The 57,367-nt window shown below is 35.9% G+C and overlaps 2 protein-coding genes across 3 annotated transcripts; both read left to right on the top strand.

Annotated features, from left to right (window-relative positions):
- The first annotated feature begins 998 nt into the window (after positions 1-998).
- On the top strand, positions 999-26,418 carry LOC137400404 (zinc finger protein 699-like). The gene is made up of 18 exons (XM_068086736.1): positions 999-1,099; positions 8,480-8,754; positions 10,184-10,325; positions 11,007-11,364; positions 11,582-11,712; positions 13,323-13,445; positions 13,944-14,041; positions 14,592-14,671; positions 14,996-15,176; positions 15,271-15,364; positions 16,552-16,694; positions 17,815-17,959; positions 18,586-18,685; positions 20,524-20,689; positions 21,283-21,370; positions 21,459-21,604; positions 22,546-22,690; positions 25,751-26,418. The coding sequence occupies exons 1-18, from the start codon at positions 1,070-1,072 to the stop codon at positions 26,159-26,161; spliced, it is 2,856 nt and encodes a 951-aa protein (XP_067942837.1). The 5' UTR covers positions 999-1,069; the 3' UTR covers positions 26,162-26,418.
- Positions 26,419-26,754: 336 nt separating this feature from the next.
- Positions 26,755-56,969, top strand: LOC137407316 (zinc finger protein 484-like). Of its 2 annotated transcripts, XM_068093938.1 has the most exons (14): positions 26,755-26,928; positions 35,877-35,961; positions 38,137-38,381; positions 38,492-38,621; positions 43,240-43,537; positions 44,781-44,911; positions 45,467-45,598; positions 46,630-46,730; positions 47,018-47,121; positions 49,254-49,416; positions 50,554-50,641; positions 51,678-51,820; positions 55,602-55,746; positions 56,305-56,969. In XM_068093938.1, the coding sequence occupies exons 2-14, from the start codon at positions 35,932-35,934 to the stop codon at positions 56,680-56,682; spliced, it is 2,088 nt and encodes a 695-aa protein (XP_067950039.1). In that variant the 5' UTR covers positions 26,755-26,928; positions 35,877-35,931; the 3' UTR covers positions 56,683-56,969. The 2 variants fall into 2 exon arrangements, with proteins under 2 accessions (XP_067950039.1, XP_067950046.1); XM_068093945.1 differs by lacking the exon at positions 35,877-35,961.
- The last annotated feature ends 398 nt before the right edge of the window (positions 56,970-57,367 follow it).

Below are 57,367 nucleotides of genomic sequence, written 5' to 3' on the forward strand. Positions count from 1 at the left end.
GTTGAAGCCTTGTCAGTGCAGCCTAGAGCAAGCAAGGGAGACAAATCCTATCACCAATGAGAGTTGACTTCTTGCCATGAAGCAACTAAGTTGCCTCACAGACGTTGAGAAAGTCAAGATGCTGACACCAGAGTGCTCAAATCACAAAAGTGATGAGCTGTGCACGAAGGCTAATAGTGCCGCAGCTTTCACAGAGAGCTCAACCAAACTGAAGTTGGCAGCATATACTCCTGCTACAGACAGTACTGTTTGAAGCAGTACAAAGTTAGAGTTATTTTGTAATATTACCTTCATGGTGTAGTGGCATGTAAGCTTTGCTAGATCTTACACAGTGACACCTGTAACTACTTACATGTATACTGAGTGAGAACCATTTCATGAGTATTATATATGGCCATATATATACTTTTTTGTTATATACCAACTAGCACAGCGCTATATAGTAAAAATTGTATTATTTTCACAGTCGATCTGATTTTTAGTCCTTTATGCAAACCCACTTGCAAATTCGCTCGAATAAAAACTCAATGAACAATTTTACATAATGAAAAAGTACTAACTAGTTTGGATAAAATCGTTTACTTCAAAAGCAATTAGCGCAATGCACTCCAAATGCTTCTGATGCTCATAGTGTACTGTGACAATGGTAGAGCGGCATTCGCGTTAATGCGGTTTTTTAATGGCCAATGTTCTCTCTCCTAGCCACTAGTTTATGACGACCTCAGAGCGCTTTTTGGCCATTACAGCCCTACGCGAGTCTTTTGAAAAGTTAGCGCCACGCGCTATCTTACCCTGAAACAACCGGCGACATGTCATTTCGATATGTTGACTGAGCTCGTAATCATATATCGTAAAATATTTTTGCAACATACTTAGTCCGAGAAAATTTAGCAGGTGAATTTTTCAATGTTATATTCTTTAGAATTTTATTTAAACGTTGATATGCGCTTAGTCGTGTTTTTTGATCCTGCGTTTTTCATATTTGGCAACCAGTAGTAGTTACAGAGGGCGCCTCTGAGATCAGCGCGAGAAATTGTTTGGCCGTTTTTCAGCTCATTCGAGCCTAGAAATGTTGTACAACCGAGTAGTATACGACTTGGTGAGTTGTAAAGTCGCCAAATTATGCTGTATTGTTAATGCATTCACAGATGTGCGCCTTATTGTAAATAAACCTTCCTAGATTACTTTATTGAAATACACCTGTGTTAACGATTGGGTATATGGGTAGACAAAAGGTTATGCTGTCTTTAAGTTTCAAAAATTATAAAAGGTGAGCTAGGTGCTCATAAGCTATGATGCTATGACTAGCGCATGTTGAGATGATTTTATTGGGTGCAAATCTGTTGCACAATTGACGTCATTTTTTATTTATCGGCATTTAGCAAAAACTTCGGTTGAAGCACTAGCTCCTATTGAGTAAGAGATGATTCTGGTTATAGAATAATTTATAGGGGTATCATTTAACTCTTGGAACCCTCGTGATTTCACCGATTTGATAGAATGACCAACTAGACAATTATTATCCTTGTTTAATTAACTGAGTGCTGCTTCCTGTAGGTTATTTTCGTGTTACATTCAACTGTCAGGTTGGGTATGTTTTTGCAAACACAACTGTCAAATAAGTAGGTATCAAATGAATTGAATTCTGACACTCGTATGCTATCCCAAGTGAATGAACTCACTGAGCAGGGTAAATTTACAACTTGTCTGCAAATCAGTTCCAATATATTTAATGTAATTGGTAGTATTACTACCAATATATACTTAATGTACTTATTGTTGCTTGTATACTTAAGCATGTAAGCAATACTACCATGCAGGTAGTATTGTTGTTATTTTATTATAGTAAAACCAATCTACTGAACGCTATGCCAATGTTCAAGAACACCTACTTAGTAATGCTAATAGTGGTATACAATTATTGCAATATTCAGAGCTGTTTCCAAATCACATTTTGCTATAAAATCAAATCAGTTATAAACTGATTTGATTAAATTTGAATCTCTCGCACATGTCAACTGACATCTAGCGATGTGAATTTGTCGCATAGTTTACACAATTCAAATCCTAAATCATTCAGTAGTTATTTAGAAATATTTGGCAAGTTAATAGGTACAGAAACATTTAAGATGCAACACTGATGTTCAACAAAATAAGATTGGTTATTGCAGTTTTCCTCTTTTTTCATCAGCTGATTTAACATTACCGCAATATAATGTGCTGGATGATGTAATAGTAAGAATAGTGGAAAATAGATAACTAATTAAGTCGTTCTTTTATTGCATTATATCTATGATTGTGTTAGGTATGTTTCATAAAGTAAAAATGTCGTTTGGCCCTAAAACAAGCGGAACTTAAAATAGTAAAAACAGATAGAATTATTGGCATCAAAAAATATCACTTTTATTTTTTTGCCTGTTGCCATTACATGGCAGAAACAGGTTTTGAAACATTAGATGCTGATAGGGAATTTTGAATTGGACGCATTATGAATCCGCTTCTAATAAAAAAAATTTTGAGCAGGTGTTGAGGAAAAAGACAATACTGTGAGTGCAAGCATACATGGCATTTGTTATATTTTATTTTGCCAGTGTGAGAAATCATATATATAGTATGGTTCTACCGTTCAAGATATAGTAATGCTAATAATCATTGTAATAATAATATACAGGGCAATTTTATATGAAAACTACATGTAGCTGTACTCTCTGGCATTGCCCGGGTAATAAAAAAGCCTTTGGACAGAAAATTTATTTTTATTTAACATATAGAGCGTTTACCATTCTAACTTTTAAACTTGATATCTCAAGAAGAGAATTTTTGTGCAGTTCAAATGAATTAAGAGAAAAATAGAACAATTTTAAAGGTTTTCAAACAATCGTAAGTTTTAAATTTCATAACTTAAAAGTGTTTCGTTGAAATAAATTAGGAGGAAAAATAAAAATGTAAAGGTGTTTAAATGTAAAAGTGAAATCATTAGCAAGTAATGGCTAAATATAGTCTGTTTTGCTGCGAATACAATGAAAAGTTATTTGGTATATAATCATATGATTTTTGTTAGTTCCAGTGTTGGCATGCAAAAATATCGTAAGCTATAGACCTACATGGAGTGGTATAAAAACCCATAGTAATTAACTAATGTGATCACCTCCTAGTAAAAATCATAAGCAGTAAAAAACTTTCATAATCATTAACAAAATAATATATTATCCTTAGTAACTATAGGTACCTACAATGACTTTAGTGTATTTTGTGGTTATGATCTGCAAGATAATGTGGCATTACAATGTACTACGTGGAGAGTTCCTACCTTCAAGACCGACGTGTAACATAAACGCTGAATCTAAATTAAATGAATTTAGTTTACTAAAGCCATACTTGAAGGAAGTTTTAGTATGTATTTTAGTAAACTTCAAGCTTTTCACTAAAATGTATATCATTTATCCGTTTTCAAATCCCTCTTTACCATAACGGATACCCCTGAACTCGCCGTGGCAAGCAACGTATATCTCTTAATAACGTATATAACCAGTACATAAATCGTCAAATTTTAATTTTGAGAGAAATTATTGTTGATACCATGTGACTGAAAAAATTCGCCCCAACAAAAAAATGGCGAAAAAAGCATTGTGTTTCCTAGAGCTAGACGAAAAATATTTTATAACAGGGGCATCGTAACACGTGGCGCATTGCTCAAATAATACGTCATTTAGCACAGAAACACAGCTCTTCATGGAGATTTAGGATATCTTAAGAATCGGTTATCAGTAAATTTACTAGCAATGTAATGTTAAATTATCTACCTTTCTTCAGTAATCAAACAATTGTCTTTGACAAATTTAATTTTCCACTGAGTTTCTATGATATGGTCAACATTGTATCAAAGAGGAGTACAAAGATCTGCTGAAATAACAGAAGATATAACACTGGATATTTTAATTCCAAGATTTCATTCATGGAGACCAGCAGCAAACCATGAAATTGTTTTTCAGTACACGGCTCAAAAACACTATCATATACGCTATACGGTATATGATAGTGCCTTTGATCAATACGCCTTGTATAGCTCAGTGGTAGAGCCCGTGAATTGTAAACATGCGGTCGCAATCTCCATGAGCTCAAATCCATCATACTGCGGAATTTTAAATTAAAATATTTTAATAGCTTTAGCTGGACATACACAGACCAATTTTGAGAAATAGATATAGATTACATATATTTTTAGATTACATCAACCATTACATGTATTGTGATTGTTGAATCGTGTAACTGCAAAGTTAATCAAAAATAATAAAAACCGTACAAGTTTAAATTAGCAAGTAGTAAGTACGGTACATAAGACAGGTTAATTCAGAGACGTCACTTTCCTACTATTACTGTCCGTCATTTTGCTATTGGCCTTTCTCTATGTCATCTAACAATATCTTTGACAGAGCGCGGTGTAAAGGATTCGCCGCGACCTTTACTGCTCCGCAAATAATCAAACCACTTGTAGTATATAAATCTTTATATATTTTCCTCAAATATATAAATTATTACAATGAATGCACGCTCAACAAACACTGCATGAAATTATGCTCTCGCATGCTCTGCCGCTCTCTGGTCATCATGCTCCTTTTATATCCTTACCGCTGTAATTACCTGGTCTCCTTTGGCTTTGGTTGGATCGGTCCAATTCTCTCTCGGCTCGGTGGGGATGAGTCCTCCTGACTTCGACACGGCTGGCTGGCCCTAACAGCTTTCTCCGGCCCTGGCCCCGACTATCCTCTTCCCTCACAACAGTATTTAACATGATGGGCGATTCAAAACCAGCCTGATATTACCCCAACTGTTTTTTATGGTAATTTCACAAGGGCTAGGCTCCAAAAGATTGCTTGGCAAATATTGCTTAATAATGGGATTTTTTATCAAATCCAAATCTCAAAGTGTAATATTTTTTTCTTTATCAAATCTTAAATCATTTACATTTATGTAAATTAAATCCTATGAAAACAAACTCGAATCATTGCAAAAGAAATTTCATTTAAATATTCAAATCATCATCGATTTGGATGCAGCTCAGGTAATATCAGTTTATCTAGATAAAACATTCGGCCTGCCAGAAAAATGATCAACGCATTACATAGCATTTGCGTATCATAATAATTGAGATATTTTGTAAAATGAAATGTATTTTATTGTTTGGTTGTAGAAGTAATTGGGCTCTATAGTAAAGCTAAGGGAAATTGGGCTCTATAGTAAAGCTAAGGGAATACAATAATTTTTTTTACCAGAATTTTTTTCAATATTGAAACTAAGATAGCATCTGCATGATTACACAGTAGAATAGCTATTTTTTTTAAAGATTTACAGACTTCATCTTTGCCAATCCCATTTTGTAGTTTTGTTTTCTTTAGTTTTCGGTAAGTGACATTCTGAAATATTAATGGTAGTTTACGCAGTAAACTTTTGGGACACTGTGGAGAAGATTTTTTCCGACTGCTATGGCTAGAAGAACGCTTCGGTGCTATTAACATGTGATAACCCTAAAAACGGCAGAGAGAAAGGGGCCAGGCCACATCCTAAAGAGCTACATAAATTAACAAGTTGAGCAGCCTCATGAAATCTTTGTCCCCTAAGGTCTTCTAGAAGTGGTGCTTTTGTATTAGTCACTACGGATTCAGAAGAAACAATGGCAAGCTGTAGGTGCTTACGGCTTTTTCAGCTGCCACCTTAGTCATTTTTTTATATCAACATTCATAACATGGAAAGCATCAACAATCATAACATACTTGAGATTCAAAGTTATGCATGGCAAGATAAAAATGATTGATTTTTATCTCAACTAAAAATTTTTGTAATTTTGAGATGCTCAATTAAAAATTTTTACTGGTACGATCATAGTCTTCTCTAGCCTGTCTTGACAAACTGTTGTTTTTGCGGAGTTGTCTCCCGTCGAGCAGGCGAGCAACACAACAGCTTGTCACAAGACGTACTGCACCTGATGCGTTAGCTGCACTGAAAGGGAGTTGTTCTCTTCCGTCTATGCGGCTTGGTTGCGATGTTGTCGGTCGCTCCATTGGTAATCATAACGAATTTCGCGCAAAAATTTAAGTAGAAAAAATTAAGAACACAACGTTTAACCAGTGACCAGTCTCTGCGGTAAACTTTAGTAGAACTTGAGAACTTAGGGAACAACAACGACTAATCATGTCGTTATTTGTGCGCTCAGTCAGTTTTATTTCTATTTTTGTATCAGTTTAATTTGTTCTTATGGATTTTATTTTTAATTTATTTTATTCTTGAGTTCTACTAAAGTTTACAACAGAGACTGGTCTTTGGTTAAATGTTATAATCATATTTTTTTCTACATAAATTTTTGCGCGAAATCCGTCATGATTACCAATAGAGCGACCGCCATAACATCGCAGCCAAGCCGCATAGACGAAAGAGAACAACTCCCTTTTAGTGCAGCTGATGCATCAGGTGCAGTACGTCTTGTGACAAGCTGTTGTGTTGCTCGCCCGCTCGACGGGGAGACAACTTCGCAAAAACAACAGTTTGTCAAGACAGGCTAAAGGCGTGGTCACACGAGCGCCAAACCGACGTAGGATCGGTTCGGTTCGGAGGCTGGTTCGGTTCGTGGCACATGTCACACGGCCACCGAAGTAACTTCGCTTCCTAGATACCATACGTATAGAGACAGGACACGGTTTCATTAATAGTTGTTATGTATTTGAGTTAAATATTTTTATTGTAAACAAAAAAACTTTGAGGAACAATTATAAATTATAATTACACAGCAGATTTATCAGAAGATCGTTCGGCTGCTCAAAATAAATCACTCGATACAAATATTTTGCTAACCCTTCCCATCAACATAATTATATTTTTTTTATTAACATATGAATGTTTTTCTATGCTGAGTACATAACAAACAAAAACAGTCTTTATCATAGTACTGTGGTTTTACATAAATAAATCAGTCAACGATAGTTCATCAGGATGAATATGACACATTACTTATATTCTACACGAAAGAAAATCACAACCATTCCCCTACATTTATGCAAAACTTAAGTGCAACATCTTACATTTATGCAACCCAATCACAAGTCCGGGTGAACCTTGTCGTAAATTGCTTCATGTTGTTTATTTAACGAAATAAAAGTATCGTCCCATTTCTTTTTTAACTTTACTCACACGCACGTAAGAAGAAATGTGACGCGTGCTCGCTAGAATTCTAGAATTTTAACCAGCCAATAAGAGCAAAGGTTCGGCACGAAATTTCGAGCAGTACCGAAATAGTTCGCTTCGGCCAGAAATGTCCTCAGCCGAACTTTTTAGAGCTGAAAACGACGTCGTTTTGCGTCATTTAGTTCGGTTCGGTGCCCGTGTGACCACGGCTTTAGTCTTCTCTCATCTGTAGTCTATTAAATCTATTGTCAGCCCTCAAATAGGTTGCACTGCCATATCCTTTATCTATCGACTGGGGTCGTGAATTTTACTTTCGTTGGCTTCTGCACAGGTTATTGATGCGAATTCAGACAAATCCTTCTGAGTGTTTACGTTTATATATATAAGGGTATATGGTGTGTAAACTGCTCATTTCCAAAATTAATCAGTGATTAATTAACCATGATGATAATTGCCTATTGATAAAGCAAAAGATGTTACCCAAAAATGGTGAGAATAACAGGTCGAAAAGAAGCACTTATTGATAGGTAAATGATTTTTTTCATAAAAATGTATATGATCTCATGATCTAATGTCTAGTTTTCAATTCAAGAGTAAGACCATTTTAAACATGCGAGGCTTGCTTTGTTTGATCTGTTTAACAGCAGATTTGTTTAGGCTTTTGTAAAGTAAAATAACATGTTTGGATGTCATTATTATTCGCTAGTAATATTGCTCTCTTGGCTTATCACAAACTGATTTCTAAACTAATATTCATTGTTTAATAGTTTTAACCTTTTGCTGATTTCTAGCATTAGTAATTAAATATCTGCTTAGTTTCTAAGCTAGTTTAAACTAGTTCGAAAAGTTTATACATGTAAATCCTTATCCCAGAAATAACCTTACAAATTATATTTTGTTCAAATACAAAACCCCAAGCTGAAAAACTCCAAAGCATTTTTATTTGTTCCCAATTTTAATTATATAATATGATTTGTTAGAATTTAGTGTGATTGGCTATAGCATTACCTTGTGACACAGATTTCTCATTACATAATAAAAATTAAAAACGTAGTAACTTTATTAGGAAGCTGTGTGCACTCTTTAACTTTCTTAGACTGCCATCACTAATACAACACTCGTTTCACCTTTGTGACTGCCTGTCCAGTCTCCCCCCCCCCCCCCGCATTAAATTGTGCATGCTCAAATTAAAGCAATATTCTCAATGTCGAATTGCAAATAATTCAATGCTGATTTTTGCACGTCATGAGAAAGCTAATTGTACTGACGATGTGAAGTAACCAAACACATTCAATATTTTTAGGCGAGTATCGTGAAGCTAGTCGTAGACAAAGTCAGCCCGCCTGACAGATATCAGGCTCTTGCCTTACTGAAGAATATAAAAGAATACCTTCATAATTGTGATGTTCCGAGCACGGCTGTGTTCGATGAACCACTTATCACGATCAACAAACTAATTCATACTATTGATGATCTGAATATCATCAAGTTGTCAAGTAGTCAAGGAGTTCCAAAAAGTTCAAAAGGCATTACAAGTAAATCTCTAGAGACGTCTGCTAATGCTATTTCTACTCCCAGGTAATTCACATTGTTTTAGCGCTAAGCAATTATATTTCTGGTAATTGATAATTTGTGGACTGTTATATAAATATGTCTATTTTGTTACATTTTTTATCTCTTAGCAATTGTCATTATTTGAGAGTAGATTTAATATTAATCTCGAAAAGTCACATGAAGGCCCTAGCCGCTGTAGATGATACCCTCTATAGAATTCTTTATGCTTAAAAACAATATTCTCATAATAAGCACGCAAATTGTGCTAGAAATTTAATGCCCATCTTTTAGAAATTCTTATACAGTAAGCAGTCCTACAGTGTAATTAATCTGTTCCAGGAATGTTTATCCTTTATAGGGATTATATGTTATAAGTACATGTACATTGAAATACGTGTAAATTGCCTAATCAGTTTCAAGATCTTTTTAAACTCACCCATTTGGTCATGCAGAAAGGAAAACCCTGACTTAACTGTTTTAATGTGTAAGATGTAACGTAACTGCAGAATTATTGGCTTGCATCAACAACTTTTTTTCTTTTCCTGATCGATCTCACTGGATATTTATTGACCATGATTGCGGTAATTTTACAATGATTTGATGTGGCGGGAACATCTTCAACATTCATTTACAACGATTTGCTTATTTTTCTAAACAGCAAAGTTTATTCTGCAAAGTAAATCTAATAACAAATATTTTGTGCGTCTACAATAAAGCAAAACAACAAAGAATTTTTACTATAAAAAAACGATACTACTAGTTCGCCGTCTATCTGTATTTAGGAAGTCAAGGTTAGAATAACAGATAAATTTCAACAATACTGCAACTCATGACATTCAGATTGCTAGATCGACGCTGTAACACCTGCACCAATCGATTGCCTTAAAGTGTTTATGAACAATTGCACAGCTACCTATTTTCTGTTTTGTCGACGCCTCTGACGAACTATCATGTCGAACTAGAATGTCTTGGAAGTTGTATAATAGATATAACGCTATAGGCCTACGCACGTCGCTTTTTCTCTCGTGCAAGGGTGACAAAATAGATTACCATTCAAATGGAATTTGAGAACTTGTTTGGCTTTACCTTTTAGGTTATAATTGTGGAATTTTTAATGTAGTACGAAGCACAAACTTCACGTAAGTTTATTTACGTTCTAGGAGGTATACGTTGTAGGAGCGTCTACTGTATAGTGACTATAGTCATTGGCCGTTGTTCTCCATATATTGAGTGATGTCGGAATGAAATACTGGTAACTGTTATGGAGTAGAATCTGGGTTATGTTCTTATGTAGACTTCTGCTAAAATCTATCAAATTTAAAACTTCAAACAGAACAGGTTTCTCATGATATATTTGACTTAACACGACAATATAACTGATGAACTGATAGCACAAAACAACACAATTGATGCGTGCGTTTTTATTCAAACCTTTTATACAATTCCATTTCAGCCGACCCCCAGTTTCAAGGATTGCAGCGGTTAAACGGGCACCTCCTAGTTATGAGTCTGATGACAATGATCAAGTGGCCGAGGAGAATGAATATGCCTCGGAAGGGGAGCAGCAGCTCGTTCAAGAAGAGGTTGTTGGAGAAGTATGATTACATCACTAATATTGCCATTGAACTTTTTCAAATGTTACTTAATCGTATGTATCGTGCGAACTTATGACAAACAGTGGATTCTTGTTTTTATTCTGTTTTATCCTGAGCATGGCAGAATTTAATATAACATAAAAGTGTGTATGGCTCTATAAATTGGTAAATGTGGCTTCAATTGGAGTTTACGGTACTCCAACCACACAAAAATCTTTCTTCATGACTACAGTAGTCTTTCGTTAACACTCGCGTCACTTTTCGTGGCTTCAGTACTTTGCCGGGTACAAAGTATTTATTTAAAATTAACGAAAAATACATAAATATAAAGAAAATAAAAACATAAATCTCTCATACTCTGGCCCAGGGAGATCCCTCAAGCATAATTACGATAGCAGTCGTCATGGTTCGCTGTTTTCCTGCTACGTTTTGTCAAGTGTAAAAATGCAAAGTGCTTGTGACATCCTTCATCATGCCTCTTAATCACCCTGACCGTCAAAATAGTTTAATGAACTTAAGAAAAAGAGGAAAATGTTTACAATTAAAAAGTGACTTTATCAATTACGAGTTTATTAGTTTATTGCACAGATTTTCCAATTAACTGAAAAGTGATGAATTACTGTAAGTACAATAAATTTTTTGACATGTATTTGTTTATTTACATATCTATTGGATTTCAAGGATACAGACTGGCAGCCTATCGATATGCTTGAGCGTGCCCTCACTGTCATAGCAAATGAGCAGAACAAGACTAGCTATGTATTTGAGGGGAATACTGAAGGTAGCTACATGGAAACTCCCAAAAGTGTGCGAAAGAAGATCATAAAGAAAGACAAAGGAGCGAAGATTCTCAAGTCTACGGAACCAAAGTTGTACCTACCCGAGGATGTAGAGTTTTCCAACCCCACACCGCGGACGGTGGCTCGTGAGGGTGACCGTAAATGGCCAGAGAATGCTCAGTGGATCTGTGTCTATTGTCGTCTTATCATTAAAAACCTTCACAACTACAAGGCTCACTTGCGCTTCCAGCATAGAAACGGTATGGCAACACCCAAAAATGCTTTTTTAACAAGCTTTGAAGTTTGGCAGGTGGCAGAAGGTTTCTTAAAAACCTTAACATGTTTCTTGCGAAGTTTCGTGTGCTGTTTATTTGCGCATAAAGAATTTACACTTTTATCAGTGGAACGTGTTTAGAGCAGGTAGGTTTTATTGCAACTCTTTCAGGTTTGAAAAACATGTCAGTTTTATAATTACAGAAGAGCCCTGTTGCTGTCGGTTCTGCAAACGTGAATGCGCAAATGTCGAGCTCTTCAACTTTCATCTTTGCAAAGAGAAGCACCAGTGTCATGTCTGCTTAAGGACTTTCAACAGGCCTCACAAACTAAGGGTAGGTTACAATTGCATCTTCTTCACCACTCATAGCTTACCACCGGCATGGCCTTTCTCCGTACCAAAGTAATTTTTCAGAGTTGGTTTTTGGGCAGCAGGCCTCAGGGTGGTTAATTCATTTTCATCATTGAACTATTTAAAGTAATTTGGGATTCTGTGAATATTGACAAGCGTATTAAACTAATAGTTTTAATGTCTAATTTGTCTCGCGGTCAATTGTTAATATCAATAATTGTAATACTGCAATGTTAGGATCCATAATCATAAGAAAATCTTATTTGGGCCGCCAACACGATCATGGGCATACAAACAGTATACAATCATACCTCTACATACGAGAGCCGCAAAATGCAAGAAACTCGAGATATGAGCTGACTTTCGAGCAAGTTTCTTCCTTAAGATACGAGTAATCTTTGAGATATGATATCTCTTTGAGATATCTTTGAGATGGCTGTCGATGGCCACTATATGGTCAAGTATGCGAGAAGCCACTTTCAAGAACGGCATCACGCAGTCTTTCTCCTCTAATCAGTTTGAAAAAGTTCATGAAAGGTTGGCTAAAAGTTACAGGGAATGCGAGACAAAATACGGCTAACCAGAAGCAGATACTACAAAATAAGACGACAAACTTAAAGTAAGTTTAGTGAAAGATCGAAACTGAGTTTCAAGTGTTTGTTCAGTAAGCTAAATTCATTAAAGTTAAATTCAACGTTTCTATTACGTAAGGTCACAAATGTTTAGTGTACCGAATGCGTTGCTCTCAAGCCTCTCTCAGACGGCCGTTATCCACAACGTCTGTCTCGAAAGTAAAGACTCCATAAAGTAGTGTACGTGTGATGTTACATTTTATTGCAGATTATAACAACCAAATAGTTATTTGTTACTTTTTAGTGCATGTACTGAATTACAATTAAAAACACATTTTCCACTGCAATGTCTTGTTTGGATGTTTTTTTTTATAGTATAGTAGCGGATTAATTCGTACGTACTTGGATATTTAATATTGGAATTAGTGACTTGAGCTCGTAGTCGAGGTATGACTGTACAAGAAAATCGCAATAAGGCAACTTAAATTGCAAATGTGAGTTTATCTGGAGACGTCTTCCCACAGAGCATATACAGTAGAGCGTATATATAGAGCATATACAGTCATATATGTCTCTCAGCTATAATCGGGTGATGCTCAACCACAGTTACTGATTGATCGGCTCTGCATTGGAATAACAAATAAAACAATGTTTTTCACAAAGCCATCATAGTGTGATTTGTTAAGCCGAACAAGTCACCATGTGTGCATGTGTGCTATATACCTTTCTTTATTATTTATGATGTAAATAGATTTAAGAAGCTGGTAAATTAAAACTAAATAATTTCTAAAAAAAATTTGATTTGAGAAATGGGTTTCTTTTCTCATTATGGTGTATTAAAAATCACTTCGCACCAACGGGCGTCTACATCACCGCAGTTGCTTCTACACCTGATTGAGCATTGAGTCTATTATGGAGTAGGTAGTTGCGTGCAGTTTGGGCGTGTATTCTTCGTAAAGATGTTTTTAGCAAATGTCTGAGATAGTAATTAGTTCACCGTATCTTTGTATTTTCATTTTAGAGGCATCTTGGAACTCACTTCAAGTCAGTTATGGTGATGGTCAAGTGTAAGATATGCGACCAGAGGTTTTCTTCAGCCTCTTCATGTGCTGAGCATGTCTACGATGAACATGAGACTGTGATTGTATGTATTCATCTTGTGCTATTCGCAGTGTGCCACAATGAGAGGGTGTACACCCGAATCAATATTGCAGACCATCATAAATTCATTTCAACCATTTTTCTTCAGCAAGTGTTAACATTGAATTTTAGGGTCATTTTTTAGGTTTCTGTTGTATTTGTGCTAGACTTGCCAACACTACGCATCCTTACAGTAGTCATTAAACATCGTACACAACTTAACTTCGGTAGCTTGTCTATTGTATATGATGATATTGTATTGTATATGATGATAAGCCATATTTAAAATAGACACCATGTTACGCTGTTATTTATGCAGGCTTTGTAATAAAATAAGTTCTTTATTTTATTCTTTATAATAAAATAACGATTTATGTATTTTATGATATTGCTATTGTTTTTTGAGGTTCTTTTTACGGATTCTTGTAAGATGTTACCCTCATTCTGTCAATTCACCTTTAATTCTTTCTTAAGATTTTAAGTTATTTTTTCTCTCTCGTAGTATTGTGACTCGTGTGTTTCCGAAATGGACCCTCATGAGGTGACGCCCTCGGATCTTGCAAGAGTCTATTGTCTCAAGTGTCTTCAGGCAGCTAATGGGTAGCTATTTACACACCATCTAATACTCTACAGCCGCTGACTACAGTATTGCTGTCTTCGGTGTTTCACCTTTTATGACACCAACCACCGGTTTCATCTTGTGCAGGAGTTTGGTTTTTCTCTTTTTACCTTTTGGTGAACATAATTATTCCTCTCTGTCTTGTACTTTCACTGAAATGCATGGAATTAGTAAGCCTAGCCAATTACTGGGTCCATGATTCGAATGGATTCAGAGTTTCTTTCACTGTGAATCATAGACACGATCAAATTCGAACAGATTCGACGCCAAATTGATTTCGAATAGATTTTGATTAAAACTACTACTTGACATAACAGAAACGCTCACTGCATATGGGTTTGAACCGATAATACCAGGCTAAGCTCTCCCTAGTGGAGGTAAAAAGCGCAGCACATTTGATTGGTGTTATATGTATATCCTTCAGAGTTGTCTCTTGCTAGAGATGTAAACTCAAGTGCCCATCTCTGTCTCTTACCGCCCTGATTCAAAGCAGGACGGCATCCTCTTTGTGACCTAGAATGTTTGTTACAGGAAAGAACCAGATGCTGTGCCTCTTAACCCCAATGCTGATATGGCTATTACCAACACCAGGATGAATGCCTTTGATAAGGGTTAGTTTTCACAGCAACCATCAATACCTTATTTATTTTTCTCCTTTTATAGCAGCTTATGAGCTGTCCTTCGCTTGTTTGGCAGCTTGTAATCTGTAATTGATATCAACCTGTAACATTCTATAGTTTCAATATGCTTACTGCAATTGGTCGTAGTATTACAATCAGTTGCGGGCTAGGCTCTTGGGTTTCCAATAGCATCCTTATAAACAGGCATCGTATCAAGTGAATATTTCTTGTTTACACACACAAACAAAAGTAGGAATTGTGTATATGAAAACATTTAGTAGAAATATTTGAGAAAGCAATCTTGTGCCATTTTAGGGGACGCACATGTTAACCACTCGAAGAGACACTGTGATATCTGCAATGAGGATGTACTCGGAGGCAAGGCTGCATGGGCGAGACACACTTCTATGGCACGCCATGTCAAGGCTGCCGCCCAGCAATCGGGAGAAGACTGCCCTGGCTTTGCGTGCAGCACGTGTGGTAAAAGCTTTGTCAGGTACAAACAGCTGCTCATGGGCATTATAAGATGTAAAGTTAGCTAATCATTGACACCCAACACATATTTTAGAAATGTGTCTTTTTTCTTACAGCCAAGAAAGGTTAAAAAAGCATTCGCGTGTTCATATGGAGTGGTACGTAGCGAGGAACACATTCACCTGCAAAAGATGCGGTAAAAAGTTGATGGTTAGTAGAATACTTACTCTTACTAGTTTGTTTAGTACAGTAATATCTTGAGATATGAGTCTAATGCATTCCGAGACCAAGCTTATATATGACAATGCACTCTCTCAAATCAATTTTTTCTATATAAATTAACTAAATACAAATTAATCCCTTCCCATCCTCTGAAAAAACACCTAAAACAAGATATTACAATAAAAAAACATGTTTTAATTCACTATCTACGCTCACAATGTAACAAATACCTACCTAGTGGTTATGATCTGCATTAAAATGTGACATTATGTACAGTATTGAATTTAGCTTACCATGCCTACACTTGAAAATAAGTTTAATTCTTACATTAAACTTCATTCTAATTTAGTTTTCGTTTTTTTTCTTATAGTCTTTTGGCTTAGCTCCTTTTGCCTCACTCTTAGACTCGCCTTCACCTTTAGCTGGTCTTTTTAAAACTTTTTCAACTGATTCGACGAGAAAGGCCAAGCGACGCTGTTATCATAAGCGGTCTCTCCCATACTTGGCCACCTAGCAAGCACATAAAGAACTGTCTTGTATGCTCATATCTCAACTATCTCAACTTTCTTGTATTTCGGAACACTCATGTCTGAAGATACCACTGCAATATGAATGACTAGCAGAATGCCCGGCGTGGCGTGGGTATCAAAAATCAGCCTATAAACAGTAAGAAGTAATGTAGTTTTCTGCCATTAGCCTGGCACGTTGCCAATGGCTAATTTGAGTAAGCTTACTAGTAAGAGCCGTGAGAGCAAGCGTAAAATTGCGTTGCGCCGTAACGCAGTGGTAGCATATTTTCACCCGCATAGCAACATATATTACCCAATGATCCAAAGCCCAAGCTAATCGCGCGTAGCTTAATTGGTAAGGTATTTGCCTGGCGAATGGGAGGTTTTGAGATCAAATCTTCTGATATACGGATTCATCATTCCAATATTTTAATAGCTATAGCAAGACAAACTGAAGTACACACAGTTTGAAATTTATATATATAGATGTAGTTGTGAGCTGTCGATTGATTCATATTGTTTGAGCCTTTCATAAAGGTAGCAAGAGGAATTGCTATACACGTATATGTCTCTTCTCTTTTTCGAGAGGCAATCTTGTTCTGTAGAGGAAAATCTTATCAAGTTGAACTGCTAGCACTCTAAAAGTTTGTACTATTCTAATTTCAGACGCGTGGTGGCTATCGAAATCATATTGCTTCTCACCTTGGAGACCGGCAGTTTCGCTGCCATGAGTGCGGAAAAACCTTCTTTAGCTCTTCGACCCTTTGTGATCATGTCAACTCCCTGCATCGTCCGGACCTTACCTACCCGTAAGTCTGCCGAGCTGTTATCAACTTGGGATGTTGCTCACTGAGTGTCCAATGAATTAATCCTAGAGGTTACAGCATGCGGTGTGGACTGGCAATCAGCTGCGCGACAGTGTTCAAGTCTCAGAGCCACGTATGATTGGGATCGGTGACCAAACTGCAAGTTTGGTCTTGCTGACTTGATTGCTGTCAAGTTGTAGGTTAGATGATAAAAACCTTGCTTAGCATTTTCCAACACAGTAATTCCTTCTACTTGGCAGTTTTTATGTTCCAGACTTATCCATGATATGGACATTTCTGAGAAATAAAAAAGATTTTTTGAAGTATCAGCCATAATTTTAATACTTGAACTACTTTTTAAAGTTGTAATTACTATATCTGTAAGTAGATCATATTAGCATGGCACATCGTATATACAATACTGATATCCAAAAGGAGATTAATGAAAGCTGCGGTGAGTATCAAAGGAGTATTAAAGTTCATGATAAATATTCTTATGCCAATCGTCATCTGGATGACCAAAGGATAAAAAGTTCTTATTGGCGATTCTATCTAGATAAAGGAGGGTCAAATCCCATTCAATAATTAAAAAATGGTCTCAAGCTATTCTTCGTAGAGATTCTAATTTTATCTTTTAATGGTAAAAGATTCTCTTTTTATTGTTGACATCAACCAGCTGGTTATTCGGGGACTTGCATGTCAAGAAGACTGTACTCTGCATTAATGCTTCAGCAATGAGACTCACATTAATTGCTATACGTGTCCAATCTAAGGCCACCACCAGTGAAGAGAATGCTCTAAAGTTACGTAGTGACAATAAAATATTCTGTACCAACTCGGGTATTTATTTCTAAACAAGAATGCAACTTTTAAACAATTTACATCACTATTAAATAAAAATGAATAAACAAAAAACTTTTATTCACAGAGCTTGTGCAAACAAGGACTCTATCATGAAAAGTGATCCAAATAAATGCATAGATATTTTTGCTGCAATTCTAAGGGTCGTTGTTCACAGGTGCCATATATGCGGCTTTTCTATACAGAGGTGTACTATACACAAGCGTACTATATACTGGTGTGTGATACACAGGTGTGCTTCATGCAAACATGCTATACACAGGTGTACAGTCTGCGGGGAGGAGTTTCAGGACCGAAAGCGGCGGACTCGCCACATGAATATGGTCCACCACAACTATGTCTATCAGTGCCCAGTATGCGATTTTGTAGTCAGAAATGCTTCTCAACTGAAGACCCATATTCAGTCGGTGAGAACTTACTACTCCCTATTCAGCTCACACTTACATTATGGAGTACTTACTACTCTCTGTTCGGTCCACACTTACATTATGGAGTACTTACTACTCCCTGTTCAGCTCACAAATCTACACATTTGTCTGCACATTACTAAGTATAATTCTTACACATTTTCATGTTATCCAACTGACCCTACCTACATTTTAAAATCTTGAAAGACAGAGAAATATACTGAAACGAGAACCTGCTAACGCCGTAATGTTGAAATCTTTTAAGGCAAAAACTGTTAATTCCTTATGAGCAAACGCCTTGCATAATATAATATTGAACCAGCTTCATCCTTGGAAAAACGTTTTTGTGAGAATTACTGGATTACTGGATTGTCATTTACTGGAATTTTATATTATTATTAGAAACAAAGTTGTGCTGTCAACCGAGGTATGTGTTGTAGTTGCAGCATCAAAGTTGTATAGAATGGGTTTTATTACTCTTCAATGTCTAAAGTTTTAAATTGTAAACCATTTCTCATAACAAAGACTCACCAAGTGTAGAGCCATAAGAAGATAGAGAATAGCTGTATAGTCAGGGGGCCTGAGTGGGCTAATATCGTATATTCTTAATTTTGTCTGTTTTGTAGGCTCACATAGATTTGGTATGGACTCAACCAATAGACTATCGGCAGCGGTCTAATGAGCCTTTACCCAAGAAACAGCGAATGAGCACAACTCCAGACTCAGGTAATCGCTATATTGCTGTCGCACTCGGTGTAACTACTGTTTATTCTCTATATCTATTATCGGCTTTGGGCTAGCAATTACTTCTGATTCGATTGGTTGTTAAGAGCATTAACACTTGAAAGCCTGGGCACGAGATCGTTCTGGGAAATTCTTTCCACCAGGTGCTACGCCCGAATTAACTCAGCTTCGCTTTTCTGTATTTCTGAAATTTCCGCAATTACGAAATTTTTATCGATACTGTTGGGATACATTGTCAATATAATTCCAAAGTTTCTTGCCGATTGGACAATTAGTTCTCAAGATATCGCCAAAATACCGAGCTGATTTCTAGCCGACTGAGAAATAAAAATCAGCTGCTGGTAGAACATTAGTTCCTAATGACACGCTTATTGTAATTCTTAGTAATGAAGGATAAAAATAGACAAAACTAGAAAGCTTCTCCTCAGCAACAAAAGTTTTACATTAAAACTAATTGTTTTTCTATTCATAAAATTATACACATTTTATCAGGCTCGGTGAACATCAACCGTTATGTTTCTTCTGTTACCCCTAAAACCTTCACATCTTTGAAAGAATATGCCAAAAAACTATTTACAATATTTGATGTATGTTTTCTTTATTAAGTTTTACAAGCTGAGAGCTTCAAAATCATGTTTAGTTAAAAATGAATTGTTCTATTCTAAGTACTTTCACAGTCAATTAAAAGTCGTTAATTTCAGAGAACTTGCGTATACAAGATTAGGCTTCAAAGTTTTGAAATTGTCCATGGTATAACGTTAACACATGCCTCTGGTCCACCAATACGTCTGACAAGCAAGGTTGACATTGCTGCTTAATGTGCCTCTAATTAGCGCAAGTGTTCAAACACAGGTTTAGGAATAACTTTTTTGGTTGAATATAGTAGCTTTGGTTTTAATCTTACCTTGGTTTTTTAAAGGATCCTGCGCAACCCTTCACCTCTGCACAGCAGAAGAACCAGCCACTTTGCTTTTGCTATAATTGTATATTTTAACAATCATATATCAACACGTTATAATAAAGAGTATACAATAAAGAGAATACAATTTAGGTGCCTGCATCTTTTACTCTGGCTCTCTCTTCTGTATCTGCATGTTGAGCGAAGGCAGCACAGCCCTTTCTTTAATAGGGAGGCCGGGATGCCGGCTGGCCTTTACCCAACCGGTTGTCCTTCCTCCTGCTCAACTTTCCCTTAAACCGGCTGGCCTGATTTGAGACCAGCAGGCTTCCGTCACATTATTACACGTGTATGGTGGAGTCTACAGTACCGAGGCTACACGTGTACGGTGGAGGCTACACATGTATGGTGGAGTCTACAGTATCAAGGCTACGCGTGTACGGTCAAGTCTGCAGTACCGAGGCTACGCGTGTACGGTCGAGTCTACAGTACCGAGGCCACGCCTGTACGGTCGAGTCTACAGTACCGAGGCTACGCGTGTACGATCGAGTCTACAGTACCGAGGCTACGCGTGTATTGTCGAGTCTACAGTACCGAGGCTACATGTGTACGGTGGAGTCTACAGTACCGAGGCTACACGTGTACGGTGGAGTCTACAGTACCGAGGCTACACGTGTACGGTGGAGTCTGCAGTACCGAGGCTGCTATATTAGACTAAAAAGATTTAATCTTATGACTGTGTTCTTACAGTTGCGCTAATGTTGGGCGGAGTTCCAACCTAAAAAAATTATTGTTCATTGTTTGTCATCCTTCTGTTAGCATATGTGAGAAAAAGACTGTTATCTCATCTTAGTCTTTTTTGTTTGTTAAGTCTGTCCAATATGAGTATTGACAGTCTAGCATAATGTTGAATGTATTGCAGGAGATCCATTCTCATGGACATGCGATGTGTGTCGTGTAGAGATGCGAACTCTGTTAGGAAAGCAGCGTCACCTCACCTCATCCATGCACCTGTTGAAGGTCGCCAAGGCTACAGGCTCAGAAGCTGAAAAGTTTGAGTGTGATGAATGTGGTAAACGCTTTCTAAGGTATATCTTCTCCGTTTCACTACATTTCCTTCCAGTTTGGTTATATCCTCTTTTCCTTGTAGGCTTCCTAGGCAGTTCTTCTAAGGTTGCTTTTCATTGCCATCGGATTTCGTTCGCATCAGATAAATGTATGTTTGCGGTGTTATTACATTAATCTAAGCAGTTGCTAGCAGGTAATTTCTTTTTAATTGTCAGCATTGCATTTAAAAATGCATGTGTTGCTCATATGGCATTAGTTATTCCTCTTATCTTCATTGTTCGTTTCTGGCATTCAGTGTAAATTTAGTCACAAGCTTTCTTCAACTCGTATTGAGCCTTAATCTTTTTAACACACAATACTTCAGAAACATACATGATCTGTGATAGCTTATGCGGGGATCATTACAAGTTAACAATGCGGCACAAGGCTTTCTGGGCTTTGAAACAAACATATTTGCTTGTGACACAATTGTTGGTATTGCCTTTCATCCGCTGAGATTAATAGAATCATTCAATTTATTACGATAGTTAAAGCTAGTGAGAAACTGGTCTAGGTTTGCAACTGATGACTTATGAATGAAAGGCAGTTTTCTAGTGGTTAAGTTTGCTTGCAGTCTGAAGTACTTAGCTCACCACACAGAAAGAATTCACAATGAGAATGGCAAGAGGTATGACTGTGACCTCTGCGACAAGCAGTTCGCGGTAAGTGCAGCACTTGATTTGCATGTTATCTCACCGGCAGCGCATGAAATGGAAAAAAATTCATGTGTTCATGTCTTGACTATTGCAGACCCCTGGTGGGTTGAAGAATCATAAAGTGAAACACACTGGTATTCGGGCCTTTGAGTGCGATTACTGCCATATGTCTTTCTTTGTTCGTTCGGGGCTGAGCGATCACTTGGCTTCTGTGCATGGCAAGAGCGAAAGGGACTATCCGTAAGTGCACTCTTCTATCATCGCTGTCTATTAGCTGCCTCTAATAAGTTGTAAGGTGTTTTTGTCAATAAATCGTTGATGAATTAGAAGCAGTTTGATTCAGTGGTTAGTATGCTGGCTAATGATTGGTGTGTCAATGATTCGAATCACACGCGGTGTTAGGAAGGGCATGCATCATTGCTCCAGTGCTCTAATTATTATGCCAGTGTTAGGTCAATATATGACTGGCAGCAGTGACCCGCAATGGCAGCAGCCAGGTTGACAGCAATTACCCTAAAGTGATGGGGAAGGACTTGGTGAAAGCAGAAAAGATTGTTGATAATCTTCTGCTCGGAATAGTGTCACATACTGCAGCTATGTAACTGTACGTCATAAGACAGGTAGAATTTGTTTTTAAGGCCTACCTTCAAGATGAACTTACCCAACATTTTTGGTATATTTTATCAGAAAGTATCGGTATTTTCCTATCATTTGCGATTGCTTTTGATATTTGAGGGGATCTGACTGCCAGGATGTTTCATGATCAAAGTCAACAAAACCTAATTGCGGTTGGAAGGCTCAGAAGAAAGATATGTGCCGAATGATGTTACTAGTTGCTATCGTTGATATCAGTTATTGCATTCAAGTTGCAGCATTATGTGTCTCTATTCTGTCAGTCTCTTTGCAACTATAGACATCATAATCACACTCAACGTAATCTCGCTTGATCGGAGTATTTTAACCGTGATCAAGTTTTGTTTATTTTAATTTTGAATCATCCTGACAGTCTGATCACCTCAAATATCAAAAACAATTGAAATGAAAAATAGAAAATAGAAGAATACCGATTAATAGAATACTTTTTAATAAAATCAACTAAAACTTTGTTTAAGTTGATCTTTATGAATCGCTAGTTTGTCTACATGTTTGTTTAGTGACATGTATCTCCCATAATGCTCCAGGTGTCGCAAATGCAACAAGGTGTTCAAGGACAGGAAGCAGAGGACAAAGCATGTTGATAGAGACCATCACAACTACATTTTCCAATGCCCGAGCTGTGACTATGAAGACAAGTTGAGTGCCAATCTCAAGAGACACATTCAAACGGTGCGAAATCTTGTTTTGTTATGCCCTCTGTATGGCAGGCTGGTCTTATAGTACATCCTCAGGCAACAGTAACATTAGGTATATTATGGCAGCATAATGATACTGACTCCATCAAATGCACTCATTCTACTACAGGTAGAGCTTAAACATACATATACTTCGCCCGTTTCAGTCTAAAAATGTGACTTCATCGTTTCATGTATGAAAAGTCATATTATTTTACTAAATATCTTATCCCTTGCCTGTTGTTGACTAGAGTACCATGTTTTAAAGGTCGTTTAGTGCGGTTTTAAATTACTAGCAGTGATGCTTTTGAAAAGACCTATGAAAAGGAACTCGTGAAATACATGCGTGGCGCTGAGTGTGAAATTCTGCAGCAGGAAATGAAATAACTCTAATGAAGCATGATACAAAATTAGGTGCATTTTACTTTTAAATGTTTGTGTTTGTGCTGATTCTTATTAAAAGTATAATGCTCATTATAAAGTAATAGTTACGTATTCCTTCAATGAACTCGTTTTGTAAAAAACAGAATAAACCCTGTTTGAAGATGTGCTGAAAGTTTGAGTATTTCTGTTAGGTGGATGTCTTTCTGTCTTGAAAGCATTTTACCTTATATGGTCATTATTCAGTAGCCACAGTGAGCCAGGGTCTAGTCAGCAGGGCTGATTGTAAAGGAGAACGTTTTGGTTAATCACCTGAACTTTCTGTCATACTTATTTTAGTCATGACTGAGTGAAATTCTCCCAAATTGAACACTTGTCATCCTAAAAGTTGTCCTGTTAATTCTGAACTGTTCTGTTATGCCGAGTTTGTTGACAGTTTTTATTTGATTAGAAATGTAACAGCTGACAATTATAATCTACCGTAATAGTTCTTTATTATGTATATTTAGTGTTTTGTGTCTGCATTCTGGACTACCCTACAGGATGAATTTATTGGCGGAGTGAAATTTCGTGGAAATTGCCATTTCATGCATATTCGCGGATTAATTTATTTGCGGCTGAAAACTGTCACTCTCTATGAAGAGTTAACTCTATGCGTCTAGCAATAGAGTTAACCCTACACATGCGCACATTGCGGTTTCAGTTTTTATTTAGCGTACAACTACGGTTCGATCGTGTTAAGCTATAAATTTTTTGCTGCATTCAGAGGTTTTCACGAATATTCATAGATTTGGAGGCCTTTGATGAACCAACAATTTGTGGTAAGTAATGAGTTTTTTTCAAAACCATTTACTAAATTAGTTGAATTTTACTTTAGCTTTTCGGTAAAACGCAATATTTATTTTTCCATCCCTACCGCTTCGTTATTTGTTTTAGTGTGAGAGAGAAATTTTTCATCATACACGGAGGCATAATGACTGCAAGGGTGATAGATGTCATTTTTAGAAGATCACCAATCATTCAGGGAGGTCTTGAAATTGAGGTAAAGGTGACTGCAGCTGCTAACGAGAAGAATATATCTGTTTTAAAAAAGGAACCAAAACGCCTTTACGAGCACAAATTTTTGGCCAAACGGCAGAACTTTGCAATAGTAAGCCACGAGGAGAGTTTTGATGATAACTTCCTTACCGGCCATGTAGTAGCGAGAGAATCGCCTTTAACATCTACACAAGACAGTGACAGCGATATAGAGCTGCTATTACTAAAATAACTAGTCAGAGAGCACCATTACACGCTAGTATTCACTTATCAAGAGTACCAGTTTAATTTTATTGCTAGACAACTGCCATATGGACTAAACTGTTTATATTTATTCCATTCATCGTTTGTAAAATTCTATTTGTATTTGAAATATTTTATTTGTACACTCAAGTTTGTAATAAATTATAATATATCTATACATGAAATGAAATATATAATTTAATCATGTTTGCTGCAGCGATATCGAGGAGTTGTTGTCGATGAAAGGGTCTAGGTTGACTGGTTGCTTCTCTGCCAATACTCCTGCCTTGATGATTATTGCTACTTGTCTCTAGTTTTCGTAATCGGAGTAGGTTGTTTCATTCTCAATCTGCAGTAAACACAAAAGAAAAATATTAACATGTGTAAAGGAAGTACAAAAACAATAGCTGAAGTATTTAATGAAAGCGATCAGTTTTTAAACAAAAGAATTAACTAATGCAGTTAATTATGAAAAAACGTATCTGCACTGCAAATCAAATACATACCATAATGTCCAGATCAGAATCATGATCGTCCTCAACTTCGGTATTAGAGATTGATGGAGTTGATTTCAATGTGAAAAGACTAGGAGAGCTTTTTTGCGATGACGAAGCCATGCCGAATAACTTGTGAAACCCTTGAATAATTTTGTAAAGTTTGATGCAATGGCAGTAAAACTCGAAGCCCGGCGATCATTTTACAGAAGTTTTGGAACTCGGCTACGTTTAGTACTTCTGCCCAGCGGCTATTTTTGCGATGACGCCATTCTGCATTTCTTGTGACAACCTTGAATAATTTTGTAAAGAAATGTGATGCATTGGCAATGGTGTTAGCTCAAAGCCCAGGCAATGATTTTAAAAATGTTTTGGAACTCAACAACATTTAGTATTTGTGTTAAAAACTAGCCTAGCGGCTAGTTTTTAATTTGATGCAGTAGTTATTCTCCCTTGTGATTAAAAATAGAACTAATTATTCACGGAATTTAATAATTCGCAGAGTTGACTGTTCGCGAAATTGCGAATTTTTATAACCAACGAATATTTTCATCCTCTAGGGTATGTATCTTTAGTGCCACGTGTCAGAGGTCTGGACTATGTATCTTTAGTGTCATGTGTCACAGTTCTGGACTATGTATCTTTAGTGCCATGTGTTAGAGGTCTGAACTATGTATCTTTAGTGTCATGTGTCACAGTTCTGGACTATGTATCTTTAGTGCCATGTGTTAGAGGTCTGGACTATGTATCTTTAGTGCCATGTGTCAGAGGTCTGAACTATGTATCTTTAGTGTCATGTGTCACAGTTCTGGACTATGTATATTTAGTGTCATGTGTCACAGTTCTGGACTATGTATCTTTAGTGTCATGTGTCACAGTTCTGGACTATGTATCTTTAGTGCCATGTGTCAGAGGTCTGGACTCGGCCTGCTGACTACCGCTATGATGATGATGAGAAATACGAGATGGCAAACGCGAGTGAAAACAATGACGATGATGACGAGGAGGAGGAAGAAGAAGAGGGTGAAATTAGTGAGAAGTCTGAGGGTTCTAATAAGAGTAGTAAAGAACTGAATGAACTGAAAGACATCCAAGTTCATGAAACTTCTACTGCTCGGCCATATGTCTCACTTTTGAAGATTTCGCCTAAAACACCCCCTTCAACTTCGGATGGCCAGGTTACCACCTCAAAACCAGAGGCAGATGATGCATCAAAAGAAAAAACGAATCTGGATGAGAACTCAGGGGACAACGATAGCATAAGTGCTGTTACTGTATCTCAGATTACTGTAGAAGAAAAAAAAGAGTGACTCAAATAAGCCTCATCATTTTGATGTGGCCACACTCAGAGATGACATTCTGTTAAACTATATCCTGTTAACTAAATTGCTTTATAGTTTACATGTATATATAACCTGATCAATATTGTTGGTGTCGGATTGATATTAAAAGCAAGCAACATCCATCTACTTGGTGATTGGTTCATGTATTTTATATATATCCAGCTGCATTTGCTGTACTTTCAATTTATATATCCATCATTCAATAAATCTGCTAATAGACTATATAGTCACTTGTTTTAATAATTAATCAAACTATGGCTGGTCTGCATCGTTTGTCTAGATGTTTTTTCAGCTAAAAACCTATATACAGAAGGAATGTTCTAGACTTCCTTGTTACCCATCAATAAATACCTAGTTACGATGGATGATCGCAATTGTCTACATGTTTTAATATATAGCGTTGGAGTTGTCTGCTTACAAATAAAATCATCGCCATTTTTGGTTATGACCGTGAAGTTGCCAAGACGTTTCCACTCGAATCACATACGTTCGCAATATTCGACATCAATAAATGGTTTGTGAATTTTTTGTTCAGTCTAATTTTCATGAATGCGCAATAATAAATGGTTCGTTATTGCATGCTTTAGCGCGAAGGAAAAAAGGATTTACTTTAACATGACGCTTAATGTGAATCTAACAATTATCCGTGCTCTGAACGTGGCTGAGGAATAACTTCACAATAAGTATTGCCTTTCGAAGCGTTAGATGAAATGAGGTTTCAGCCTGTTCCCAATGTGAGGATACATGTACCGTATATACTTTTTAAACTACAGTTCGCTTATGTGCATGGAAAGCTGATTTTGTTACTGTTTCTTTTTATATTGCAAGCTCTTTTTGTAATGATCATGTACTGCGTCTTTTTATACTAGTCAGACAAGAGTCACCATCTTTTCTTTTTTCTCTAAATAAACCGTCTCGTATGTTTATGCTTTTGGCGCATGCGATAATTAGCTACGTAAACATTTGGCAGCCTAATGTTTGCACAATTACTCCAACTTTGTCGTTAGCAATGTTTAAGACGGCTGGGGGCTTAATTATCATTCTAGAATATAATCATAAACCAGTTAAACAAAAACTTCATTAGGCCTAATGTAATTGTTGAAATTATGCAATTGAGTTATTAATCCAAACTATGCTATCATGAGAGAGTGTTGCTCAATACACACTCAATTTTTGCATACTCTATTTTACTACGAGTACACTTTCAAGACCATCAGCAATCGACGAAGGTAATGACGCCCATTTCAAACATATGCAAAGTTGAGCTCGTCACACCTCAAAACAAAAATATAAAAGATTCTCAACATGTTTTGCTCACTTTTATTGTAATATTGGAAGTGAATTTTATTGATGAATTAGAATAATGTGCACTATTGCCGACGTGAACTGATAACTTTAGTGAACAAAGTGCAAACGTGCCAGATAAAAAGAGCTCGTTATAACAACAATGAATGCTCAAAAGTGCCTATTGATCTAGAGGGCCACGTAGTAAATCTCTACAAATGTTTTCGTATTTCATCTAGAATTGAAATTGTGTTCCTGTATATACTTTTTGGCCACAGAAACGGAGTTAAAAGAGATTTTGGTTGGCACGCTAAGGTAGGTTGTCCGATCCCAAACCCTCTGTTCGCAGGGATCGCAACTTCAAACTTGCCGCTGCTTTTTAAAGGAAAATTTCCTCTTCTGGGTCCTGACAAGTGGAAATGGCCAAGAGGATACAACTGTCTTGCTGGTGCACTGTGATACTGGTGTAATTTGGAATTTGCAGCCTAGTTGCATATTGAAGATAATGCTTTCTGGTGCACTGTGTTGCTGGTGCAATCTGGAAGATCGCCAACCTAGTAACTTATTGACGATGATGCTCGCTGGTTCAATGTGATGCTGGTGCAATCTGAGTGATTGCCAGCCTAGTTGCTTATTAAAAACGATTTTTCCTGGTACACTGTTTTGCTGGTGCAATTTAGGAGATCTCTAACCTAGTCACTTTTTGATGATGATGATGATGATGATGCTTGCTGGTGCACTTTGAATGCTTGTAAAAAGATCCAGACAAAGTTGTAGTATGTCTTGTATTGTGCACAAGAGTGAATATAACTATACATGCAGAGATGTTTATATCCTAGAGGGCGGGCCTTAGCAAGTTCAAGAGATTACAGGGTATAGCTAGTTATATAATGGTTACAATGATCTGTAGTGAGCAGCAAACAGACCCTACCCTCAACAAATGACTATAATTATAATGGTTACCCTAGGACACTTATATTTCGCTAGTATTTAGTTTCGTGAGTAGCATACAGAGTAAAATTTCGCTGCAACTTAATTTCGTGGATTTGATGAGTGCGAAAAGATAGTGATGTGAAAATAAATGCAGTAGAACAAACATAATTAGATTCCTCAGGTCCAGTTCACTAGTAAAAAAAAATTTCAATTTGGGACTAGTTTGTATTTGTGAACTGCGGGTAGAAATGTGTGGGCGAGATCAACAATGCAACTTAATCGCTTGCTGCTATTTGTTTCTTGGACTATCAATGACGTCTAGATCCTTGCCGCCGTGACTGATGTGGTACCAATATTAGATCTCAAGTATTTATAGCACGTGGTGGCCATGGCTCAAGGTTGTTATTGTTTTTGGTTGGTAATAAAATTCATCACTACAATAATTATTATTCAATTTTATGACTTTCCCTACCAGACTTTCATCCTCATCAGTTACAAATTCAGTGACTAAACTAATATCATCATCTTCCTCATTTGTCTTGGCTTTTCCACAGGCCTGTATTCCCTGGGGCGGCTGGCCAGCTGAGCTGCCCAACTTTTTAGGAATTTTTGGCGGCTAAGTATAGTCAAACTCGGAAAACTCGCCCTCGGATAAAATGTATGGTAAAATTTTATCATGAACACTTGGTTAACTTGAACGGATTTGTTTGGTCCGTTCCCACGCAATGATAAACTGCTTTAGATAACTCGACCTCAACATCATTAACTCGAACAGTTATTTGCCCAACAGCTACGGGAACAGTTTTTATCGCTGTAGAATATCACTTTATTCCAAGCCATAGAGATAAGCGTTCACTTTTAATAGTTCTTGGGCGTCATTATTATCATGATCGGCAAAATATTTTTGTTAACGACTTTTATAAAGGTTTGCAAAAGGTCAAGTTTTACCAAACATCCGTTTGGTAATGGCCCAACGAAAGCGTAAAAACCTTCGGATGAACTTAAAATAAAATCGGCAAAATTGATCTTTGTTGAAACGCTCAAAAAAAGATGTCTTTTTTCTGAGCGTTTCAACTGCGGTCAAGTTTAGCCAATTTTAATCTGAAAACGTTCTGGCAGTCACATCACCTAAAACAAACAAATCTCAAATAATAGAAAAAATGTTTATACTTTCCGATAAAATCTTTTAAAACTTTACGTGAGATGCCCGGTTGAGGCCCTACATGAAAGAAACCTGTTGAGGGGGATGATACCGCCCCTCCAAACCCCCAGATGCTCATAACTAGTCGCCTAACATTAGCCGCCCCAATTTGCAACCAGGGAATACAGGCCTGCTTTTCCAAAAGAACTTGTTATCTCAATTTGCTTTGCCACGCTGCTCAGTCGGCATATTAGCTATAATGAGTTTAGCAGAAATTGCTCAATGAGCTTAACCACACACAGAGGTTACCTGCATTTCTAATATGACGATTTTATTGTGGATATCAATGAACAAAGCTATTTAATTTCGCGTTTTCGCTCGTTCGTTATTATAGTTTAGTTTCGCTCAGGAAATTTTCGCGAGAGGATGACTCCGTGAAAATGTGAAAGTTAGATGACGCGAATACATGAGTGTCCTAGGGTAATCCTATTATACACATACATGTACAGTGCGCCCTCGCCATACGATTTTACTTCGTTCCAGTGTTGGTATCGTATAGCGAAAATGTCGAGAAAATGTATAGAAACCAATAGTACACGTAATTATATAATGCAAACATCCCCTGGTAAAAACTTATTATAATTTAATATAAGTACTGTACATATTAAAAATTAGTAACTAAATAGTATGTTAATTTTAGTAACTATAGTTACCTACAGTAACTTCATTGTATTTAATGTATTTAGTGTTTATGAGCTGCAATAAAATGTAACATTACAATGTGTATGTGCAGAAGCAGCAGTACGTACCATAGGGAGTTAGTGTTTTTTGAGACAAGCGTATAGCATAAACTTTGAATTTAACTGAAATAAATTTAGCTTACTAAACACATACTTGAAGCTAAGTTCTAGTATGTATTTTCAACTATTTTACTGAACTTCAACTTTTTCATCGCTAAAATTTTATCACTTATCGATTTCCGGCTTCGTTTTTACTATAACTTTTAGCTGACCTTATTAAAACCTTTTCAACCTAATTCAACAAGAAAGCTCGAGCAATCAGACCCATATTTCCTGGGGCGGCTGAGCCACCCCAACCTTTTAGTGATTTTCGGCGGCCAAGTACTAAGAATTGCAGTCTAAACTCATTCACTTGGAATTTCTAACAACTAATTTACTTGCAACTAACATTCTTTATGGTGATCATGATCTTTATTTAGCGTTTGTGGTGGTCTTGCCAAATGAGGGATCTTGTGAGACTTTGTCAAGACTTGGAAACTGAACTTTATTGCTTATAGGGGGGTGTGAAGAAGACTCCAAACTTGCATTTTACTTATCATATAAAACTTAATATAGAATCAAAACATCGATGAGGAGCACTATGGGGCAGGCTCGTCTAAATAATCTTCTAATATTACACATACATGTAGGCTGTATAAAGATGTTGAAATAGATACAGAATCTGTTGTGAAAGATTTCTGCCATGAACACATTAGCAGAACAAGAGCTATTGCAGTAAAGAAGTAATAGCTCTTGTTCTGTCAATGTCCCTTACAGAAATCTGTAGTGTCATGAGTTTTATATCGTTCGTTGAATAAAAAAAAAGTTTTGCCTACCATGAATCATAAAAAATATATTTATGTAAATTTTGATGCTTCCAATTGATTGCATTTATGCATACTTTGAGGGTTGTTGATGCTTAAAAGGTCCAGAGCTTCCGGGCGCTGCCCCGAACCCCAAGGTGTTCATAACTAGTTGCTTAACATTTGCCGCCCCAACTTGCAACTAGAGAATACAGGCCTGCGAGCAATGATGTTCTCAAAAGCGGCCTTCCGCATATTTGACTAGTTAATGGCCATCAAAAAGAAAAAGAAACTTTTATTACTGTGCCTTTGGAGTGACGTAACTTGAGCTGGTACATGTATTGGGTAGAGCAGAGAGGAGAAAAAAAAACGTGTCCATGCTAATTACGTTATTGTGCATTTTAAAATAAATTTAATACGTAATGAAGTGGAGTTTTGTTAGCAGGCTAAGAGAAGTTGTTTAATCCCTGACCCTCTATTCGAAGGGATCGCAACTCCAACTTTGCTGCTAGTTTCAAAGGAAAAGTATTACCACTTTTCACACGAAGAATGCTGAACTGAGAGAAATCGATCATCATATCCCTTTCAGGCGTTGTGAAGTTTTCGGCGAACAGCATATCGGCATCTTAGTTATTCCGACGTAATAAGCACAACGGACTGCCAAATTTGCATTTCGAGAATAATTTTTGTTGACTTCCTCTGACAAAATAGGATTTGTATGGCGAGGACGAAAAACCATTGTGTTTGTAAAGCAAAAATCATATAACATGGACATCACAACCCGAGGGTGCACTGTATAATGATTACGCACACAAAAAAAAATAATTAAGAATATTTATAGTTTATTTATACCAGTCCGCATCACAGTATAAAGCAGAATTTAGAATTTTGTTATCTATTCTCTCTAAGATTATTGTAAATTGGCATCAAACTTATTTTGCTAGTTCTTATTCACGATTGTTGTATTTTTTTATTTAAGCATACAGTCTTACCTCGGTATAAGAGCTAATGCGTTCTGGGGACTGAGCTCGTATATGTCAATTTACTCGTGTCTCAATAAAATGTAACATTACTATATACACTAAGTACTGTAAGTTTTTACCTTCGAAACAAACGTAGCGGCTGACTGCGGTCTGAGAGAGACTTGACAGCAAGGGTTTCGGTACACCAAACCTTTTTGACTCTACATGACCGAAACCTTGAATTTAACTTAAATAAATTTAGTTTACACACCTAAAGCTAAGTTGTAATTTGTTTACGAAACTTGCTTTAATTTTGTTATCTTAATTTTTTATTATCTGTTTTTGGTTTGACGCTATTGCCTCGCGTTTGCTATTACTTTTGGCCAACCTTTTAGAAAACCTTTTTCAAACTGAATCAAGGCTAAAGACTGAGCGATGCTGTTGCCGAAAGCGGTCACTCACACACTTGACTATATAGTGGTCATCGAGAACCAGCTCGTATCCCAGATATTACTCGCATCTCAAAGAAGAAACTTGCTCGAAATGCTGCTTGTATTTTGATTTTCTCATGCTGGGGCACTCGTATGTCACGGTATGACTGTATCTATCACGCAGAAGGCTGCATATCACCTTTTGTCAGAGGCATGTCTAGATTTATTCTCACAATTGATCTTTGTGGTCTGACTTTGAGATGCTCACTAAAAGACGCGAATGCTTTCGTAAATAAATTTTCAATTTTCTAATGTGCTCATAAGCAATAGTGATGTTAAATTTAATATCTCTCAGTGCAACTCTGTTACTATTAATTAGCAACTCAGCATGCACATATTCTTGAATAATAATTTTAACTACCCTAGGACACTTATATTTCGCTAGTATTTAGTTTCGTGAGTAGCTCACAGAGTAAAATTTCGAAGCAACTTAATTTCGCAGCTCTGATGAGTGCGAAAATATAGTGATGTGAAAATAAATGCAGTGGAACAAACATAATTAGATTCTTCAGGTTCAGTTCACCGATAAAAAAAAATTTCAATTTGCGACTAGTTTGTAATTGTGAATCGCAGGTAGAATGGTGTGGGCAAGGTCGATAATGCAATTTGATCGCTTGCTGCCATTTGTTTCTTGGACTATCAACAGGCCCATTTTCACTGGGGCAGCTGGCCGGCTGAGCCGCCCCAACTTTTTGGGAATTTTTTACGGTAAGTACAGTCCAACTCGGATAACTCGCCCTCAGATAAAATGTAACATTTCATCTCAAACACAAGGTCAACTCAAACGGATTTGTTTGGTCAGTTCCAACGCAATGATAAATTCCTTCAAATAACTCGACCTCAACATCATTTATTCGAAAAGTTATTTGCCCAACGGCCATGGACGCGGTTTTTATCGCTGTAGAATATCACTTCATTCCAAGCCATAGAGACAAACATCAACTTCTAGTAGTTCTTAGGCATCATTATTATCATTATCAGAGGCAAAATATTTTTGTTAACGACTTTTATAAAGGTTTGCAAAAGATTAAGTTTTATCAAACACCCGCTTGGCCATGTCCCATCGAAAGCGTAAAAGCCTCCGAATGAACTTAAAATAAAATCCGCAAAATTGATCTTTGTTAAAACGCTCAAAAGAAAAAGATGTCTTTTTTTCTGAGCGTTTTAACTGCGGTCATGTTTTTCCTATTTTAATTTAAAAATGTCTCGTCAGTCACATCACATAAAACAAAACAAATCTCAAAAAATTATAAGTTATTGAAGAGGTGTCAGTGGTGAATCCAAACCTTTCCAGAGCCATGCTGCTTGTGTAGTACTGCGAGTGTCAGTGCATGTGTCTTATTTTCTTTCAACACACGGTGTTCACTGCATTGATTGATGTCCCCAGAAAACGATAACGCTACTAATGCGTGTGCATTGACATCAAATTCCTATCATTATAAATCATTCTTAATGGAAAAATAATCATAATTAATTGCAAAATAATAACGTAATAAATTTTGACAGTCAAATTATTTTGTTGGTTTATATTTTAACGATGCTATAGTGGTCGTTAAAAACGTTAAAATAAATGTCGTTATAAAATTCCATAGTATCAGTGAGCAAAGCTATTTAGTTTCGCTTTTTCGCTCGTTTGTTATGATAGTTTAGTTTCGCACATGAAACTTTCGCGAGAGGATGACACCGCGAAAACGCAAAGTTAGATGCCGCGAATACATAAGTGTCTTAGGGTAGAGTATTTCCAACACCAATGACATAATAGACACTAATTAAGAGTTCCTATTCTTTGGTTGATAAAATAAAACTACTGTATGCCTGTTCGAGTTAGTTTTAAATCTTCCATAATTGTCAGAGGTTTGCCACCTCACTAACCATTACTGCCCTGCACTTTACTAATCTACAACTAATTTATTATATGTTACTAATTCTTACTGGTCATTCTACATAGACTAATCTAGTCATACACAATTCTAATTATTAGAGTTCTTCCAATGTGACCTTTATTAGAAGAACAGAGCCAAACCCAAAGAACAGAGCCTTCACCACCAATTCGGAAGCATGCATAAATCAATTACACCAGTCTGTTTCTGGTTTAGGCAGCTTTATCACTATACTGCACCCTGTGTTGATGCTCTGTCACTGTTTTTTCTCCTTTCAGTATCCAGTGATACTTGCTAGTTGGACAATGCTGTAATAACAATGATATAAAAAATAAGAAAGTGCAAGCCATTGTTTTTTTGGATAGCTTGTATTTTAGACTAAGTTTTTATTACTCTTGTATTACCTTTATATTACCTTCATGATATCCTTATATTACCTTCATGATATCCTTATATTACCTTCATGATATCCTTATATTACCTTCATGATATCCTTATATTACCTTCATGATATCCTTATATTACCTTCATGATATCCTTATATTACCCTTATATTGTTTTTATTTTGCCCTCGCAGTACTTTACTATTACCTTTATGTAGTCATACCTTGACATACAAGGTTAATTCAGTCCAACATTTGCTTCCTATGTTGCTTTGTATGTTGAAGTAAATGTTCTTAAAATGATAAACACTTCAGTTAATTATATATAATGTAGCATAAAATTTAATACATATAACTGAATTAAAGTTTAAAAGGAAAAACCTAGAGTACATGTAAAAACTCATTTAACAAAGTTATCATCAATAAAAAAGGTATTTAATGTTATTTTAGAAGCACCTGAGCCAAAGTGCAAGCTAAAAAATGCATAGGTTTAGAGGTAAAGCAATAAAAAATTGGCAATGTAACTCACTATAACTTACACTAAATGAAGTTTAAAATATTTTACTAATGTAAGGATGAAGCTTGTTCAAAATTGCTTAATTTTTATCATTATCACCGCATTTCTTATTTTTAGGGCTCCTCTTTTATTAGTTTTCAACGCTTATTTTCTTCAACTATAAACGTTTACCTGCAGCCCAAAAATAACTTGTGTTAAGTATTACTGTTTCATTTCTATTTTACTGCATGTATAGTAAACTGTTTGGCAAAAAATACTGTCTATTCTATAGATGCTTTTTGCTTGTCACGTGTTATAGTAGCTGTTTGTTGTACTTTCATAGAATCGGTATGTAATAATTGCCATTCTTTGGGTCACAGGGTTAAAGCTGATATAATTCTCAACATTTAATAATTGTTATGAACAGGCTTAGGCTTGTCAGTTTGTAGAGAATGGAAACTTTTAGCAAAAACAATATTTGAGCCAGTAAATAAAACACGGCCATAAACATTGAATTTTAATCTTTTTAGGTCAGTTATAAGATTGGCATCCATATTATTATATGGTTGTCACTGAGCAGACAGAATGTTATACTTCAGAGCAATATATGATATGGTAAGGAAGCTAGCTATGATATAGAGTTTAAATGATGATGGAGTTTAAAACTGCATTCGTTAACAATTTTATTAAACTGAGCTACCTACCATGAACTGCTTACAATGAACAAAATCTGCAGTCTTTAAAATGCTTGTAATCTGTTTCAACTATGGAATGTGCCATAGCTAGGGCAAACCAAATATCTGCCTAAAAACTTGTTGATTTCCACCTAAAACTGACTTTTTGACCTAAAAATAGCTAATTCTGACACAAAACACCACTAACGGGTAGATTTGTATGGGCTATGTGTATCAAAAATCATTGCATAAATGCATTATATTTCACACAAATACAGTGGACCTTCGCCATATGATTTTAATTTGTTTCAGTGTTAGCATCGTAAGGCGAAAATGTCGTATAGATGGGTAATAAAACTCATAGTAATTATCTAATGCAAATATCCCCTGGTAAAAATCTTCAAAATTTTATGTACATGCTATGCTGCACATTCAAATTTAGTGACAAAATTATATATTAATCCTAGTAATTATAGTTGCCTGCTGTAACTTTAATATGTTTAGTGGTTATGATCTGCAATAAAATGTAACGTTACAATGTACGTACATTGTTACGGTACGTATATATCTTGTACATGTATGCACAAGGCAGTACGTACTGTAGGAGGTTCTTACCTTTGAGATAACATAAACGTTGAATTTAGTTTACTAAACACATACTTAAAGCTAAGTTTTAATATGTATATTACTAAACTTCAACTTTGTTATTGGCTAAAATTTTATCACTTATCTGATTCCAGCTTTGTTTTCGCTCCAATGAATAACGCTGAACTGAGAGAGAGCGAGCATCGTATCACTTTCAGGCGTTGTGAGAGGGATTTTGGCCAATAGCATATCGGCATCTTTGTTATTTCAACATATTCTGCACACCGACTGCCAAATTTTAATTTTGAGAGAACTCTTAGTTGATATCGTATGGTGAAAACATTGTCGCATGGCGGGGACAAAAAAACATGGTGTTCCACATTGGAAGACGAAAAATTCGTATAACAGGGACATCGTAACTCAAGAGCGCACTGTATACTTATCAACATTCTAATCACGTTTCTTCTATTTTTAGCGATCAACTAGGTGAATGTCCGACGTTGCACTGGTAATAAAAAAGTTTTTGCATAGACAATTTATTTTTCATCAACAAATACAGCATTTACCATTCTATTTTTTGAATGAAGATATCTGCTTATTTCTGTGTGTGTCCAGCCAATACATAATTCAAATATTCAAAAGCTCGACGCATAGCTAAAACAAATTGTTGAAAAACATCTCTTACTTCTTATGCTACACATTCGCTTGAGATTTAAAATATTTTATAAAAAAAAGCAGGTAATGCAGTTGCCATTGGCTAAGTTTCTTCACCCAATGAATTTGAGTAACTTAAGCTAATATTTACTATAATAAGAGCTGTGTTTGTCTGAAGCCAGCTAAGAGCGTTAGGAAAAAAGATTGCACCTCACAGAAATCAAACCCATAATTCGGGTGCAGAGATGAGAAGGGGCACACTACCACCAAATCATACAGCCACCTTGCCATACTATGAAATAATTGTACATATAATCATTACATATCATGATCTCTCACGGCGCACTGGACTGCAAGCATGCATATTTTAACCAGTCGCTATTAACTGGACACGCGAACGACGACAGACAAACATTTAATTTTATGTATATAGATGTAGAATTACTAGGTAAAAAATGAATGAATAAAAACATTCATAAACACCAAAGCAAAACAAACTACGAACAGTGTAATTGGAAATCACTTTGCAATGAACGAAGAATAAAAAAGTAAAATTATAGATTACCTCAATTTTCCTAATTTGAAAATTAAATGTCAAAAAACAGAATTTGGACTTTTGTCCTTAAAAGCTTAATTTTACCTTGTTTTGCTTGGAAAGCTCATTTTGGGCGTTATTGATTTGAAAAAGTTGTTTCTTACAATAAAACTTTAAAAAGTTGTCCAGTGTATGTTTTAAGCATTGGTACCAGAAAAGTTGTTTGACTTTTTAGCATTTGGTTGCCCTAGTGATATATATTGAATGAAAGGGACGCTGTTCACTTATTGCCACCTGACATGGTTTTTCAGCCAAAATTAATATAGGTATATTATTTTGCAGGCAGCTATAGTAAAAATGGTAGCAGATAAGGTTTCTCCAATGGATCGAATGCAGATATTGACCATGCTGAAGGGCATGTTAGAGTATTTAGAGTCTGTTGACATGCTGCATGCAAGTCGAGTGACTTACGAAGAGCCATTGGTTGTCATCAGAAACTTGGCTGTTTCTATTGAGAAGACTGACTTGAGCCACTTTGACGATAGCATATTGATGAGCAAGAGTTGCAGTAAGAATTTGTCTAAAAGGTATCTTTGATACAGCTTTGATCAGTGTTTCAACTAATTTGGATGTTTGCTCAAAAAGTTATGGAAAGATATTTGAAAGATTTTAGTGGATAATTTATCATGGGCTGTAGAAAGATAGAGTTATCCAAGCAATATGTTAACACCTCCGAACCTGCTGCGTTTGACTTGAGTGAAGAAGAGAACTTTCAAGATGAATGTGAAACGGTTGAAGAGGCTGAGGATGTGACAATAACCGAAGAGGTCAGTGTTGAACTGATCTAATCTATTGACTTTCAATAAAGATGGTATGTCTTTCACCTATACCATCTTTTCTTTAAACACATATTGTTGGTAAGTAAGCGCATTGAAACAGAAAAAAATTTACATTCAGATAACTCAACATCCATTTTTATCCAATATTTTAAGTTGCTATCAAAAAGATTATCATGCGACGTGCTATAACAATTATATGCTATGTAGTCATGGTTAATTGTTTCCCGAGGCATTTCTTTCTACGTGTATTTAAAATCATCCTTTTTTCAACATAGCAGCAACTGCCCATCGTCATTAGTAAATGTTTACATTGTATTTAGAAGAAGTAAGCATGTTGCATGGCAAAAGCTGCTGATGGGTTGATATGATCTTTAATAATTATTCAACTTACAAACAAACTTCAGCATACAAAATTAATCTATATCATTGTTTGCTTCAAGTGTTAAAACCAACCATTTTTAAAAAAACGTTTCCTATAAGAACGCATTGTATTTCATTGGAAGCATTTCATAACCCAAAAACTATGGATTACTATTTCAAGTAGTTGCGTATGGCATTAGAACAAATTATGTAAAACGGTAAAAAACGACTAAAAATGAAACCCAAATTTCTACATAAAATTGAATTAATAAAGTACAAATTTTATCATTACACTAGCCGAATGCCTGGCATTGCACAGGTATTAGAAAACAGGTTATAAACAGTGGCAGGTAATGTAGTTGCCTGCCATGTGCCATTAACCTGGCACATTGCCAAAAACTAATTTGAGTAGGTTACCCTACTATCAGTATTGCTAGACAATGCAATAATAAGCGTATTGCTTAGTATGAGTTGTGAGAGCAGGCTTTAGTTGCATTGCGTAACGCAGAATGCTATGTCTATTTTAACTAACATAATGGCTCATATCACTTTAGAATTCAATGCATCCTGCGTAACTAAATTGGTAAGATATTTGCTTGGCGAACGGGAGGTTTTGAGGTCAAATCCAGCTTGAAGCAAATATTTCATTCCAGTATGTAATAGCTATACCTGGACACACCAGAGTACTGAATCACATAAGACACACAAACGCTGAGATTTCTATATATAGATTACCATGGAGACACATGAATAGAAGCTTAGGTCCAGCAATGCTATGGTTTATTGGTAGAGTGATAGATAGATATACGCAGTGAAATTCACTCTACTTAAACTACACTGAACTCACACTAGCTATAGTGTAAATTAACCCAGGTTATACATATTCCTTTTACATTTATGTTTCACTTACATTGTATATGAGCCTTTGTCTTTGTACTTACAAAATTGGAAGATTTTGAAAGATTTAGAACCTCATATATTGGAAATTTATGTCAACATACATGTACAGTCATGTTCATAAATATTAACACCCCTTTCATTTTAGAGTGTTTGCTAACTTTAGACCAAAATTCTGGAGATTATTGATGACATACCAGATGCAAACCTTATATCACATTAAAGCTTGAAGTCTCCTTTATCTGATAAACCCAAAATTAAATTTTCCAACACAGGTTGGCCTTGATTTTGGAAGATTAAAGGCAGGAATGGCTAAAGTCATGATACTATCAAAAATTTAAATTTTGGATTCCACATTATTGTGGGCATGCAAACAGCTCTAAAATTTGAAAAGTGAACAAACTCTTTGATATGGGTGGGTGGTCCTGAAATAATTGTCTCTGAAGTAATTTTAAATGGAATTGTGGGTAAAATATCAGAGGTAAAATATTGTTGTTTATTGTTCAAAATTAACTCAGTCTTGAGAATGAGAGGAGTTCTTCCAATGTGTATGGAATTAATCTGTTTGGAAGGAATGGAGTCTCAGCTTCACTTTGATATATAAATTGTTGAATACACCATAATTATAAGACTTACTCAGGCTTAATTATAATACTCTCATCTAGAACTACTCGTAATTCCAGGGGTGTTTGTATTTATGAACATGACTGTATATGTTTGCTCAAACTTTATAAGAATTGTATGTAGAAGTGATCGTAATTCAAGCTGTGGTTGTATGCTCTGAATATGGGAAGTATGACTTGAGTATTTGTAGGTTTAAATAAAGTAAATAAATAGGAATAAAGTAAGCTAGCTTTTGGTTAGATGTCAGAATTCATCCTAACATAATAGTCCCTTACTCTATAGATAGTGTGAACAGATAGATGTCATCCTTCACTTGAAGTAATAATCATAATGAAAATTAAAGTTATGAGCGGAATACTTTTAATATGAAAGTAAGTTATGTTAGGATAGGTTTATATAGGTCCACTAGCTCAATGCCTGGCATTGCATGTGTAATAAAAAATGTTTTTGCACAGAAGATTTATTTTTAATCGACATATAGAACATTTACCATTTTAACTTTTAAATGAAGGTGTCTGTTTATTTCTGTGTGTGCTATAAGTTTAATTAAGTTTATGCTATATACATATATTGATAGCATTTTGGGTATGTCTGGGCACATATTTGCCTTTTAGTAGTTCAAGTGTGTTAGCTGAAGCGTGAAGCATGCATATTTTAACCAATCGCCATTAAGGCATTGTTAAAAATCCCAGATAGCTCGCCTGTCTGCAGAACTGGGGTTTCGAGTTCAATTTCAGTGCGAAGCGGTTTTTTGCTCCTAAAACTTTGCCGCTATAACTGGACATACAGACAAACAAACACTTAAATGTATATACATGTACACTGTATATATATATTGGCGGAATGCCCGGCATTGCACGGGTGTTAAAAATCAGCTTATAAACAGTGATTAGCTGCATTACTCGTCCACCGGAACAGATTCATGTACAGCAAGAGGTTTATTGAGAGTCGTCTTTCATACTGTAAAACAACTCCAAATATGCAGTCTACTGAAATTGTTGCACTGATTAGACTATGCATACCCATATGCAGTCATACATGTCAGTAATGTTGGAGAGAACAATGAAAATCTGCCATTTGTTTTACAGCTAGTCTACAATGCGTCAGTCTTAAACCACTCATATTGAAGTTGTCCTGTTTTTGTACAGAGAACTGATAATAAAATTGACATTGCTAGGCAAACTGAAGCTCTTCAAACTGGCAGTATTAAAAAATTTGGCATCTTTTAAGAAATGCCACAAAATATTTTGCTATTGCACTGCTGAGTAATTGCCAGCATGTATTGAATGGAGACTTCTACATGCTTAAAACATTAATCATGGCTCACCAGTTCTTCGTCTATAGCCCGTATTTTGACATAGTATATACAAACAGTGCACCAGTAATGTGGTTGTGTTGATAGCATTTGTTATCAGTAAAATTTACATGTATGACAGACAGTATGATGTCAAGGCAGATACAGCATTAGCACCTTACAATAATAAATCATAATGCCAACATGATAGCCTTTTTATGAGATACAATAAGGAAAACGAGTGCATGAAAAAAAATGTATATACTGAAAAATATGTTAGAAAATGCTGCATGTGGATATGTAGGTATTTTCAATTGGGAGCGTTTCTAAAAGTGAATGAGATGGTGTGCTTTTTGCAATATACTCTGTTCTCTTTCTTCTCACCGTCACCTATCGCAACGCTCGGAGTACCCGTGCAAGATAGTAGTAAGTTACAGTACTCGTGGCTGAAAAAAATTAGTAACTCAGCTGCGGAAGGAGATGAACATGAACACTATCATGAACAGTGGCAAATCAAATGTTTTAAAGTAGTGGAGGTTTGGTAATTCATAGACAATACAACATTGAATAAGAAGTACTTACCTTTTTGAAGTAGAAATTTAGTAGGTAATTTTCGACGCGAAAACAATTGTCTAGGTGGCCAGAAGAAACAAACGTTTACGTGACCTTCCCTGTACGCGTTGGCAATAAATGTTGATTACATGTAATTTACTACTCATTAATTTATTTAATGAGTAGTAAATTTTATTAATTTACTAATTATTGTAGTAAATTTGTAGTACTATTATTAGTAATAAATTTTATTAATTTGTTATTAATACTAATTTAGTTTTACTACTCGTATTAATTCTGTTCGCTTTGTACAACCGACTTGAAAAAAGGAAAGACCGCTCTATAAGGTGCGCGCGCACACACACACACACAGATTTTCTGCCATTTATATAGTACATAACAATGCCACACCTATGAACTCATCTTATAAACAACGCTGCTTGCCATTAGCCTGGCACATTGCCAATGGCTAATTTAAGTAAGCTAGTTATCTACAGCTCTTACTAATACATAGAATGACGTTGCACCTTATCGGAGAGCGGTAGCATATTTTCACGCACATAGCGACATATATCACCCATTGAATTTAAATTGATAAGGCATATGCCTGGCAAACGGGAGGTTCCGAGATCAAATCTTCTGTGATACGGATTCTTCAGTCCAAGATTTTAATAGCTATAACTGGACATACCGAACTACACAAGTACACACACACAGACAAACTTTGACATCTATATAGATAAGTCTAAGGTGTAGACCAATGTAAATACGAGTTTTTCAGTGTACATAGACTTATTGTGTCTGTAATTATTTAATTAATTGGTGTGTAATCACTTGATAGATTGTTTCTATTTCATCAGTGGTATATTGCCAACACAGGTGACCAACTGGCAGCCAATTGATGTTGTGCAGTATGCCATTTCTTCCGTGTCCAACGACACAGTCTCTATTGGCACCTTGAAGCACTCACCCAATGGTGTAACATCGGAGGCCTACACATCATCTGAAAAAAAATATTTACCAGATAGTGAAGAGTACATCAACCCTGTGGCCAGGGTGCGCAGCAATGATGGTGTAACAAAATGGCCTAAATATGCAAGATGGGTGTGTCCTTACTGTCGGCTAATATCGACCAAGGTGCAAAACTTTAAACAACACCTCAAGCAGCATAAAGATGGTGAGTGTTGTAGGTCAGGTTTGCATTTGTGGTGACAATCAGACATCGGTAGAGAAATGTATCTATATAAACAGTCAGGTTTGGGTAGAAAGCTGTCTATATAGACAGTCAGACGATAGTAGACATATACAGAAGGCGCTCCTACAACGTAAAAATTCCGTTCTAGGAACGTTTACGTTATAGGGAGTTTATGTTATACGAACCGTAAAATACATTTAAATTGCCTAATCCTTTTCAAGACATTTCCAAACTCACCCCTTTGGCCTTACAAAAATGAAAAATTAGACTTAACTTTTTAATTTGTAAGCTGTACCGTAAACTGCAGTGTTATTGGTTTGCATTGAAAGTTTTTCTCCTTTTTCTGATTAACTTCATTGGTTTCATAATCACCATGATTACGGTGGTTTTATAATGAGTTGATGGAGAGCGCACATCTTCCACGTTCATTTACTACGATTTGCTTATTTTTTTCTACACAGCAAAGTCTATTCTGCAAAGTAAAACTAATAACAAACGTTTTATACGTCTATGCAATAAAGCGAAACGAAAAATAATTTTACTATAAAATGAGTGGTACTGGCTGTTCGTTGTCTATCTGTATCTAGGAGTCAAGGTTAGGATAAAAGATAACATTCAACAATACTCCAATTCGTGACATTGCGATTGGTAGATCGACGCTGTAACACCTGCCCCAATTGATCGCCTCTGAGTATTTATGAATGATTGCCCAGCTACCCTATTTTCTGTTCTCTCCACACACTTGACGATTTATCATGACAAACTAAAATGTCATGGAAGTTGTATATATAATAAATATAACGCTATACTCACGTTGGTTTTTCTTTTGAAAGTGCGGCGAGATATGTTACCATTCAAATCGAATTTGAGAACTCACCCGATTTGGCACTATGTTATAGGAGATTTTTTATGTAGTACGAAAAAAACTTCACATAAATCATTTACCTTATCCGGAATATACGTTATAGGAGCATCTACTGTATATGCAATATATATACTGTATGTACTGTTAGAGCTGTATAAGGAAAAGTACATATAGAGACAGTCAGAGTTGGGGAAGTACAAAGTAAATGTGTTTATTCGAAAAGTTATATCTGAAAAAGGGGGTTCGAGTGAGGGATGGTACGTTTTTGATAACATGTGATAACGCATGATAACTATGTGTTTGATTATGCCTGAAAGTGTGAAATTACTGGTGATGAAAGATTTGCTGGATCAATTGCAGAGGGAGCTTGTTGTTGTCGCTTCTGCCGAAAGGAGATAATAAATGCTGAGCTTCTCAAGTTCCACTCGTGTGCTTTGAGAAACAAGTGTCACATTTGCAAAAAGGTTTTTCCTAAACCTAGCAAACTTCGGGTATGTCTAGCTCTCAGGCTTCCTTAATTCTTTCGCTAACCAATTATTTTTTTACCAAGGACATAATTAAATTGGTAAAACCTAATGTTTGACAATGGTGCATATACAGTAAGTTATTATAACTCTTGAATCACATGGGGCTATAAAAAAGGCACAATCGGCATATAGTTTTACATCAGCTGATGCCATATAACACTTTTTCGGCCCATTCTTCTACTACTGTGACTAACAATTTTAGCATGTTTTGGAGTCAGAAGATTTATTACTTGCTATACTATTATGATTGGTTAAAATAGAATAAGTACTGTCATTAGTAGTATTACTCAGTAGATAATCACCAGAAGTTCATTGATCTACCATTAGTGAACTCTCCAACCGCACTAATCGTTTATCAGTGTCAAGTTATTTTTATAAACTGGTTCAACTGTTATTACTTTTTTAAAATCTATTCTGAAACCCAACGATTTTTTTGCAATTGCCCTCTAATTGCGTGTTCAGCTGTGAAGATACTGCACATCACCATTGACACTACAGTTTGTTCTTTTCTGTTTCTAGGTTCACATGAATGTGCACTTCAAGTCTCTCATTGTGAATATCAGGTGCAAACTGTGCTCTAAAAAGAATGCAAGCTTTACATCAGTTGGAGAGGCAGCTCAGCATGTTTACGAGGAACACGAAAATAATATCGTAAGCTTACATGTACATTTTGTAAGCTAGCTAGTTTGTTTCAGTTGATCGTTGCTAAACTGCATTAAAACGTTATATTGCTAATTGGCTCATAATTATATTTGGTTGACATAAATGTGATTATAGTTAACACTAGGCATCAAGGTGGTTGCTTATTAGATGAATTGCTTATAAAAGTGTTCGTGTGATTTAAGTTTAGAAATGTGTTATGTTAACTGTTTTGTACTTAAGTTTTATATGACTTGATTTACCACAAAAACCTCACATTGTTTTTGTGGTATTATTTAGTTCCGGGTCGATATTTAACTGATCCTTGTGTATTATCAGCATTTTTTTATTTTTAAGAATGTTGACTTGACTTCAAGTTGGTTAACTAAAAACAAGAAATCTTTCACTTACATCATAGACAATGCGGAAGTTTATAGTTAAGAAGTATGAAGTTTGAATAACTATGCTGCCTTATCCCCAGTTGATTATGTACTAGTGTGAGTGCTGCCTGCTGACTCTTTACTAAAATTACATTGATGTGACTTTCTAAACCTAGCATACTGCTCACCAGTGTTTTTACATGCACTCCAACTGCCTACCCACTAGGCCAACTCAGTCTAGATTGGTCATTTGGTGGCCCAAATCAACTCACTCTGGATAGGTCATCTGGTGATCCAAATCAACTCATCATAGATAGGTCACCTGGGGACACAAATCATCTTGCTGTAAATATGTCATCTGGTGACTCAGCTTGCCCTAAATAGGTCATCAAGTATCAAGCAATAAGATAGTTCATCCCATTATTTCAATTAGTACTTTTTCTATCAAATAAGGATTGATTATCATAGTATCTCGTCCTTTTTTGTATATCTCTCTGTGAGCTCAGGCCTTTTGTGTAGATTGATTCATGGAATGAGTTGATGTGATGAGCGTGTAGCTCCAACCTGTGTAAACAGTGATGCGGGTATAAAGTCACTGCAAATCATTGATGGTCAGAGATGAGACAGGAACAGTTTTGTTGTATTGTTGTACTTATATTGTAGCTTTGTGATAGCTGTTTTTCTGAGATGGATCCGTATGAGGGCATCTGTCAGGATCCTGCAAGAATTTATTGTAGGAAGTGTTCCGACAAGGCTGGGGAAGGGTAAGAATGTTAAATATTTATTACTTTATTATGTATAGTACATGTATATCGCTACTATGGCAATGAATGCTTTGCTCTGTTACATGTATGCATTGTGCCACTCTTTTGTCTTTATTGCACACACACACACACACACACTACCTAATAATACATATCCAGTATTGGATCATACAAAACAATATCCATAATCAAGCATACACGAGTACGTCTGCAGTTATCGAACTACTGCATAGGAAAAATATTTTATTTGTACCTTTATTGTTACCTTTATTGTTTAATGATTTCAGTAAAATACCAGAGAAGCTACCCATCAATCCTAACACTGATATTGATATAACTTCAGAAAAGCTAAGGTTTTATCAGCCAAAACCAAAACAACTTGTAACAAAAGGTAAAGTATGGTTATGTATAATTCACTATTTACATCTCAATTTGATAGCAGTAAGGTACTCAGGTGTCTCAAAATTTATGCAGTCTGACTGCATCTTTTTTGGAGGTGTGGCTAAAGCAACTAATCATGGGCTTTCTGTTTAGATACTCATGTAGCCTTGGCTTGCATCATATGTATCGTCATGGTGACGTGTCTTGCATCGACGACTCATCGGATGTATTTACTCCGCACCAGACATGTCCAAAGTCCAGCCCGCGGGCTGAATGCGGGCCGAGGTCAATTTTCATCTAGCCCGCAGTCTCTGTCTTAAAATCAATAACGTCTGGCCCGCTTGTAGAATTAACCCTTTGAACCCTAACACCGATTTTCCAGCATTGCGTAGGGTATGTCAAAATCTCTAACGGCTGGAGTTCTGGCATTCACTTGGCTTTGTTTACAAAAGCAGTTTCTAAGTAGCAGCGTAAACCAATCAGATTAATTCTTGCACAGGATTGTTTGACCAGAAATGTCTCATCCATTTGTAACAGTTTTCAAATACCTTCACTTCCTTCAATTTAATAATAAATTTTATTAGAACGATATCGCGAAAAAATTGATACGACTCGTTTGTTGGTAGGTCATAAATGATTGTGATGCAAATGAAGACTTTTATGATGCTAACTATATTTTAAGTCATGAAATGATGATGAACATGTGCTCATTGGATATGATGCTACTGTAAATATTTTATGAGTTCTTTAAAATCGTACGAACTTTTATAGTTTTGGTTCGAATAATGGTGACGCACTGTTTTTTCTGTTTGATGACATTTGCTGTGGGTTGCTTGACCTTTTTACTAATGTTTTACCAAATATCATTGTATTATGAGCATGTTTAGTTATATTTAATAAAAGTTTAAAAACTTAGGATCGTTGGACAGATTGCTTAGGGTTACTGACACCACTGACAAAAATGACCAATGTTCAAAGGGTTAATAAATTGGGCAGAAGCGCTGTTACCTGCATGTTAAACATTTAAATATCCAATCAACATTTTTAGTTACTGTCATATTTTAAATGAGTCCTGCATTTGTTGAAATGCCTATTACTTGTTCATTTTTCTGTAATTGTGTTTAAAAATTCTATAGATATTAAACTGCCATAGTGAGATATTGTTTCACTTTTCAAATGTAATTTGTACTCAAAAGTACAATTACTTCTGTTCAACTGTTACAAAAAAGTTAATGTTAAAAAGTGAAGTTAAGTGATTATTGAATTTCAATTATAATGTCAATGCAATTTTGATATGCATGCTTCAAACAAACCAAAACACGTGCTTAAGATAGCTGAAATTAAAATAAAAAGCAAATATGAAACACAGATTGGCTCGGTAAAATTTATTTAAATTAATTACTGTTATATGTAAAAATGTCCGCCATGGTTGATCCCCTAAATTTTTAACACGTCAAATCTGGCCCCCTTCGCAAAAGGTTTGGACACCCCTGCTCCACACTATCAGTGGTTTCAGGAGGTTCTCCAGGACTGTCATGCATCTATTTCATTTCTATATTCTCACAGTTTATTTTACTTTTTTTCTTCTTTTCCTGTTGTAATCTACTGCACTTATGAGTGGTTTCTAGTTTTTGCAAGCATTTTGTCACGTTCTTTCTCTTCCCTTTCTGCAGACATCCTCTCCCACACTTCACCCTTTTCACTCTACCTTTCTCTTGCACTCCACCTTTCTCCTGCACTCACCGTTCCCCTGCACTCCACCCTTCCTCTGCACTCCACCCTTCCTCTGCACTCCACCCTTCCCCTGCTCTCCACCCTTCCTCTGCACTCCACCCTTCCCCTGAATTCCGCCCTTCTCCTGCACTCTACCCTTGCCTTGCACTCTACCCTTCCCCTGCACTCTACCCTTCCTCTGCACTCTGCCCTTCCCCTGCACTCCACCCTTCCCCTGCAGCACTCCACCGTTCTCCTGCACTCCATCCTTCCCCTGCACTCCACCCTTCCCCTGCACTCCACCCTTCCCCTGCACTCCACCTTTCCCCTGTACTCCACCCTTCTGCACTCTACCTTTCCTCTCCACTCCACCCTTCCCCTGCACTCAATTATGCTAGCATTTTCAGCTCTCTTCTCTTATGTGTTTAGAAAATGCTCAACTCTACTGTAAAGTCTGCAACTATCAAGCTTCAGACAAAACCTTGTTTGAAAAACACACGGCGACCAATAAGCACACTCGAAATGTCTGCCTAGCCAATGGAGAGAAACTACCCAGCTTTGCTTGCACTGGTTGTGACAAAGTGTTTTTATCGTAAGTGTTGCAGATATATGCAGCTTCTGCCTCCTTTTTAGATATAATGTTAGTACCAATAATATTTATGGGGCTTGGAAGGTTTGACCTAAACAGTTAGTTGCTGTTGCAGGACATTTAATAACTAACAGCTCTAGTACCTCATAGACTATATATTCACTAGTTATCTACTCACTGTATGTGCACTCATATATACTCACTGGTTATCTACTCACTGTATGTACACTCATATATACTCACTGGTTATCTACTCACTGTATGTACACTGATATATACCCACTGTTTATCTACTCACTATATGTACACTCATATATACTCACTAGTTATCTACTCACTATATGTACACTCATATATACTCACTGTTTATCTACTCACTATATATACTCACTGGTACACTTATATATACTCACTGGTTATCTACTCACTATATGTACACTCATATATACTCACTGATTATCTACTCACTATCTGTACACTCATATATACCTGCTGGTTATCTACTCACTATCTGTACACTTATATATACTCACTGGTTATTTACTCACTATATGTACACTCATATATATTCACTAGTTATCTACTCACTATATGTACACTCATATATACTCACTGGTTATCTACTCACTATATGTACACTCATATATACCCACTATTTATCTACTCACTATCTGTACACTCATATATACTCACTGGTTATCTACTCACTATATGTACACTCATATATACTCACTGGTTATCTACTCACTATATGTACACTTATATATACTCACTGGTTATCTACTCACTATATGTACACTCATATATACTCACTGTTTATCTACTCACTGTATGTACACTCATATATAATCACTGGTTATCTACTCACTATCTGTACACTCATATATACTCACTGTTTATCTACTCACTATACGTACACTCATATATACTCACTGGTTATCTACTCACTATCTGTACACTCATATATACTCACTGACTATGTTCTGCTGATTATTTGCTCAGTGACTGTCCACTCACTGGCTATTCACTGACTTAGGTTGTTCTGTTAAGTCTGCATGATATATCCATTGTCACCATGCATAACCTTTGAGCTTTCTTTTGTTGTTGTTTTAAAGAATGGATGTATTCATTATTCCATAGAGAAAAGTACAAAGATGATCACTTTCGACGGAAACATGCAAAAGAGTCTGTGATATTGAACTGCAGCATGTGCGACAAGTCTTTTATGGTACGTCCTGATTTCTCTACAAACTTACTCTGTGATTAGACAACATTGTTTTGCCTTTGCGCATACGAACATTTACATTTATTCCTGTCAGTCAGTCATTTGGTGTTTTAGATCTAGTCTGAGAATCATATATGCTGGAGTTAAGTGTTACCATTCCTTGCTAGCTCGTATGTTATTCATGCGGCTGATGGAAATTAATGGACACTGAACATGCATATATACTATAGTATTATTTGAGCAAACACAAGTTCAAATTAGGAGTAATAACTGTTAATACGGTGGAACTTCTTTCTGCTTACAGAATTAGTTCACTACGCAAGCAGTTTCTTCATTAAAAAAGTTTGTAAATGGAAACCGATTTTACTATATAAATGCCATGATGCGTTTCAAGCCTCCACAAAACTCAGACATAATATTTATATAAATTATGAATGCATGTAATGGTTAAAACCAGTAGCAAATACGTGTTAGAAATATATTACTACATAATAGATAACAAAGTATACATGAAAAGAGGAAGGAACAGAGAAATAACGAATAAAATCTATGAACGGTTTGTTTATCGCATCAGTTTGGTGCAAACTGAAAAACTAGGTCATCATACAGAAAACACAGAACTTGAATTCAAAGAAACGCAATTTGTCCTACTCCGTATGTGATCACTCCAAATTATACAACGAACGAAAACAAATACTTGTTTACTGATTTTTGCTAGCAAATGATAACGAGACACGGTATACGTTTTTGTACACGCCGGAAACTAACGAGCCAAGATATAAAACAAACGAACAGGCCAAAATACTGCACCTTTTGGCCCGTTCGTATCTCGAAACACTTTTTATAAGTCAAAGCAAAATTTCTACTAAAAGACTTCGTAACTTGAAAATTTTGTATGTAGAGTCTTTCATAAGCAGAGGTTCCCCACTGTATTCCTATCAACTACTGACTGCATAGTGTTTAGGTTCACTCAAATCTTTTTCTCGCATAACATTGACATTCTCACTTATCAAAGCCTCTTTACTGCTTACCTTGACAGACGAAGGGTGGTTTACACGTTCACATGTTGTCTCATATGAACCTGCGGAGCTTCAAGTGTGACTTTTGTGGCAAGTCCTTCAATTCCAACAGTGACCTAAGGAACCACCACGAATGGAAGCACACAACAGGCTTGCCACAGAAGTATGAGCTTTTATTACATTCATTTTTATTATTTGCACTTTTCTAGATATTTTATCAATATAAAAAGTATCAAATCAGTAAATAATCTGATCAGCCCGAATTATAAATTTGGAGTTGCTCTTTCTTATTGAGTATTGTACACCCAATACAGCAAAGCAATGGGGCAAGGGTCAGATTTTCCACTGTCTCACTATGGCTTCTGTTTTCATTAAATGCAATGTAATACTGTGGGTCCTTAGGGAATACTGTTCCTTTTGTCTTTAGGGACTACTGTTCCTTTTTTTTGTTTGGAATGAATATTGTTTAGCATTGCCTCTGTTAATCTTTCTAGCTCTTTCCTCAAAAACTATTTTTGTTGCGAGTGTGATAGCTCTGTCTGACCTTAATTTGTAGAAATTTGAGCTAATCTTATGTGTAAATTATATTATGAATTCACTAGGGAAAACATAATTTTTTAATAATAATATATTAATGATAATATAATGATATATGATAATATTATTGATTAGTATTAATAATAGAGGTATGCATTGATTTTAAAGTGATTGTGTATTTAGTACTTAATCAATTTTTCAAATAATGCGTTTTAAGAACTTACTCAAGTAGAAGAGAGTAAGTTTGTCTTTAATGTTTGTTTGCAATAGGCAACATAAATTCAATAGATCAGCTTACGCAATGGCATTTTTAATAGCTGGTCTGTTATTGGGGATCTAAAACGGATTAGTTGTGTGAGATTGCGCATGCTGATGTGCAACCTTTCAAATAGATGAAGGCCTCTACACAGTTCAAAATTGTTAATTTCATTGTACAGTGCACCCTCGAGATACGATGTTAATCCATTCCAAGGCTGGCATCGTATGGCGAAAAAATCGTATGTCCAGGTATAGAAACCATTGTAATTATACAATGAAAAAAAAAAAGTAAAAATTGTCCAAAATTTTATAAAAATGCTGTACATATTGAAAAGTAGTAACAAAAGAGTATGTTAACTTTAGTAACTATAGTTACCCATAGTATCTGCATTGTATTAAGTGCACCTAGTGATCATAATCTGCAATACTGTAAAATTGTAATCTGTGTACCAAATGCAGATCGTACGGTAAGAAGTTCTTACCTTCAAAAGGTACGCATAACATAAACGTTGAATTCACTTCAAATAAGTTTAGCTTGCCAAACTCACCCTTAAAACCAAGTTTTAGTATGTATTTTGAACTATTTTAATGAATTTCAACTGTTACCACGAAATTTTATCCTTCATAAGTTTCTGTCTTCGCTTTCATTATAAAATTTAGCATTTTTGTTTGAAACCTTTTTCAACCAGAATTCAATAAGGCCGAGCGATGCAGTTATCGAAAGCAGCCTCTCACACACCTGACCATTTAATGGCTACCGAAAAGAAAAATGAAATTTTATTTACTATACAGGGCGTACACACCTTTGGAGTAACGTGACTTTAGCTGGTATATTGTAGCGAATAAAGCAGAGAGGAGGCAAATGGGTATCGATGCTAATTATGTTGCTGTACACTTGAAGATTAATTTAATACATAATAAAATGGAAATTTTAGCAGGCTAAAGAAGGTTGTCTAGTCCTGTCCAATTTTTCTTCTAATTTGAAAGAAAAAAATGCTGGTGCAATGCAGAAAACTGCTAGCTAGCTAAAGCTTGTAGAAGGATCCAGAGAAGGTGCTACAGTAGTTTTTCTTGTATGGAATGTGCACAAGAATCAATGTAACCATACGTAAAAAGTTTGTACATGTACGTATTTATACACTAGAGGAAAAGGCTTTAACAAGTTTCAGAAAGTAATGTAAATGCGTCAACTATCTTGAGTAGTTAGTTATATGGGTTACATACATACGATGAATTGTATTCACGTAGGAGATAACAGGCCCACCTGCAAAGACATGGTTAAACAAGAAAATAAAACAAAATCAAAAGGAAACAGATAAAGTGAATAAAATATGAAAAACATGCTACATAAGAGATAAATAATATATATTATACATGCACTGTTTTAATGTACCAGTCCACATCAGTAAATTCAACACTTGAAATATTTCTGCCAATGTGGGGTTTTCTGTATCTTCTACTTCCTCGCCTTTACTAAATGGTTGCTCCTTTTGAATGCTGATCGCGTGCATGACCTAGCTCCTTCAAATCTTCAGTCGGAAGCTCTTTCTTGTGCTTGCTTTAATGGAGTTCTTGTTTTAATAATAAATGCAAATGCTGATTAGTTGCAATCATATTCCTTGACAATGTTAATAATACGGGTGCCTTCTTATTTACGACATCCAACTTTGTTGACATAGAAATCATTTTTCCTTCGTTTTGTAATGTTTGTATTGGTCTCAGATTCTATAGCTAACGAATTAAATGTAGATACTTGTAGTTATATACGTATGCTGACTTGAAAGTTTATAGTAAAAGCTATAATAACGCTACAAATGAATACTTGCTCTCGCTTGTGTATTTTACACAAAATTTTCCACGCGGAATGCTGACATGAGAGAAGTCGATCATCGTGTCTCTTCTAAACGTTCTGAAAATGTTTTCGGCAAACTATATTTCGGTGTCTTTTTTATTTCGACGTGCATTATAAGCACACCGACCGCCAAATTTTAACTCGCGAAACTTTTCTCAAAATCGTATGGTGAAATAAAATTCGTATAGTGAGGTGAAGATATCACAATGTTTGACTTCGTAAGGTGAAAAAATCGTATATCAGGGTAATCGTATTTCGAGGGTGCACTGTACTCTCTTGCTGTTTTGTGGTTGACAAATAAATGCTCCATGTATTACAATGCTATTTATCTATTCATGGGTTTGTTTCACGATTTTGGCAGAGATATTTTATCACGAAAATAAGTTTGTCAAGTACAAAAATTGTCTGTTCGCTGTAAAAACCAACTTTCATGAAAGCATAACTCCAGTAGAGTGAGCCATCTCTGACTTGATATGCATGGTCGGTTATGGGCTATAATAAAATTAATGAAAGCTGTTCATTCAATCATTTTTTTGCGTCACAGTTGCCATTCAAGATTTAAATGTTTTGCGGCGTTCATAAGAAAGATTCAGAGGCTATCAGCTAATCAGCACCCGTACTATTTACTAATTTTATATCTTGTAAACATAATTATAACTATCATTAACTTATACTGATTACTGGGTCAGTTTGACTTGTAAAGTAAAATCTTATGTCTTCAAAATGACCAGCCGCTGTTTGCCAGTTTGCATTGTTCTAATATAGCTGGTGTGTAACAGATACCATTTTTAGTAGCCCCACCCTCCACCTTTATTAGTTTGACTGAGGGAGTATTTTTTCACACACTACAATGCACTTCTTACACTAGCTAGAAATGTCTCTTAAAACAAATTAATCATATTTAAGTTTCCACGGGTTTTGCTGCCAGGTTTACTAATGGTCACAGGCAATAACTCATCAGATTCAAGTACATCTGCACGACGCAAATGATGTGACGCCCAATGATTAATCTGTATGTGAGCATACAAATTTGATTTGCATTTTCTGTGATCAGCTCTATTAAAATAGAGGCTTTAAGATGGACAAAAGCTTGATTTTGCAAAAACTCAGAGCTGAAAAAGTTTAGTTGAACATAAAAGAAGTCATGCCGTTTGCAACGATAAAAAATTAAGACAAACTTTAAATATTTGCATCAAACATCCTCTGAGCGGCAAAGCATTGCTACATTTGCAATTTGATGCTGTCTCCGATCAATATGGCAGATTTGCTACTATTTGTATAATTTTTTTCCTTTTAGATGTAGGCAATGTGGTGAGAGATTCAAACATAGAAGAGCACTGAGATTTCATGAAGCTTACGTCCACGACAGGCTTGTATATATTTGCCCTGAATGCAATCTTGAATGCAGTAAACCTGCTTCTCTTAAGCATCACATGACTCAAGTGAGTTCTACTCTCATAGATTCTACTCCAAATTATATTTAAAGAATTCGCTAAAGAAAATAATAGCTTTCTATTAATAATGTATTAATGATAATATAATGATATATGATAATATTATTGATTAGTATTAATAATAGAGGTATGCATTGATTTTAAAGTGATTGTGTATTTAGTACTTAATCAATTTCTTAAATAATGCGTTTTAAGAACTTACTCAAGTAGAAGAGAGTAAGTTTGTCTTTAATGTTTGTTTGCGGTAGGCAACATAAATTTAATAGATCAGCTTACGCAATGGCATTTTTAATAGCTGGTCTGTTATTGGGGATCTAAAATGGATTAGTTGTGTGAGATTTACGAACTTACTCAAGTAGAAGAAAGTAAGTTTTTCTTTAATGTTTGTTTGCGGTAGGCAACATAAATTTATGACTAGAAATTATATTATGAAAATAAACTCCTAATATAATTTTTAGTCATAAATTAACTCATACAAATATTATGGAATTATATTTATGACTAGAAATTTTAATTACATTCTTCTGATGTGCCACCCATTTTTAGAAACATCCCACAAGTAGCTGGACATTCGCAAGGGATTATTTGAGAAAGTCTGCACAGCCGTATGAGGCACCTCCTTCAAAGAAGAAAAGGAAGGAGTTGTCAGAATCATTTGACAGCCATATGAAAGGATCTGAAAATGTGAACAGAAATAGGCAAGTTAGTTTTCAGACCAAAGAAGGAGGGACCATCAATGCTTCACAAGTCTCCGTGCATGAGTTGTCACCTTCACAAGTCTCTGTGCATGAGTTGTCACCTTCACAAGTCTCCGTGCATGAGTTGTCACCTTCACAAGTCTCCGTGCATGAGTTGTCACCTTCACAAGTCTCCGTGCATGAGTTGTCACCTGGAGATATAATACTTGAATCACTCGCTGACTGACCCTCTCATCATTACCTTTATAAATATATGTTTAAGCTGCCTTAGTTATTAGTGCCTTCTATATTACTGTTATAACTCGTTGTATAGCCATAGTGTGGCTGTTCATTGTAGTTGTACACATGCCGTGTAATCTCTATAGAGTTTATATATTTGTACAAACTTTTATACAAACATATATATATCAGATTCTAGCATATGATAGAACTATCGTGATCAGTAATTTATTTTCATTAAATATACGTATTTATATATTTTGATTAACATTGCCAAGTGCCAAATCTATACAATCTAGCAAAAAATCTCTAACAAGTGATTTTTTGCATTAATAGTTTCAGAATGACACATTTACATGTATACAACAAAGATTCAGCTGAAACTTACCATTCGTTAGTTGTTAAGCTCCAGTTAAGCTATGCATCAAGACTGCAATCATTGAGCACCCTTACACGCTCACGTCGCTCAGGGTGCAGCTGTCATTGTGTACTTAACGAGTTTAATTTGTTAAAGAGAAGACAACTCCAGTACCAACTACTAAAATTGGTTTAGTCTCTATAGCATACCAAAACGTACTTACCGGAAACAGTTTTAATAGCAAGTAAATGGCTGCTAACTTCCAAATGGCTTGCACTGAACCACCTCATAGTGATGAGATAGGCTTTACTCATTTCAACTACAGCAGTAACAA

This window comes from Watersipora subatra, chromosome 1, assembly GCF_963576615.1.
Source record: "Watersipora subatra chromosome 1, tzWatSuba1.1, whole genome shotgun sequence".
In the NCBI taxonomy this organism is placed as follows: Eukaryota; Metazoa; Bryozoa; class Gymnolaemata; order Cheilostomatida; family Watersiporidae; genus Watersipora; species Watersipora subatra.

Excerpts from the sequence above, each read along its gene's own strand:
- LOC137400404 (XM_068086736.1), top strand. The coding sequence starts at position 1,070 with ATGTTGTACAACCGAGTAGTATACGACTTG. Across the intron at positions 11,365-11,581 it reads GCGCTTCCAGCATAGAAACG|AAGAGCCCTGTTGCTGTCGG; the intron begins GTATGGCAACAC and ends TTATAATTACAG. Across the intron at positions 17,960-18,585 it reads TGAAGACCCATATTCAGTCG|GCTCACATAGATTTGGTATG; the intron begins GTGAGAACTTAC and ends TCTGTTTTGTAG.
- LOC137407316 (XM_068093938.1), top strand. The coding sequence starts at position 35,932 with ATGTTATACTTCAGAGCAATATATGATATG. Across the intron at positions 44,912-45,466 it reads CTAAACCTAGCAAACTTCGG|GTTCACATGAATGTGCACTT; the intron begins GTATGTCTAGCT and ends TTCTGTTTCTAG. Across the intron at positions 45,599-46,629 it reads AGGAACACGAAAATAATATC|CTTTGTGATAGCTGTTTTTC; the intron begins GTAAGCTTACAT and ends CTTATATTGTAG.